The sequence below is a fragment of the Calliphora vicina genome, chromosome 4 (genome assembly GCF_958450345.1).
Source record: "Calliphora vicina chromosome 4, idCalVici1.1, whole genome shotgun sequence".
Classification (NCBI taxonomy): domain Eukaryota; kingdom Metazoa; phylum Arthropoda; class Insecta; order Diptera; family Calliphoridae; genus Calliphora; species Calliphora vicina.
This window is the reverse complement of record NC_088783.1, coordinates 43923330-43984277: the sequence shown is the minus strand read 5'-3', so window position 1 is coordinate 43984277 and position 60948 is coordinate 43923330. Positions and strand designations below refer to the sequence as shown.

General features: G+C 30.4%; 1 protein-coding gene across 1 annotated transcript; it reads right to left on the bottom strand.

The window, feature by feature from the left end:
• Nucleotides 1–22797: 22797 nt before the first annotated feature.
• LOC135958389 (histone-lysine N-methyltransferase set1-like) lies at nt 22798–36868 on the bottom strand. Its single transcript, XM_065509292.1, has 4 exons — nt 36543–36868; nt 29165–30139; nt 22870–22957; nt 22798–22807 (listed from the first exon to the last, which is right to left on the bottom strand). The coding sequence occupies exons 1-4, from the start codon at nt 36775–36777 to the stop codon at nt 22798–22800; spliced, it is 1308 nt and encodes a 435-aa protein (XP_065365364.1). The 5' UTR covers nt 36778–36868.
• Nucleotides 36869–60948: the final 24080 nt, after the last annotated feature.

Genomic DNA, 60948 nt, shown 5'->3' with positions numbered 1-60948 from the left:
GTAAGCTTTGTCTCACCAGCTTTATAGTTCAGATCGTACCCCGTCCGACTACTATTTATTTCGATCGATGCATAACTCTCTCTCTGGAATAATCTTCACTTTGGAACAGAGTATCCGATATTGGCTTGATTCGTTCTTGGCAGTTCTTTTGGTTCGGAATCCATACGTTGCCAGAAAGATGGGAAAATGTCATAGCTGATAATGGCCAATATTTTGAATAAGTTCATATTGTACAAATGTTTAAAAGCTAAGCAACTACTATTGCGAACGTGACATAGTTTGAAAATCAAAGATGTTTAGTGTGATTATTATATGCAGTGACTTTGTTTTTATTTAAAGGCACCAAATTCTGAATTGTTTTCAAAAGTTCAGGCCCTTGATTAGAAGGCCAGCGTATAACTTATTAAGATACAAGCACGCGACATTAGAATGTGCTTAAAATTAACTGGAGAACTTATCGTTAATCTAGATTTGATTCATCACATGTTGTAATGCCTACACAGAGAAAACAGATTCGTAATAGCAACCGAATTTGGTGCCAATCGAATGATTCTATCTTAGTGACCGAATTTTACAGTTGTGACTACAATACTTTGTAAGGGGTAACTAAAGTTTGGTTACCTCAACTGATATTCTTCTTTATCAACCGAATTTCTGTTGTTAGAAGTGAAAAATTCTATATGTGCAACCGAATCATTTGATTGGCAACAAATTCGGATGCTATCACGAATCTGTTTTCTCTGTGTATTGAAATGTATTTAGAATGAAGTGGTTGGGAAGTTTTGCCTCACCCGCTTTATAGTCCACACCGTCTACTATTTGTTTCGATCGATGCAGAGAGCTCTCTCTTTGTTATACGCTTCACTTTGGAAGAGAGTATCCGATATTGGCTTGATTATTTATTGACCTCAAAAGATGAGCAGTTCTTTTGTCTCGGAATCCATATGTTGCCAGAAAGATGGGAAAAGGTCATAGCTAACAATGGCCAATACTTTGAATACATTTTTAAGACATACACCAATAATTTTCGAGATTAACTTGGTTATATGTCAATTATTCTTTAAATTTCTGTTACCCAGTGTTGTTTGTTTTACTCAAAATACTATGCAAGTTTTAAACATTTTATTTCCCCACTAAAAAAAAGAAAATCCCATACAGCCCTGTACATAAACATTGGCCTAAACAAAATAGACTCGATTACAAGTGGAAACATTCGATTTTTATTGCTTATTCGGTAGGATTAATGTAATGAATTACCTTTTTTTTATATACTAACATACACGTGCTCATCTGCACATCCTTTATGCACCAGAACTCGTTTAGACCAACTTTGATTGTGTGTATCCAACAGTCTTTTACTTTTCATTTCTATTGTTTTCATGTTTTCGTTTAGTTTTTTTTTTTTTCAATAATCCCTGTTTTAGTCCGAGAAATGTACTCACAATAACAGTCTGCTTAGTTTAAGATATTTACTGGGTACTTATCCCTGTATGTAGGGATACGTTTGTAAATTTTTGGTATAGACTCTAATGCTTGTATGCACATGTGTGCCTCCTGTTTGTAATCCTTCAAAAAATGTTATCGTATTTAGTGTAAGTGAATGTTAACCACAAAATTTTAAATTCGTTCATTCACATATTCATTCATACTCCTGGTGTGTGTATTGTACTAGGAAAAAGGACTCATAAATGTTAGATTACTGTTTCTGATGGTACATGTTTTTCGAAATTTTCCCTTTGTTTTTACTTTTCGTTGTTCGTTGTTGTAGTTGTTGAAAAACAAGATATATTTGTCTGGCTTAGTCTATGCTGACATTTGGTTAAGATGCATTTTATATTTTCTTTTTCAATTGTTTCAGCAAATTATGATTTGGCAAACCTGCTTATGTCAATAAATATTTTTCCAAAATTTAGGATTTAGGAAAAAAGTAAAGTTTCCTAATAATATGTATGAGTTTTATTTAAACAATAGCTGGAGAGGCACGTTTATAACCTAAATTTAAGTTGAAGTGAAATTCAATTAAGAAGTCATAATTTTCAAATAAATGGACGTACATATTTAAGAAAATAAGGCAGTTAGTACGTGTTTTTCATATAGGGAGTAGATAAACTTTACATATGAACAAAAACTAAAAATATTCATGTCTTTTATGAAAACCTTTTAAAGGTTAATAAAGTTTTTTATAAATTTTGATGATATTCAAATACCAACCAATACAAATATGAGTCCATAGAATTGCGATATTTAAACATTTTCTGGGTTGATGATTCAAGGACGATCTAGCTATGTCCGTCAATCTGTCCCTCTGTCTGTTGACAACACGATAGGCCCAAATAAAGCAGTCTGGCTGAAATTTTCTAAAAATACTATTTAAGGTATTTATAGGCGGTAATACTGAGTATTAATATTTGTCACAAATTCAAGTATTATAATACAATTTCATCGTCTAAACAAAAATTGTATTAGATTTTCAAAAAATACAAATGATTTTTTTGATTTTTTCAAAAACTTTTTATTTTCATATGTATCGGGTATGTATTTATAAAAACTAATAAGGCAAACAAAAATGTGAAGAAAATATAAAATACAAATAAAGTTAGCAGAAAAATATCAATCAACAAAGAAATAAAATATTTGTAATACTATCGTGTATACAAGAAATGTATTTTTCGCAACGATTTTTTGAAATACCGAATGATTTCAATAATATTTTAAATTTGAAAGTTGTTAATACCCAGTATTGCCGTCTATAAATACCTTTATTAATAAGGATATCTGATATTGAAAATAGCAAATATCGGTCCATGATTTACCTATCCCCATAAAAATGTCTCCGGGAATAGAGTCAGAGCAGTCATTGATTATGCAACAATGCTGACAAAATTTTGCAGAAATTAATTCTAAGTAATACTGTAAAAGTACGGCGAAAATCGGGCAACATTACTCTAGTCCGCGTACAAAGTCCCCTTCAGAAAATGACTTGGCAATAAATAATTTATATATAATTATATCAAAATAAATCTCGACATTTAAAGATTTAAGATTAATCAATTTAAAGATTTAAGATTAATCAATCTATCAAATTCTCGGACCATAACTGATACAAGTCTCCATAGAAGGCCAAAACCATACAGAAATACACATAGAGCTGAAACTCGAACAAAAAAATTACTCAAAATAATCACACATACGAGTGTTGTTTTTGATTTCTTACTAATACATTCTCACCACTTCGGTTTTTGATAACTGAGTTAGGTCTTTTTCAGGAGAGTTTCTGCTCTATGTATATTTCTCTATGGCCAAAACTACCAAACTTGAAAGTACTCAACCAAACATCCAAATTGTAAAAGAACAGGAAAACATACTACAAAATGTCAGGGAAAACTATGATGATGGTAATTAACAATTTCAAAAATATTGGCTTTTCTGCGATCCAGAACGCATTACTTTGAAGTGGTAAAAAATAAGTAAAAAAAACAAGTAAGAGAGCTATATTCGGCTGTGCCGAATCTTATATAACCTTCACCAAATTATACTTTAAAATAAATTTTTTTAAATATTTTTCAATTTTTTTTTTTCGAAATTGTTTTTTAATTTTTTTTTAAAAAAAGTTTTTTTAAATTTTTGGAAAAAAAAATTTATGAAAAAAAAATTCTGGTCAAACAATATTTTCCCGATTTTGACCCATTGTAGGTCCAAATTACTATAGCCTTATTTACATCGTTGCAATGGACTTTGAAATATATATCATTAGATATCCATATTGTCTATATTAATGACTTAGTAATCCATATATAGATCAAAAATAGGTAAAAAATCGAGGTTGTCTCGGTTTTTTGCTCATATCTCCATTATTTATGGACGGATTTTGCTGATTTTAAATAGAAAATTTCTCGAAAGCATGTCTGACAGAATTATTGAAGATTTGGATCCCGAAGATATCTGGGGTTTTCAGAAAATTGATTTCAACTAACAGACGGACATGGCTTAATCGACTCCGCTATCTATAAGGATCCAGAATATATATACTTTATAGGGTCGGAAATGAAAAATGTAGAAACTACAAACGGAATGACAAACTTACATATACCCTTCTCACGAAGGTGAAGGGTATAATTAAAACATTAATATAAAAAATAAAACAACAAAAAAGCCGAACAAAGCCCGATTAATGTTTAATTCTTCATTTGATTTTGGCAATGTCGCGTTCTTGTACATAAATCATCGTTTGTTATCAGTACTCAACTGGCTTTAACTTAGAGTAACTGAATATTATACAATAATTACACTAAATATTTTGTTTTGACTTTCAAAGTGTGTCTCGTTCGCTATCGTAAGTGTTTCTTTCAACAACAAATATTTTTATTATTATTTTAACATACATATATAGATGAATAAAATGTGTGCCAAACGATCAAAGGAAGAAAGAATATTTCCATTAAGCAGCTGAAGAACTGAAGAGCTAAGGACGTTTGTAAAAACAAACATCATGCTTTACTTATATCGGCAAGCAAAGTTTTGGAAAAACTGTAAAGAAGACAGAATAAACATTAGCAGTCGGATTAGTTAAAGTTATTAAAGTCTAACCAATAAATAAGTAAATATTTAAAAAAAAGATTCTCCTGAAATTGCTTTAACTAGTCATTTATTCAAAACTCTACCGGATAATATGTCGCGTGCTAAATCATACTAAAGTTGTAAAAAAAAGGAATTCAAATATTTCAGCATCAAAATTGAGATCATAAAGCCATATTTAGCTAAAAAAAGATATGTTCTATTTTTCTAGATTCAGTCGAAAACGAATTCTCTTTTTTGTCACGTTTTTGCTATTATGTTTATTGCTTGGATATATTTGAAACAACAAAATGACAAAAGCTACCATTTGCACTAAACATAGTGATACTTAAATGCCATAGAAAAATTGATACTTTTGTTAAACTTATTTGATCTAATTTATTACAAATTTGACAGGAAAATATGTCGCGTGCTAAATCAAACTAAAGTTTGTAAAAAACAACTAATTTAAATAATTCAATATGACAACTATCAACATAAAGTCACATTATTATACTTTAGTTAAAAAAATAGTTTACAATTGTAGTCGAAAAGAAGTCATTATTTATGTAGCGTTCTGGATCTCATAATTATTTCTAATATTGAGATAACAAAAGCTAAATTTAGCTTTAAAAATAATGCCATGAAAATATGAAAACTTTTGTTTAAATTACTTGAATCCTTATTACAAACGTGACGGGAATATAAGTTACATGCTAAATCATACTGAAGGTTATAAAACAACGAATGAAAATATTTTAACGTGACAACTATGAACAGAAAATCATATTATTCTACTTTATTTTTAAACTTAATTATGTTCGCTGTTTTTTGCATTTTTCTGATGCAGTAGAAAACGAGTTTAATTTTTTGTAGCGTTATAGATCCCAAGTTTATTGCTAATATAATGGAAACGTTTATTTATCAGTTCTTTTCAAACATAATGGTCTGGGGAATATGATTAGCTTCAATATTTTCTATACAATTTTTAAAAGTTATATATTTTTATAAAGACAATGCAATATAAACAACGATTTTATTATAATCAGTAGAGCAATGCTTTAACCAATAAGAAAATGTTTACAAAAATGGAAACACGAATTTTCTAAAATCAGAGCAGGTACTGCAAATGTAAAATTTTTGTAGTTTTATAACAAGTGTCTTATTAATTTGACCTGTACTGGTTTGTATTCACAGAAGGATCTACTGTATTGACCCAAGTGAGCTGTTCTTTCTTGTATACATTTAGAAATTTCCTCTAATTTCATCAAACCAAACAAAATTATTTCCTGTGTTATATATTTTCTATTTTTTTGCAACTGCCCCTACACATTGTAAGCCATACAATCAATCAAAATGTCTTTAAAATCATTACCTATACAGCCAAAAAACCATTGGCTAAAATCCTTTAATCCTTATAAAGTAAACAATACAATAATATTTATGTATAGCTCCTGTAACTAGGTCTTATCAATAAATATTATTTACTTAAAAGAAAGCCCAGCCGCTATTTTGTATGAGTATTTATTTATTTACTAAGAAAACAATTGAAATACAAACCAATAAGAATAAAAACAAAATAACAAGTACCATTATAACCGAAAAAGGATTTATGAGGCTAAGGTGGATTAAGTGATTTCTGGTTGGTTTTTTTTTTTGTTTCTTCTTAGTCATGGCTTTTAGGAAAAACAAAATATCTCGCAAACACACACATAGACTTGCATGTATACAGGCACTTATGGCAAAAAAAATAATACACTTCAGTCCAATCAAATGTCTAGTGATTAAAGAAATATATACACATATAAACAGCAAACATTTATACTCAAAAGCCCAATCAAATGGTTGAGCTTTAAATGGCTCAAATTGTATGTTGTTGTATGTATGTGAACAGAACACAAAATGAAAATAAAAATCAAATGTTTATTTTCACAAAAAAAAAAAAAATAGAAAAAACAATAACAAAACATTAGAGAAAAAATCCAGTCACAGACGTATCATCAGCACGAAATAAGTATTTTCCGAAAAAAACAAATAAACAATCACCAGTATTAGTTTGTGGTGGCTGGAAGTTTAATTCTACAATATACTGATTTGAAGGACCCACAAATATGTGCCCCCAAATGTGTGAGTATGTATATTTGTATGTGTGTTTAAATCGCACTCCAATAAGATTAATATTATTGTTGTAAACACTCATACTCACACAACTAAATACATCATAATAATAGTGCATATGGGTGTTTCTATAGAAAGGTCCACCGGGAACGAAAATAAAAAGTACTGCTTCAGCGACCGATTGCTACAAATAAAATTAACCCTAGGCTCTCTTTTGTTAAGTCTTATTTCTGGTTGAATTTTCCGTTTTAGTGTATTCAGGCACTTATAGTAAAATTTCGCGGGTAATATATTTGTGGAACATTTTAACCCCTTAAATCCCTGTTTTAATGAAGTTTGTTGCACTTTTTTAAAAGAATGACAAAAAAGACCCATGCCTTGAGGTTTTAGAGGTTCAATATATTCCACAAAAATGTTCTCCATAACATTTTGCATAAACTTGCTGAATACATTTTATACCTAAAATGTTCTTTAAAAAAAAATCTTAATATATGCGAAATTAGCCCTAAGCTCTCTTTTGTTGTGTCTTATTTCTGACTTTCTGGTTGAATTCTCCGCTTTGGTGTATTCTGGGACTTATAGTTAAATTTCACGGATAATATTTTTGCGGAACACTTAACCCCTTAAATCCCTGTTTTAATGGTGTTTTTTGCTCTTTTTTTAAAATAAGGACAAAAAAGACCCAAAAAAGCCTTGAGGATTTAGAAGGTTAACATATCGAGCCCTTAGCGCCAAATTATCGTAAGCGACAAAACACAAATTTTACAGGAGAAGGTTTTTTTTTGATTATTTTGAAATTTATACATAGAATAAAAAATGTTATGATGCGATATAATATAATTTCGTTCAATCTATTTGTCTATTTTTCAAAAATATTGATAACTTTTGACAATTAAAAATTCATGGAATACTTTATAGAAAAATATGACAAAAAATGTTTTTTACTGAATTTTTGCATAGATACAAATTTTTCGAATTGAAATAAAATTTTTATTTATAAATAGTTTTTAATGAAGTTTCACAGTTATGTAGATTTTTCTATTTAAACGGAAAAATAAAACCGAATTTTGAAATTTATTACCAGCAATCCCGTAATTCCCAAAAAAGTGTTGAAAATTTTCAAAAATGGTAATTTTTAGTTTTTGGCTATAATATCCATACCAGGGTCGGGGTTATCGGGACCGTTTACAAAATAATTAGAAACATATAGACCCACCTATAATCGGTTACTATATTTTGATATCGGATACTCGATTTGAGAATTTTTGCCCTAAAATTTTATTTTACATAAAAAATAGGTGTTTTTTGAAAGGACCTGGTTCCCTCGGTAACAACAATTTTGAAATTGGTTTTCCTTTAAAATATTTTATCAAAACTTAGCTTTCAAAAAGTAGAAATTCCTTGGATACGCTGTTGTCAAAAAACTGGAGTAGGGTGGGTAAAAATTTTGAAAATTTAATTTTCAAATGAGAATATCTCCTAAGCTATATTAGGTAATTTATAGCCACGAGGTTTTTTGTTGTGATCGATGAGAAGATTCTACATGTATAATGTTTTTGAAATCGGAACTCAAACTAAGAAATAATATAGTTTTTAAAATAGAACATACCCGAGGTGTCCTACTTTGAGGGCTCTTGGTCGCGCCCCTGGTGGGCCCATGAGGTCCACGATCAAAACTTAAACTCGCCAACACTTGATTCAAACCAATCTAACCATTTAGAAGTTACAGATTTATTTCCCTCTTTTTTTCTATACCACTGTGTGTCGCTTACGATAAAATTAGTTTACTGTAAAATATAAAAATTGACTTACGATAAAATCTTACCCCCTATAATTTTGAACTTATTAACAATTTTTATATTCTGAGAACGCTAAAACATCAGTCGGTCCATAAAATTTTAATTTCTGCAATAAAACAAAAATTTTAAAAATGTCGCTTACGATTATTTGGCGCTAAGGGCTCGATATTCTACAAAAATGTTCTCCGTAAAATTTGAGGGGCTTTGAGGGGCTACGCACTGGCCCCATTAGCGGTAGGAAGCTGAACAAACATAAATTAACTCAAAAACACCTCAGCAAAAACCATATGAAATTTCGTCACAATATCTCCAATATTTCCCAATATACCGAATTATTTCCAAAAAAAAACAAGTAAGAAAGTATGGTCGGTCAAGCCCGACCATATAATACCCTACACTAAGTAAAAGAGCAAAAAAAATTTTTCTTTTAAAATTTCAATAATTTATATTTTTGAGTGATTTTCGGAAGTGGGCCTTATATGGGGGCTAAGACCGATTATCGACCGATCACCATGAAATTAGGTCGTGTGATTTATGTCTATATTAAAGTTAACTATGTTGAATTTTCTGTGTTTACCAACATTTTTAAGCAATTTATGCACGTTGAAGTGATTTTCGGAAGCGGGTCTATATGGGAGCTATGACTAATTATGGACCGATCGTAACAAAATTTGGTGATATGAATTTTGTGTATATAAAACTTATTTGGAGCGAAATTTGTGGAGATACATATATAAATTAAACATTTATGACCGATAAAGTCCAATTTCGGGAGGACATTTGTATGGGGGCTAGGTGAAATAATGGACCGTTTCAGTCAATTTCAATAGAAATTTCATCGAAATATCTTCAAAATTGCGACCTGTACTTGCCACAAGGTTTACAGCCAGCCAGCCGACCAGACGGACGGACGGACATCGCTTAATCGACTCAGAAAGTGATTCTAAGTCGATCGGTATACTTTATGGTGGGTGTTAGACTAATATTTTTGGGCGTTACAAACATCTGCACAAACGCATAATAACCTCCCCACTATGGTGGTGTAGGATATAAAAATGATTTCCTGTTGGATCTAACCAATTTTTTGACGTGCTCAGGTACGTATTGGAGTGGTATCATTCATGATACACTGGTTGTTGGGCATGACTCTCGGTCGAGGTTTATAGCGTGTGGAATCAGAACCATACACTTTGACTTATATCGATCGGGGGTTTTTGAAGTCAGAGACCACATAAACAAATTTTATAATTATGAAAATTTAGAACTTTCCAAACCGTGGAATTACCCATATGTTTGCAGTAGAGTAGTAGCAGTATCGTTTCATTGTCACTCACACTCCTTGATTGTTTCTTCTTTGGACTTTATGGAATCCTTCCAAAAACCAAGTTTATGAACAGTTAACCACATTAATGCTTGAGAGGTTTTAAATCTTGTTTTGATGCTGCACACATGATGCTGATGATGTTTTTATTATTTGTTGTTGTTGCTGTATTGTTGTTGTTTCTACAATATTTTTCCCTACTGCTGCTGCTGCTGGTGACTGATGCTGTTCTTGTTTTTGTTTTGACAAACGCTTATATTGGTCTCATCATGACAATTGGTCGTTATGGGCAACAATTGTGGTTATTTAGAAGGTATGACTAACAGCAATTAAAACCACAAATGCGTCGTAGTTGTTGCTACGGATGGTTTTATCTAAATACTAAATATGTTTGCATGTACAATCGTATTACAGCTGTGTGCTTGTAAAAACCCACAAATAGTTTTTTTGTATAGCATATTTTTTCGATGTGAATTAAATTAGACACTGATTTTAATGTTAGTTAACATGGCAAGGTTTTTTTGTTTTAAATGGATGTCAATGTCTAGACATGATGACAAGAGTTTTGGCTGTTAGTGAATTAGATTTAGTGAAGTTTAAGTTGAAGTTCAACTAAAATTGTTTCACATTTGTATAACGCTTATTTTAGTGCAGCCATTTTATTTGGAGACAGAAATTAGATTTTTAGGCCAAAAACACAGTATGTTTCGTAAAAAACAAAAGGAAGTCTTAACAATTTCTTGTCTTGTTCCCATTTTTCGAAAAGATGCACTTACGATAGGGAACGCGACATACTTTGAATGTTTACTGTAACTTAGTTTATTTAAAGTAACTAAATTTTGATTTGAATTTAAATTTTCAGCCACATGGCTACAACGTTCGAGGAGTACTTATAACCAACGAAGTTAGATTCCAGAACGCGACATTATAACATGAACGGCAATAATTTTTTTAGAATTTATATCAATTTAATTCTCTAAAAAGTATTTTTGTTTAAAATTTATTTCGTTGAATACATTTAAAGAATAATTTCGTTTAAAAACAAAAATTGATTTATGCATTTATTCTCTACAAAGTTTTGTTTTTTTTTTATTGAATACAACATTTTGTAATCAATTTCTTTTCTTTGCTAAATAAAAACCCTAATCTATGAAAACTTGCTGTAAGACTTTTTCTTTGAAATAAAATAATTTAAAATGTCATAAGGAATAAAAGAGTTCACATTTCCCTCATACTCATACTTCATTGTAGCCTTCAACAAATCATAAGCAGACAAAAACAAAATTTTTATTAATAAACCAGATAACAAATTCTAACATTATTTCAGACAAAACTTTTCTAATGAAAAAATTGACCAAACAAAACAATAATAATGGGAAAAATATTGTACAACAAGTAAAATAAGTAGAAGAAAATGTTAAAAATTATAGAATTTATAAGACAACAATACAAAAGCATTTAAATAACTATCATGTTGAGATCAAAAGGACCTTAGCAGGGTCTTATTTACTACGGGCAATTGTAGTTTGTTTGCTGCACATCTGTACTTGTGTTTGTAGTCTTTAATACTAAATAGTTGTGTTAGGTTAGTTACGCCGTGGTATGGGTCATCTCTGAGAAATATGTTAAAGTTCATTTTCTTAAAAAAAAATAATAATCTTTTAGTTAGAAAAAAAAAAAATCATAGTAATATCTTGTCCTTTCAATGCACGGAAATCATAACAATACCAAGATATAAATGTATAGAATTTTTCTTATTTTATATACAAACACATACTTAAGTTTTCTATACTCATACATACAAATCTGTGTATGAGAGAGGACTCGTTTATGAGACCAGGACACAACGCATAAATATAAAGTACTCGTAGATACAACAAACAAGGATGAGCATTATGACGTTTGTTGTTGATGTTGTTGCTCGAAAATAAGAATGCATTACATGCAATTGTGTTATTATTGCTATTGTTGTAGTTGTGTGTGTGTGTTTGAATGTCCTGCATATAATGAAATATCTTAAAGTTGAGACAACCGATTAAAGATACGGCCTCTAAATATACTTTAGTATTTCTCTGCTTGATAAGATTTGGAGACTCTCGTGGTACATAAGTAACCAATTCATATGAATCTAAATTTGTATAAAAAATCTTGGGAATAAATTTGGTAACCAATTCGACGGCCTATATTCAAAATCCTCTATCTTTGGTTTTCACGAAAATGAATTTTTGATGGTAAAATGTTCAGTAAAATAGCCCTCATCTATGGTATGAATTTAACTAACATATTTTTTGTTGCTGTTTTATTTGAATTTTTTTTATTTCTCTATCTTATAAAATTATTTTTTTCCAAATGCAAAACCCTCTATCTTTTCAAATAATTAATTTTCAAATATTTTTTTGGAACAATTTCTTCTTGCAATACATGTTTTCTTACTAATTTTTGCATGGTGAATATGAATTTTACATTTTCAATTAATTATTAAAAGAGCGAAAGCTGATTCTGAATTGAATTACCATGAACATATTTTACCTTTTTGTTTTTGGAAAATATAAGGTCCATGGAATAAAAATAAATGGTTAAGTTGGAATTTGCTTAAAAAAAGTGTCTACTTTTAAAATGTTATCATCATGGTTGTGGTTACCAAAACAGCAACCATTATTTATCTAAAGCTCTTTCCAATTTTGCTGCGGATAATAATAAAGTTTTTGAACAGAAGTTCTTAGAGAAGAAAAAGATTAAATTGTAAAATCAATCTATACAATTGTTAGAATTACTAGAGAAGCCAGATAGACTGTTCAAATTCACAATGAGATCGTAAAAAAAGTTTTTGATGCTGAATATTTAAATTATGATTTATTTAATAAGTACAATGATGTCAAACTTATGATTTTTCTTCCATTAGACCATGACGAGTAAAAAACGACCCTACTGTGTCTAATTTAAGATCTCTTTTATTATTTCCAGATGATAGCATAAAATTAAATTTTGATACAGATCACATTGATCTACATATTCGTATTCAACCCTATACAGAACATATTGAACCACTATCAATTCAGCCAAATAGCTGGAAGAATTTGCAAGATTTGAAGAGCGTAATACCACCGGCATACCGTTATTTTACACCAATCAAACTTCAAAAAAACTTGTTTTCTATAACTTTTTATTTAATATTTTTTATATTTTTTATCTTATGTAATTATTAGCATAAAACGTTCGACAAACTAACCAATAATATTAAATTAGCCGTTATCTTAAATAAATTACGTTAAAAATGACAAATCAAAATCTATCTCTATCTGATCATATTCATACATACACATTGAATATTTTTGAAAAGCAAAACCCTCTATCTAAAAGTTCACAATAATGCAAAATTTTAAAACCCAATTACATGTGAGATTCAGTAGTTGCTTTTAAAAAATATTGTAGAATACCGAATTTTAATAACTCAACTAATGCGTGAAAAAACTGATTTTTGGATCTCCTGAAAAGTTGTGTTTTTCAAGATATAGGGTTTTGAATATAGTCGCTCGATTTGTATTATTTGTAAGGAATTTAGTAAAGTATGCCACACAATCATGCGACTTAAGAATCAATTGGTCAATTCACAAGGTTACCTATCATGTCGTATTGTCATAATGTCCTAATATTTCAGTCAGCAGAGACCTGCTCCGAACGCCTAAGAGTCGGTTAAGTCGAGCCGCAGAGTAGTGAATATTAGGACATTATGACATTATAAGAGACCTCGAAAATTGATCAAATATAATTCGGATTTAGTTAATACTGAACTCTTGAAAGATATGACAATTTTCAGAACCAAATCAATCAGTTCTATACTAACAATGAATTGTTTAGTATATTGGTTTTCTGATTTAGAAAAAAATTAATACGAACAAATTCCTGTGTATTTTGTATTGTTCATTGTACATATTGTATATTCCAAACCGGCAATAGTGTTAGGTACTTTGATTTATTCAAATAAAAAATCATATGAAGAATGTTCCAAAAGCATTATGTTTTACGTGTTCGCTGAATGGGCCCTGGAGCAGTTGGAAACTGACCCTAATTTTCATCAAAAAATCATCTTAAGCGATACCAATACCAATCTACATGAGATCCAATGCATCCCGTAAAAGTCATTGTTTTGTGTGGTTTTGGGCAACCATATTTCTTTAATAACGCCATTACCAATGAAATATTTTTTAGCTTGGACTAGCACTTTGGAGCATTGTAATGCATTGTGTTGGAACTAGGAAAATATGTTATGGAAGGGAGGATAGATCGAGTATTGTTTGTGGAAATTTGATTTGAATTTTCCTATATTGAAAGTTACAGTTAGGTTAGGTTTTCCATGCAGCCACGAAATGAGGAAGAGAGAAGAGCAGCTCACATGGGTCCAGCAATGGTCCTTTTGTGTTACCTGAAAGTAGAAGAAAGCAGAAGAAAGAGGGACAGATATAAGTGAAAAAGGGAGAAGAAGAAGATTGAAGAAGTTAAGAAGGAGATGTATGAAGAAAAAAAAAGAGAGGGAGGAGATCTTGAAGAATTTACGTGCCAATGAGTCGGCGGTTATTGGGTCACTCTAAAGTGATCCCCGTGTCTGGTCTTTTCAACCAATTACTCCTACCTATAAAGGCACTAATGCCCTCAAGCCTCATATTCGAGAGCTCAGAAAGACTATTTAGGGAACGATGTCCCAGAAACCTTAGGCGTAGATCTCCTAATGCCGGACAAAGTTACAGTTAAGACTCCAGCTTATATCACACGGCTAAAGAACGAATTTTCCCCTGTAATGCGTTGTGCGATCCACTGTCCAGACGACCACGAATGGATGAGCCCTTGCCAAAGAACGTTTATTGCGTAAAAAACTACGGGTTTCGGGAACTATTTGCCTAATTTCTGAAGAGCACATTCCATTGTAGTATCAGTAGAACCGTGAAACACAACCCACATTTCGACGATGTTCCAGTGAGCCGATAGAGATGGATACCCTACTGTCACCGATAAGCACCTTCGAACTCTGCTGCACGCGGTCGAGTAACTTCATGAGCCCATACATGAGGTTACCATTATCAAGAGTTTGGAAATTGTCTTAAATATATAGGAATAAGTGAATTCGGAAAGGGAGGATAGAAGGAGTAGTATGTGTGATCATTTGATTTGTCCTATATTACAAGTGACATGAAAGACATCAGCAGTAAGATTATTCTACATACGACACTACGGCTAAAGAACAAATTTTGCCTGTAGTGTGTTGTGCGATCCACTGTCCTCTAGACGGCGAATTGATTGGGCCCTAATTTCAGCAGAGCACATTCCATTGTAGTATCGCTAGAACAATGAAACACAAACCTCATTGCGATGATAGAGTCAATAGAGGTGGATACCCTACTGTCACCGATAAGCATCTTCGCCATACGAGGCGGAGAACTCGTACAGGAGAGTTGTATGCAATTTTAGGTCGAATATAAGTGCTGTATATAGTAAGGAGATCAGCTGGAGTGAAGTATTTCCTTCACCGTTTTAGGCAATTGGGATATGTGTTTTTTCCATCGGACATCGCACTGATTACTCATGCCTACAACATCAAGTGCTTCTAATTCTTTAATATTTACACCACCCATAAAAACAAATGAAGCCTGCGTGCATTAACCCCATGCAGAGATTCCCACAATATTATTAAGCTTAACATTCATATAGTGTCTCATTGACCCAATCTCCGACAGGCTTGGTACATAATTGAATGAATATGAATGGAAAATGTTGATGTCATCTGCAAAATAATAGATAGAGTTGTAAGTATGATGTAGAGGGTCGTTTAGAAAGATAAGAAATAGAGTAGGAGAAAGGACGGAGCCTTGCAATACACTCATTTTATGAGATCCCATCAAAATCATGCAATTGAGGGCATGGTCATCTCACATGAAGGTGATATGAACTGGCCACCAATATCAAGGGATTTGACAACGTTAGACTTTATCTTAAGTCGCAGGTCTATGCGAATAAGCCACAAACCACAGTGACTCTCAAAGCCGACATAAACCATGCCGTCGGTCAAATTCAGCCTGATTTATGCGCCAGTGTGTTGGAAATTTGAATGCGCGCTACACAGCGAAGTCTCGGCGGTTATTTGTACCAAGTTATATTCCATACATAATGCGATATCCCTTCAAATGATATCGATGATACATTAAACACACTTGTTAGAAAATACTTTATTTTTAATATATTTGAGAAATCAAATTTTAAAACTTTTTTGATAGTTCTCTATCGACTGTCCCTTTATTTCAATCCTTATGGTTTACATGTTTTCTTATGTTCTATTTAGGTCTCTTTTACATACATTTACTTATCCCTATGATCTATGTTTATCCTTCTCATGTTCATTATAACATATGAATAATACAATTAATCTATGTTTACACTTAGCAAAATAAATAGTGATTACATTTTATGAAAATACTTACAACTAATATGTATATAATGTATAAATAATATAAATAGATAGAACTTAATGATGACTAACTTAATAACTAAATAACTAACAGCCTACAACTCGGCCGTCCTGATCTCTAGGATCACCTGATACTAGGCGATTTATCTAACTCGACCTTTCATTGTCATTGCCATGATTTCCCTTTCGAGTTAGCATATTTCTAGTCGTCACACCTGTCATTTGTCCCGTATCTTCATTCGTTCCCAAATGATCATCATATTCGTCACTGTCCGAGCCCTGCTCATCCAAATCATCAACACTAAGGGTCCGCCCGTTTGTCCCTTTAAGCCACGGCCTCATGTTCTGAACTGCCCAAATTCCCTCATACGGTCTCTGTGTCCGCTGGAATCCTTCAATATCCTTAACACAATATCTGTCATTTCCCAGCACCTTAGATATCCTAAAAGGACCCTTAAATTTCGGTAATAATTTACTCGACACACCCACTGTAGAGTCAAAATTTCTTATCATAACATAATCCCCTTCCCTATATAGTCTTGCACTTTGTCGTTTCCCGTCTACATATGATTTGTTATAATCTTGAACCCTTTTCTGTACTTGTTCTGCCTCTCTCCTTATTTCATCTAATTTTCTGTCACTACAACCCAACTGACCGTCCACTGTATTCTCCATTAGACCATCCACTATCTTCCCTTTCTGACCTATTCCGAACAACATCACGCTAGGGCATTGGTTGATACTCCTGTGCACAGTATTATTCATCGCATGCTCTACGTCCGGTAACACCTTATACCATGGTCTACCTTCTCCTTGATTCATTAACTTACTAATCATCGGTCCCAAATCCCTGTTAATCCTCTCCACCTGTCCATTTGCCTGTGGAGATCCTGTTGCAATTTTAATGTGAATAATATTATTGTCTCGTAAAAACTCCTCAAATTCCCCTGACGTAAAACAAGATCCCCTGTCTGAAACTATGTGACTCGGCCTACTATATGCTCTAAAATAATCATGCAGTGCGTCTATTGCCTCTCTAGATTTAGTTGTCCTAGTTGGGTATAGTCTTACGAATTTTGTACATGCATCTACTATCACTAGAATATGCCTCTTCATAGAATCCTTACATACAATCGGCCCATAATGGTCCACGTGTACTACCTGAAAAGGAATATTCCCCTTCGGTACAATGTTCAGAAAACCCTCTCGCTTCCCGGACTTAGTTGCAAATGCTATGCACTTCAGACAGTTCGCTATATGCTCCTGAACTTTCCTCCTAACATTAGGGAACCAATAACTCCTTCTGATTATCTCCATAACTTTATCCACTCCCACATGGCCCATTTCATTATGATATTTGAAAAGAACGTGATTTTCCATTGCCTCCGGAATGCAAAACAATAAATTTCCCTTCACCTTCTTATAAATCACACCGTTCCTCATTTCATAAAGTTCATGCTCCCCCTTACCTAAGAGTTCCCGTATTTTGTTAAGCTTCTCGTCCTTAGTTTGGCAAATCACTAAATTATCCTCAAATGTGTTCTCTTCTATTGCAAGAATTGTATTACACCTACTTAAAGCATCTACGTGTTGCATTCTCTTACCTGACCTGTGCTCTAACCTGTATTCATAGTTCTGCAACTCCAAAGCCCATCTAGCTATTCTCGGGTTCAGTTCTTTTCGGTTCAGTGTCAACGTCAAGGAATTACAGTCCGTAACTATCTTAAAATTCATTCCCTGTAAGTACACTCTAAATCTCTTCAAAGCGTACACGATTGCTAGGGTCTCCAGTTCAAAACTGTGGTATCGCGATTCTGTGTCCGTAGTCCTCTTCGAAAAGTAGAATATAGGGTGGAATTTGCCATCACTCTTCTTCTGTAGTAATATCGCACCAAAACCTATCGAACTTGCGTCACAATGTAGTTCCGTCTCATCTTTTGGATCATACAGCGCCAATATAGGCGCTGCTATCATTTTCCTTTTTAATGTGTCAAAAGCCTCCAGTGCATACGACTCCATGCTAAACGTTCTTTCCTTTTTTGTCAAGTCGTGAAGTGGCTTTGCTATAACCGAAAAATCCTTGATAAATCTACGGAAGTACGAACACATCCCTAAGAAACTCTGCACTTCTTGCACCTTTTTCGGTATTGGAAAATCTAAAATCGCTCTAATCCCATCATTGTCCGCTCTAATGCCCTCCTTCGATATCATATACCCTAAATATTTGACCTCAGTCTGAAAAAAACTACATTTGTCCAACCTTAGCTCCAACTTATTATCCACTAATCTTCTAAAAACCTCCTTTAGTATCTCCAAGTGTTCCTGTACATCCTGCGTCGCCACCATTATATCATCAAGATAAATAACCACCCTTCCGTCCTGTACCATATCACTAAATATCCTATTTATAAACCGCTGAAACGTAAACGGTGCATTGGTCAGTCCAAAGGGCATCCTAAGAAACTCAAATTGACCTAACGGTGTTGTAAATGACGTATATTTTACCGATTCCTCGTGCATATAAACATGATAATAACCGTTTCTTAGATCCATTTTCGAAAATATACTCTTGTTAACTAACTTGTCCAACAAATCATCTATCAAAGGAATCGGAAACTTCGTCTTTGTCGTGACCTTATTAAGTTGCCTAAAGTCAACACACATCCTTAGCTCACCCGTTTTCTTCTTTACCAACACTATAGGTGAGGCATATTCAGACTCACTTGGACGTATAAAACCCTTTGCTAAGTACTCATCCAATATTATCTGTAACCTTTCCCTTTCCGAATATGAAAGTCTCCTGGGTGAATAATTAAATACCTTCTGGTCATCTATTATTAATCGCATTTCACATTTTATTAAAGGTTCATCCGGTCGTTCCGGATCCATATACGATTCCTTAAACAATTTTTCAAAATACTTCTTTTGTTCAAATGTCAGCTGTTCCCCCACGTTATATTCTACTTTTTCCTCTTCGCACTCAATTAATAACATCTGAACTTCAAAATTGTCACTGTCTCCGTTCTCGCCTATATTGTCAGTACCCGCTATGTTCATTAACGTATGTTGTGCCCCTTCAATCTTCCTACTCGTCTGCGATAAACCAGGCCCATCATACGCGCCATCTACTCTCGAACCACCTACACAGTTTTCCTCACTTATCAAATTAGCAATACTTTTTATACACGTATCATCAACAACATGTTTTGTACCACTTTGCCGTAAAAAATCTCTACCTAAAACAATAGGATATCCCATAGATTCATCATCAACAACCATTAATTTCGTTACAATATTTTTATTCGCAAACAAAACTAAACATTCTATAATTCCATTAATTTTCAATTCACTTTTATTTATACCAAAGTAAGTTTTCTTTCCGCTTTCAAAAATTTCTACAGCGATTGGAACATTTGACCGCCTTATGAAACTGATGGGGCTGCCAGAATCTATGAGACATTCTACAAACATTGATACATTTTTATTACAATTTGTTAAAAATCTAACATTTAAATAGCTTACATAATCATTTTGCTCGTTCTTCCTCTCAGTTTTCCTATATAACTCGCAATCCTTGGCTTGATGTCCGAATCCAGCACACGCAAAACAAGCACCGTCTTCACGTTTAGGTTTACGGCAATCGCTTGCTATATGTCCCTTGCTGTTGCAGTTGTAACATTTGATGTCTCGTTTCGGTGGCTGTTCTGTCACCTTACCACTTTTAGCCGCAAAATTATTTGTTGCACTTGAACGCCCACTTGATTGTTGTAATGTTGTATTTGTTATCAGCTCAACATTTCGAAAAGCTTGTAAGATTTCATTTTTAGTAGTAAAGCAACGTAGTTTTGCCGTATTTCGTAGATTAACATCAGGAATGCCTTCGATTATATATTCAATGAATTCATCTTCGTCGATTTTTAAGCTATTAGCTAAAAGCAGTTTTTCATTATAATAAGTATCGAAACGTTCACCTTTTTGCCAAACACGATTTTGCATCTTGTAACGAACATTTAATTTTGACTCCTTCATGCCAAACATATTTTTCATTTCTTGTAAAAAATCATCTAAAGTTTCGCTCATATGTACTGGGTTCGTATAAAGCCATTCTTGTGCCCTGCCTTTTAATTTGTTACATATCAAAGCACGCAACATGTCATCACCCACTACGTAATTGTTTCGTACATTTTCTAGTAAACATAACCAGATTTCAAAATTATTATCTCCGTCAAATACTGGCAGGAATTCCCTTAGTGTATCAAATGACACATCACGAGTCACCACCCTGTTATTTGTGCATTTGTTTTCATTTATTTCGCACTTTGCCAATTCATTTTGAAGTTCTAATAGTTGTTTTCTTTTCCTTAGAACTTCTATTTGCCGTGTTAGTGTCTCTATTTCTTCACGTTGTTTGTCCGTTACATTTTTCGATGCATTCTCTGTATTCTCCACATTTTTACTTTCATTTAGCTTATCCACTGTGTCCTCTACATTTTTAACTTTGTCTGGCTCTACTTTGTTGTCGTTTCTACCGTCTTCTTTACGTTGTTGTTGTAGCATTTCGTTTGTAGCTTCTTTACCGTTTTCCTCATTTTTATGTATAACTTCTTTACATTGTTGTTGTTGTTTTGTAACATAACCAGCCGCGCCGTCTCTGCTGCTACTTGTATCATCGTCGTTGCTGTTCATATTTTCATCAAATAAAACTTCGCTGTTCTGTTGGGACATATTCTGTGAAACTGTGTTTTGTTGTAATTCTTCAGCCACACACAGATCCCTTATGCATTTATCAAAAATTTCCGTGTTATTTTGAATTCTAGCTACAATTACGTTTTTTGTGCCACTAGATTCTATCCCGTTATTTTGACACCACGCTTTTAAATTTTTCAGCAATAATTTTTTAATGTCGATGGTCGACATATATGTATGTACATATGTGTCTCCGTGTATATGAAAATATAAAAATTAAAACTTTTATTTTTTTGTAGCGTGAAATCAACCACTTCTGATCTTTAGTCTTTGATAGTTCTCTATCGACTGTCCCTTTATTTCAATCCTTATGGTTTACATGTTTTCTTATGTTCTATTTAGGTCTCTTTTACATACATTTACTTATCCCTATGATCTATGTTTATCCTTCTCATGTTCATTATAACATATGAATAATACAATTAATCTATGTTTACACTTAGCAAAATAAATAGTGATTACATTTTATGAAAATACTTACAACTAATATGTATATAATGTATAAATAATATAAATAGATAGAACTTAATGATGACTAACTTAATAACTAAATAACTAACAGCCTACAATATTTTGAAAAGGAAATCATGAAATGATGCATTGTTTATTTGAAAAATTCAGGTGGTAGTAGTGTCGAATTTGGGTATATTCAAGCGAATTCATTAATATTTGCTTTTTGAGTTTGACGTTATCAAAAGTTTGAGAATTGTCTTGAATGTTCGAAAATGCATGAATTCACCACTAGTACCACCTTTCAGCTTCGCCTTGGTCAAAACTATACGAATTACCATAATTTCGCATAATTTTTCTTCGGCTTTTCAACTGCACTAACATTCGGTATGTCCCTCATGCATGTATGTATTTAAACGAGTAAAAAAAACTAATATATGATAGCCATGCAACAATTGGCTGCATTTAGATTTTCTTTGCTTCGTATTTCTATCTAGATTTTTCATTGTAGTTTTCTTTTCTTCAAAATATAAGATTTTATTTATAATTTTTTTTTATTGTACTTGCTGCTGGTACTTATTGCAGTTTGTCTTTGTGTTATTTAACAACAAACAAAACAACAAATATGAAGGGAAAAGCAATAGAAGGAGAACAACAAAAAATTCTACTACAAAGGTAATAAAATACAACAGTCATACTTCAAGGATAAATAAAGTATCATGATGATGCTTTTGCTGCTGCCAACAGTTGTGTGTAGAGTTTAAGACAACAACACACGAAAAGCAAGCTAAAGCTGAAGAAATTTATTTTCAGTTTTTTCTTAGCTAAACTCAAATAAAAAAAGAAAATAAAAAAGAAGTGAAGCTGTTTTATAAAGATGATATTTTTGTACTTATAAAATTAATTCAAGCTTTTAACTTAATATTTATTTCTTACAAATCACGCAAAATCTCATAGATATAAATGTAATATATAATACTTACACACCTACAAATACTGCAATATGTGATTGTGTATAGACAAATCTTAGAAAAGTATAGACTTAATGTTTTCTACGAATCTTTGTACTTATATATAAATGATATTTATGTAAAGGGTCATCTAAGTTATCAGCATCAGTGTTTTTCTTTTTTGATTCACTTGCAATAAATTTTTTTTGCTATGGCTAAATCTATGGGAACTATGTAGTCATATTTATTATTGTATTAATCAGCTATCTCTAATCTAAATTCTATAGCATTTCAATGACAATATTATAATCTAAGCTGATTCATATACATATTTTTATACATTTAAAAACACAATAATATAGAAATATATACCTTTTTAATTAAAATTTATTTGATTAGCTCTTAAATGCATCTTAATAGTTTTTATGTTTTTCTTAATTTACAAACTAATTGTTTTAATTTAATTGCACTCACCCTTGCTGACTCTGCGTATCACTGTTGGATGCAATCGACTTGGATTGACTTTCACTGCATCGTACTGTTGTATCAGCAATTAAATAATCTGCAATAAACATGAGAATTTTATTAATCCGCTCTAGTACAAGCAATTTCATTAGATTGTACGCTAGTGTGTTTTTACTTCTAAGAACTAAGTTAATTTTTTTAATTGTTTAATTACGGTTGCTTCGCGGTATTAAATTCGCAATTAAACGAAACCAAATGATAAAAATCTATTAAGAAAATAATTGTTTTACTAGCTTAGAATTGCGTAAAGAAATGTAATAGTAATTTAAGGTGGGGTTTAAATAATAGAAATAAAAGATGTAAGAACTCATAAGTTATACTCATTTCCACTCATTATCGTAATGTACCCATGTAAAAGTAGCAAATTTAGCAATAATTCTACTATAGGCAACACCACAACAACAAAATATATTAAACAACTGGTCAGATTTGCATGACAAAGCTTATTAAAAATATGTAAAATTAAAATAGTTGATAGTTTTGACATAAACAAATAAAAATAATTCTTATTAATAAATACGATATTCAACAAGATTTGTTTTTTGCAATACTAAGCATAATTTAAATTATTTTTTTTAGAATTCAATCTTTTAAAGCATGACAAAAATTTTCCGTGTCAAAAAAGTTCGCGCTAAAGGGTTAATATTTGAAAAACTCGATATAAATTCCAATACGTGTTATTAAATTGATCCTTAGATTTAATCAAAATGGAGCAACTGCATACATAGCTCAACCGTTTAAGACCGAATTACGCCTAAAAATTTCCTACAGTCTCATTTCAAGAAACTAAAGCAGTTAAGATGTCAAGAAATAATTATTTGCAGAAATTATAGTTATTATGTCAACAGAAGTATTCGGAAATAGCGGCAGAATACACTAATTTCCAATTTAAAGATTTGGGCAGTTAAAATTATACCTTATGCAAGGGCGTATTTTTAATATTTATAATTGTTTTTTTCAGAATTGTTATACCTTGTTGGAAAGGGTATCTTGATCAGATTCTATATTTGTAAAGTGTTTTGTACAAATTGTTAGCAGATTTGAAATTTATTTATTTAAAATATATAATGTTTTTTGGCTTACCTACGCAACTTTGACTAGGATTTTAACTATTGGCGCCGTTTGCCGCCGATCTAGTTTTAACATAGAATTAAAGCTTAACTTATTATCTAAAAGATATATCAAAATTAGCTGCCTTTTGGTGCCTATAAACAAATGGCATGTAAAAACGTTGAGCAACTCAGAAATTTAAAAAAAAAAATTATCAACTTTTTTTGATTTTAGTTGCTTTTCGTAACTTATTTTGCTATGATAGATTATACAAATTTATAACTATATAAAAGTAAATTTAGTTGTTAACAATTTTTAATTTTCAAGGTAAATTTTTTCGAAAAAGTTCAATAACATTTGCAAATATAAACCGATTTTAACAACTAATGTCTCATTTTTGTCTATGTAAAATTATCTTTAAATTAGGGTTTCATAGAAAAAAATTAAAATAACTATTGTTGAATTTGAAAAATTACAAAAAAAAAATTAAAAAAATGCTAAACTTTTTATAACTTCATGAAATATTCAGATATTTACGAAAGATTAATTCGATGCCTCTCCATAATTGTTTAAAATTTTTGAATGGGTCTAAAAATATGTGAGTAACAGGTACTATTACTTTTATACAAAAACTCAAAAAAAAAGCAAAAAATTATTTTTAACCGTAATAACTTTTTTTTATAATAATTAGATTTTTATGATTAAAAATACATATTAAAGCTTAAAGTCTCACCTATTCAACAAAGGAAAAATCCTCATCCATTAAAATTTTATAGATTTTTGATCCGAAAATTACCAAATTTTTCCACTGTGCAACGAGCACGTCATATTTTTAATAAAATTCAATGGGCTTTCAAATGAAAAAATATTGAATAAATTTCATGCATTACAACAAAAATTATTTACAGCTTGAGTTTTAATGTAGCAAAAATCATCAGCCACCCTGTATTTATGAACATATATTCAAAATACTCTATCTTAAAAAGCACAACTTATTAGGAGAGTCAAAAAACTGTTTTTTATTTGCGTATTGCTTGAGTATTCTACAATATTTTTTCAAGCAACACTGAATCTGATATATATTTGTATTTTAAAATTTTGCATTATTTGGAACTTTATAATAGATAGATGATTTTGCTTCTCAGCAGTATTACCTGTTTAATAAAAATTAATTTTTTTGAATGGTTTGAATGAAATTGCGCAAACAAGAAGTGTTTTCGAGTTTAAGTTTTGGACGTGGACCTCAAGGGCCAACCAGGGGCGCGACAAAGGGTCCTCAAAGTAGGACACCTCGGGTATGTTACATTTTTAAAACGATCCAATTTCTTCGTTTGTGTTCCGATTTCAAAAAAATTACAAATAGAATCTTCTCATTGAGCACAACAAAAAACCTCATCATAGCTTATAGCTTAGGAGATATTCGCATTTGAAAATTAAATTTTCAAAATTTTTAACCAACCCACTCCACCCTTACACCCTTAAGAAGGCGATTTTCGCTAATGTTTTGGCAAAAAATAACTTTTTTTCTTTTTAAGTTATCGCAAAGAATTTCTAAGAGGATGTTTAAGAAGTTTATACTTTCTGAAAGCTAAATTTTCAAAAATTAAAAATTGTTATTACCGAGGGGAACAGGTCCATTCAAAAAACACCTATTTTTATGTAAAATTAAACTTTAGGGCAAAAATTCTCAAATCGCATATTCAATATCAAAATATAGTAACCCATTTTAGGACCCAATATGTTTCTAATTATTCTGTAAAGGGTTCCGATTATCTCGACTTTGGTATGGATATTATAGCCAAAAACCTAAAAATTCCCATTTTTGTAATTTTTCAAGACTTTTTTGGGAATTGCGGGATTGCTGATAATAAATTTCTAAAATCCATTTTTATTTATCCATTTTAAATAGAAAAATCTACATAGCTTTGAAATTTAATTAAAAAACTATTCATAAATAAAAGTTTAATTTCAATTCGAAAAATTCAATAAAAAACTTTTTTTGACATATTTTTGTCCATGTTTTCATGAATTTTTAATTGTTAACCCCCAGTAACACGAAGTCTGGTTATGTTTTAACTAATAGTTATATTGACAGTTTTCATACAAAAATAATTTTAACCGACAGTATAATTATTAGTTAAGGCATAACCAGACTTCGTGTTAATGGGGGTAAAAGTTATATATATTTTTGAAAAATAGAAAAATAGCTTGAACGAAATTATATTATATCGCATTGTAACATTTTTAATTCTATGTATAAATATCAAAATAATCAAAAAATCCTACTACTGTAAAATTTGTGTTTTGTCGCTTACGATAATTTGTCGCTAAGGGCTCGATATCGTCCCCTTAACCCTTTCGCGATTTTGTTGCCACATGGCAACATCAACTTTTTAGCCTGATGTTCTTTTCTGAATTAATTGTTCTATATGTATGTACTAACATCAAATAAAAAAATATTTATTTTGGGCAAAATAAGTAGGTAATAATGGACTTTGAAGTATCCTCTATATGCATCAGTATTTTCTGGAGAAAAAAAGCGATTTTTCTAAAACACTTTTTATACCCTACACCACCATAGTGGGGAGGGTATTATGCGTTTGTGCAGATGTTTGTAACGCCCAAAAATATTAGTCTAACACCCACCTTAAAGTATACCGATCGACTTAGAATCACTTTCTGAGTCGATTAAACGATGTCCGTCCGTCTGGTTGGCTGGCCGGCTGGTTGGCTGGCTGGCTGGCCATGTAAACCTTGTGCGCAGAGTACAGGTCGCAATTTTAAAGATATTTCGATCAAATTTGGTACATATTACTTTTTCGACCCAAGGACCAAGCCTATTGAAACTGGCTGAAATCGGTCCATTATTTCACCTAGCCCCCATACAAATGTCCCCTCGAAATTGGACTTTATCGGTCATAATGTTTAATTTATCTATGTATCTACACAAATTTCTTTCCAAATAAGTTTTATATATACAAAATTCATGTCACCAAATTTTGTTACGATCGGTCCATAATTAGTCATAGCTCCCATATAGACCCGCTTCCGAAAATCACTTTAACGTGCATAAATCGATTAAAAATGTTGGTATACACACAAAATTCAACATAGTTAACTTTAATATAGACATAAATCACACGACCTAATTTTATGGTGATCGGTCCATAATTGGTCATAGCTCCCATATAACCCCCACTTCCGAAAATCACTCACGAATATAAATTATTGATATTTTAAAAGAAAAATGTTTTTGCTCATTTACTTGGTGTAGGGTATTATATGGTCGGGCTTGACCGACCATACTTTCTTACTTGTTTTAATATAATTTTGCAATAAAATTATTTTTTTCATGATATACATAAAAAACATATTATTTTATGGAAAAAAACATAAAACAATATTTTTTAAAACCGCATTATTATGTAATTATTTTTTTAAAATCGGATTGTTGACATGTGGCAACAAATCATCGTTGCGTATACGAGTCGGTAACAAACGTTACTTTACTTTTTGGTATGGAATTCACTTGGCCATCATGAAATTGAAAAAATTCTAGTAAATTTTGAAAAATAAATATTTTACTAGATTTAATAGAAACCTTTGACCAAAGTGATTCTTTTGTCAGGCAAGAAATTTTGCGGGAGGATAGCTATGAAGTTAATATTGAATATGAAGAAACAGAAGTTGTTGAAGATCAATGTCCCTGGACTACACCAGAAGTAGGGCTGAGCTGCAAGCGTCCAATCTTTTATGAAAAACTGTACTATTTAAATTTAATTTATTTTAAGATTACTTGCAAAAACCTTTAAAAATTTAAACTTGTAATCAAAAAATTTTTAAAATCAATACAAAAACCCAAAATTTTTTTTACATTGAAGAAAATTGTAGCCATATGGAAACGGTCTAAAAAACTAATTAGAAAAAATTTTTTTTATTTTTTTTTAATTTGTGTTTCTATGATCAAAAATATGTCATTTGTGGCATTTACACTTTGATTTAAAGTCATGTCGTTTTTTTGTTTTTCTTTTAAAACCCCTACGAAAATCCCCTTGCATTTATACGATGCCTTTTTTGTCAACCACGTTTGCCTTTTTTTGGCATATAATCGTATCAACAACCAATCAGAAAAGAGCTCAAAGCAGAATATCAAAAAAAGTCTTGAAAAACAGAAAACTTGCCTTTTGTTTAGACGTCACAATTTGTTAGTACAACAAATAAAACATGATTTTTAGTCATGACTTAAAGTCATAATGTAAATGCCCCCATTCTTATAAAAATTATATTTTTAAAACACACCCAGAAAAATATGAAGCGAAAGGGTTAATAAATCAATAGTGTATTTGTGTAATTAGAGCTCTGGAACAAAAGTAATATATCAATTGATATTTTGATTCACTTTGTGGAAGTAGAATTTCACCAATTCTTGACCACATATAGAAACAGTTATGCAGATTCTTATTATGAAATAAAAAAATAATGGTGTATATACTTATACACTATTGTTTTATTGAGGGCACGATATATGGTTGAACTTTTTTTTTTCAACATTTAAAATTTTACATTTTATATTGAACAAATCTATACCAAAATACATTTAATTTATTGTTTAATCTATCGTTTTAAAGTTTTTATTGCGAACTATTTTTGTAAACTTTGTATTTCCAATATTGAGTCGGAAAAAGTCATAATTTCTGCTCTGTACCTTCATTTCTTACAAAATTATTATATACAGTACATTATATTAGTAATATAAGCAGTAGCTTTTAAACTTTTTTAAAACCTATAAAGCTTTTATGAAAACATAACAAAGTGTATATTCGTAAGTTATATACATATGCTGTTATTCTATCAATAGTCAACATTTACTTTAACAGTTTAAGTTTGTAATTTAAAAATACTTTTACCAAGTTCTCCAGTTTAAATTTACTACGGAATTTGTACTAAAATTGTTGCAGTTTATTTTACAAAGCTTTCAACCCTAAATAGTAGTAAATGTATGCGAACATGAGATAATTTATTTTCCCTGTATTGCTTACTTATCTAAAAAAGCTTTAATCTTCTGTTGTTGTTGTGGAAAATTCAATTTTACAAAGCTTTTCACCCTCAATAGCAGTAACCGTATGTAAGTACTTATCTTCCCTGTATTTCTTACTTAACTAAAATAAAAGCTTTTATCTCTACACAAACTTACCCTTCTGTTGCTGTTGATGAACTTGCGGCTGCTGCTGTATTTGCTGCAATTGACTTGTTGGTATAAATTCCTCATGTTTCTGGTCGCCTTTCTCCTCATATTTAAGCTTATACTCCGAATGCTTTCGCAGCGACATTAAAAGCGATTGTGTACGTGGTGGAATCTCTGGTGGTGCTGGCTCTGGTGGTGGTTCAGTTTCTTCACCACCCGACATATGCAACTCATCCAATTCACCATTTATCCCCGACACACCAACACCATTTAACATGGAAGCATTTGAGCTTTCAATATTTGACTCAGAAAATTCACGTAATTCCATTTGAAGTTGTTGCAATTTAAATTTATCACGTTCATTACGACTGTTTGCATTGCTTAGGGTAGCATTACTATTGGAAGACGTAGCACTGCTGGATGAAGTCATGCCACTTGTACCACGATTGCCACCGGCACGACCCGATTTCGAACGATGTGCACGCGTTGAATTCGGATTTAAACTGTTCGCCGTCGAACTAGCGGGCATTAAAAATGCATTATTCATTACGGACTGCACGGCAGTAGCGTTACCCGTTACAAAGTCAGTGGCGTTTTGCAAACGATCCAGTATGGCCGAACTACCCGAAAACGATATGCGATCACTGAGAGAGTCGGAATTCGATTGCGAATCGTATTTGGGGTTGAGAAACGGATTTGTACTACGTGTTGTCGTAGGGAGAAACCCCAAATTGGCATTATTTAGAAATTTATTGTTGGCAGTCGTGGTTGTTGTTGGTACGGTTGTGGGCGTATGCATGTTGGCAGTAGATGTTTGTTTCAGCGGCGAACAGAGCTCAGTGCTCTCCTGTTGTAGATGCTGTAAATACGATTGGCTGGCATTGGCATTTAAAGAGGCATCACGATGCGATGAGGAGGGATATTCATTCAGTCGTGAAGATAAGTGTTCTTCGTTTTCGAAGTCGGAATTGTAGCGATCGAGATCTAGGTAGAAGAAATTGAAGGAATGCAATATTAGTAGATAATATAATCAATATAGCTATATTTTGAATAATATTTATTGTTGAGTAAGTAATTGTATTGTAAAAAAGCAACAGGAGTTTCAGGATATTTCAAAGTCATTAAAAATATTTAACTAATCATATTATGATTTTAATAATTTGTTTGTGGCGTTCTAATAGACCGCATGCTATTATATAAGTGTTTAATTTCGGGTGCTATTTTTTTACATTTAAATTATCTCAGCCAATAAATCTGGCTTTATAACTATGTTTAATGGAGCTGAAAATTGATCAATGCCACATAAAACCTAAATGATTTTCTGGTTTTCTACCATCCACAAAATAACTATATTCAAATCTCCTTCACTTTTTGTTTTTTATTTATTATGCTAAAAATTTATTAAACCAATAGCCTGTAAAAAGAAAACCACCCATGGCGTTGTATAAACGAAAAACTCTTTTAAATTTCATTTCAATTTTTATTTCATTTAGAATAAAAGACAAATACATAAAAAACGAAACTAATTGTTTTAAACCCTTTACTATAACACTGCAAATGAACTCAACCTTAAAATCTGTGAACCCAGTCTCTCTGCCACTATCCACAAACTAAGAGGGGCCACCAGTTAAATGCAGAAAAAAATGTGATATAGACAGTACAAAATGCTTGTAATAAAATGAAATTAAAAAAAAAGAATTAAATTATTTTCATCACTTCTTTAATCTCTGTGGAAATCCTCTTATCATAGTATCGCTAATTGAAAAAAAAGAGAGAAAGATTTGTCCTTCTCTATGCACAAGGTTCATAGAGAAAAATGAACAGTTCGCACATTTTTTGTTTGGTTTTTTTTGTTTTTTTTGGTTGAAATAAATATAGAATAAATCCAATTTTACTTCATAGATATTTATGTGAGATACATAGCAACATACACGGGCAAAGCAAAAAACGTTGGTAACGAAAAACATAAAAACCAGCACCAATTGGCCAGGCCAGTTAAAACTGTGTTTGTGTCTATGGGAAACTAACAAAACGTTATAACTAATGGCGAGTTGATATCTTTTTGCTTAGGTACTCTACTCTGATTTAGGTATTAACTGTTAGAAATTCTGTAGGCATCTAAATTTTTAGACATAGCAAGAATGTTAAGGTTATGTACCATTTTTTTCAATAAATAGTTTTATATATTAAATCGCAACTACTAATTTGGAGCTGTCACAAAACTTCTGATGGATAAAGAGTTATTGCAATTTAGAAACGAAAAAGGCCCAATTGTTACGGTAGCTTTCAACTTAAAATAAAAAACGCTTAAAAAGTGCACAGTGGTTTCCAAATTTAAAATTTTTTTTGTTATCGAAATTACAAATTTAAACTAATTATTCTAAAATCGGAAACAGTTTTAGATACTATGATCTATTTGAAATCGTCCATATTTCCACTATATGGGCAATATTTCACAACATACTAAAATTTGAATTGGATTTGACATCCCTAAATCGAATATCTATTACAACCTTTACATTTTCTATCAAAAAATTTACCATTGTATCAGATTTCATTGCGATATTTTAACCATAGAGAAACATAGACCGGAAACTAGAAAAAAACTCAAATAATCACATAGTTTTTTCTACTAATACATTCCCACCACTTAGGTTACTGACAACTGAGTTAGGACTTTGATAGGAGAGTTTCCGCTCTAGGTATATTTTCTATGATTTTAACGAACAATCCTTATATTGACTATTATATATTTATGAATTCTCCTATAACGCCCATGAATTCCTCACATTTCCCCATACAAGACCCAAGTTGCAAGGGTGGGTCAATAAGTTCGTGACTTATGGAAGTTTCCGCCTATTACCTGGATGGGCAGCACTGCTCCTGTCAACAGCACTGACTCCTGTCAAAATTTGAACAATATGAGTCATTTAGTTTGATAGCAGACTAGCAAGCTTCATAAATACTATGGAAACACTGCACCATTAATTTCAATGGTACAAAAGTGGATTACTAAAATTAGTTTTGGCCGTATAAGTTCGGAGGTCTTTATATCCGAAACAATTGAAACAATTCACGATAAGGTGTTGACCGATGGAAGATTGAAAGTGCGAGATATTGTGGAAGCCAAAGTCATCACTCGTTGTTTAAATTTTGAATGATCACTTGTTCGCTCACAACCGGGTGCACAAATGTAAAGTTTCAATGAATTAGGGTACAAAATGCACCACCCAATTCTCCGGATTTAATTCCGTGAGTAACTAAGTATTTCTTGTTTTCAAACCTGAAGAAATGGATCGGTGGAAAGAGATTTCAACGATGAAATCATTTCCACAAAACATGATGGCCTCGACAAATCTTATTTTTTGGAAGGGATAAAAAAATTGGAGAAACGTTGGACAAAATGGATAGAGCTCAAAGGGGATTATGTTCAAAAATAAATGATTTTTTTATCCAAAAACCTGTATTTCATTCAAAACGTCACGGATTTATTGACCCATCCGTGCATTTTGGGGTTTCGAAAAGTTAATTTTTACATACAGACGGACAGACAATGCTATATCGACGCCGCTATCTATAGTGATCAAAAATATATCGTGTCAAGTGAAACAACTTCTGAAATCTATGTCTTCCTATCGGGATGAAAGCACCAAGATTAGTTCTATTGGATAATAATTCTGACACAATTTTTCAACATGATCGGTGGAGAACTCTCTGAGTTAGACGGGGTCAAAATTTGACATTTTAGCCAAGAAGTGTTTTTTTCTCATCCATGTAACTTATTACCTTTAAAAAAAAATTAAAATTTTTTTGACATTTTTTTTCCGAAATCAAAAATTTTGTTGACTTTTTTTTCAAAATGGTCCTTTTTTTCTCAAAAGAAAGCTTAGATATTTCCTTGGAGACTCTTTTGGGCGCTTAGTGGAATGCGAGTGGGATATCTATCAAAATAAATATTGTGTAACTCAAGACATTCAATTTTTGATATTTTTTTTGCAAAATCAAATTTTTTTTTTTAAAAAACGTAAAGATTTTTCAAAGGGGGCACGGTTTGTGGAACTTCTGAGGAGTATATAAAGGCGTTTTATATAAGTATTTGATATCGGTGAAAACCTTAGGACCTGAAGATTGATATTTTTGTAAAACTAAATAATTCTATAAATATTTTGGAGGTCATTTACCTTAAAAACTAGAGAAATTAAAATAAAGAGATTTTGCATAAAGAAAAATATAAAATTTGAATTAATGTCAAATTTTACTGGTTGAAGATATCATAACAAAATTTGAAATTAATATAGACTGAAATATTTGTAAATCAATGACATTACAATTTTTGAAATTTTTTATTTTCAAATACCGAAATTCCTAAAACGAGAAAAATGTGTTCCAAAATCTGAGTATTTTGAGAAAAGTGCCTACTCAGACGTTAGTTACCGTGTGATAGTAAAATAACTTTGTAAGTAATTAAAAAACATAAAGGGTTATACAAGTATGGAGGTTTTTCGAGGATCGGTGAGTTGCCTTTTTACAATTTTTTACTCTAACCTAATTTTTGTTTTAAATTTGCCAAATTTAGATTGGTCTGGGTGATGTTGAGTCCGCTTAAGGGAACCAAGTTTTACTTTACACGCTTTTGCATTAAGTTCTCTTTTCGGATCATATAAAAATTGTATATAGGTTCGAAAGAAATTCTACAAAAGAAAAAATATATAGGGTTTTTCGGGGGAAAACTTAAAAAAGTACGGCCGTTTTTACATGTACCAACGCACAGTGGCGCCATTTGAGTTTTTTCGTTGCAAAAATCATAACTTTTGAACTAAATGAGATAATAAAAAATTTAGTTTTTTCGTTAGAAAAATCATAACTTTTGAACTAAATGAGATAATAAAAAAATTAGAAGGCATGTGATAGATAATTGATCAGTCTATAAAATAAGTGTTTGAAAATGGTTCTACGCATTTCAGGTACATACTAATGGGTTAGCAAAATTGAAATTTATGAAAAAATCAACTTTATAGGAAGTAAAATAAAATATTTTTTAAATTTTTTTATTTTTTATTTTTCTTTTTAAAGGCTTTTATGATTTAAAATCATTCCAGAAAAGATTAAAAAAAAAACAAAAAAAATTGGAAAAAAATTTTTGGTTGATTTTTCACGGTTTTCACGTTTGGATCCATGTCTTTTTCAAAATTTTACCTCTAGCAAAAAATGAGGCAAGGACAGGCAGCTGGAAAGTTTTGCATTAGGTAAAGGAATAATTAACGAACTTATTTTGAAAATATGGCAAATATAGAAATTGATAGTTTTTTTTTATTTTCCATCAAAGTTAAATATTGAAAAAATGGATAGTTGGTAAATATCGATTAACTTAGACAAATACAAAGCAAACTGTTTTTTATTATTTTCTTAATTAATAGATCTATCAATAGAATCAAAAATAATGACGATCCTTTACTTAGTTTTCTATACATTGTATCTGAAAGCGGACCAAATTCCTAAAAATGGTCTGTTTTTTTGATATATCTTTTGAACCAAAAATCTAATTGTAATAAAAGTAGCATATTTGAAACCTTTGGACTGTAAAATAGGTTTATTCGCTATTTTTTAGGGGCACACGGAATTTTTGATTTTTGCGAACTCTCTTGTTATACGGGCGCCACCGTTCAACGTTGGATGCGTGTAACTTTTTTTAGAGACTAGATAACTGTTGTTGTTTTTATTTTATTTAGATATGATATTTTAAAAATAGATTTCGGCCTTCCATATCTAAAAATCCATTAAAAAAAATAAATCTAAATATCTCTTAAACTAATAGAGATAACCTTCACATGTGAGCATATTTTATGTAGATCTTCTCAAAAACTATTTATATTTTAAATTTCAGGTCATTCTGATCATAAACGGATTTTTGGCGATTTGTTTAACAAATTTGAGACTCGAGCTGATCAACTTCGAGGGGCAACGCCCTGGACCCTAATAGCCCTAGGCAGCTGAAGAAATGTAAATCAACCATGTGAAACTTAGTAACAATATCTCCATAAGTTCCCGAGATACCGAAGTTTTTCCAAAAAAACGTTTTTAAACCACTGTGTGGTGGTGGAGCCGAGCATTAATATTTCTTGATCGGGTACTTAATCGTTTCGGTTATTAAAATTAGATCCTAGGTTGTGTGATTTAACCTAGTTAAAGTTCATTGCCAACAAGCCTAGAGCCAACCGAATATTGAAGAATTCTGGCTTTGGGCTGCATCAGCGAAATTAATCCACATATATAATATATATTGGTCATGTGCATGAAGACCCTTTTTTCCGATATATAAACTTATCCTTTGTAATTTATGATTCAATAAGAAATAACAATCTAAATATAAAACAAGTAAGAAAGTATGGTCGGTCAAGCCCGATCATATAATACAATACACTAAGTAAAGGAGCAAAAACATTTTTCTTTTAAAATTTCAATAATTTATATTTTTGAGTGATTTTCGGAAGTGGGCCTTATATGGGGGCTATGACCAATTATGGACCGATCACCATTAGGTCGTGTGATTTATGTCTCTATGAAAGTTTACTATGTTGAATTTTGTGAGTATACCAACATTGTTAAGCGATTTATGAACGTTAAAGTCATTTTCGGAAGCGGGTCTATATGGGAGCTATGACTAATTATGGACCGATCGTAACAAAATTTAGTGACATGAATATTGTATATATAAAACTTATTTGGAGCGGAATTTGTGTAGATACATAGATAAATTAAACATTTATGACCGATAAAGTCCAATTTCGGAAGGACATTTGTATTGGGGCTAGGTGAAATAATGGACTGATTTCAGCCAGTTTCAACAGGCTTGGTCCTTGGGCCGAAAAAATAATATATACCAAATTTTATCGAAATATCTTCAAAATTGCGACCTGTACTCTGCGCACAAGGTTTACATGGACATCCAGCCAGCCAACCAGACGGACGGAATTCGTTTAATCGACTCAGAAAGTGATTCTAAGTCGATAGGGTATAAATATCTTTTCGTTTGACGACAAAAATATATCAATACATTCTTCTTTCGATTTTAAACCAATATAATTCGCATTTAAAGCATTTCCCTTTTTGGATGAATCTGTTTTAAATAGTCGACCACCACCTACAGTAATTTATTTACTGGTGTATGTTACTATTCCCCCTTGCACCCCATTCATTTTCCTAAAGCTTTATCCTTTTGCAACAACAAATATTTACACAGATACAGATACCGGATACAGTCATATTTTATGTTGCAAGGCTAAAAAGTGCTTAAATGGACGAAGGACTTATTAAGAGAAGACTAGCTAACTAACTAAACTAAACTACAGCCACAACTACAACTAAACTAAAAGACTAAACGACTTACTTGCCAATTGCTGACTTTGCAATAACAGCTGTGCCAACAATTGCGTATCGAATGCTGATGCTTGACCCGTATTCTGATATTCGTCCTCACTGCTGCTGTTGTAGGCATGTCTACTGTGCCACTCAGCTGAACGCTGCCGTCGTATGGCATGTTCGCCACCAGTAAAATAATATTCACTTCCGCCACTACCGCTGCCACCACGTTTGCGGCCAATTGTCCCCGAATGGCTGGACATTATGATATCACGATGCGAGTGTAGGTAATGTCTTCTTTGGTGTTATATTTCTGTTGGTCTTGTCGTTATCGTTGATAACGTAGAAGGCGTGCTGTTGCTGCTACTGCCGCTTTAGGCCATCTATTTTTGAAAGATATTTATACTACGTATGATGGCAGCCAATGTTTCTGCTCAGTTACACTCTGATTCCGTTATTCCAGTTGAATATATTAATGTGGTTATGTTTTATGTAAAAAATAACAAAAAAAAAACTTCATATATTTGCTGGTGTCTTGGTGATAGTGAGGGTGGTAGTGGTAGTAGTCGTTGGTAGTGCCGATGATGAGTTTCTGATATGGAGTATGTTGTTGTGCTGGTTATATAGGTGGGTATCCTTGTTTGTGTTGTTTTTGCCGTTTTACTGGCAACTGTTTTTGATTTATTTACTACCAAAATAATGGCATTCATACAAAATGTTTTAATCATACTTTAAACAATAAAAGGACATGTCTTTGGCTATTTTTCTTTCTTTAACACATGTGTTGTCCTGTGGACTCTTTGGGTCAGGCTTTTGCTGCTGCTGTAACTCTGTAACGATAAGAGAGCACAAATAATTCAAGTTTAATTAAAAAGTTCTTTTACAGTTTGTGATTTATTTTATGAAATACAGAGTGTTTGGTGTCTTTTAAAATAAGAATTGAAAATGTAAGATATTAATTTGCATTTACAGATAGTTATTTGTAAAATATTTAAGTCTTAATATAAAAGTAATTGCTTGATATGGTAGAGATATTTTGTAGGAAAATGTTTATTTCGTTTTCAGTTTTGCTTAAACAGCTAAAATTAGGAACAAAAATGCTTAAATGACATTTATAAGATAACATACCATTAACGAATTCATTAAGCATGCTTTCTAAACACAAATATTTTGTAACACATGCCACACGGCCTCAACTGAACAGAAATACCCAGGACGATAAAACCCTTTTTGCATAAAATTCAAATAATAAATGCGTATCATAAACATAAGTGGCTTTCAAAAATTTATTGCCTTTACAATTAGTTGATAATTAGCTATTATTATGAAACCACATACACAGCCAGATACAAATACACATGATAAATTCACATTAGGATGGCTCTTATTTTGCACTTTGTGCATTTGTGTTGCTCCAAAGGTCTAAAATTGTTTTCCAACATGTAAAAGACAAATACGGAAAACTCGACTAACGTTTTGAGGTTGCAGATTTAATTTGAAATATCGAGTTAAAATATTCCCTTTAATTTTTTTTTTGAGTTTCATTTACCCTTAGGCATGATAACTTATCAAAATTTTAAACATAGTTAAGGCATACTCAATGTTTAAATATATTTTTTTAATACAAAAAAAATATTTAAACATTGATTAAGCTTAACTATGTTTACAATTTTTATAAGTTAAGGCATATTCAAAACCCTTCACCTTTGATTTTCACGAAAATATCTTTTTGATGGTAAATGTTCATCTTTTCTTTATCTTTTCAAATAATTAATTTTCAAACTTTTGTTTGGAATAATTTCTTCTTGCAATTCATGTGTTCTTACTAATTTTTGCATGCTGAATATGAATTTTACATTTTTCAATCATTTATTAAATTAACGAATGCCGATTCGGAATTAAATTACCATGAAAATATTTTAACTTTTTGTTTTTGGAAAATATAATGTTTCAACGTCATAAAAATAAATCACTAAAGTTTGAGTTTGCTTAAAAAATTTTCTAAAAAAGCAAACAAAACATATTTTTTCTATAATTTTTTGTTTAATATTGTCTACTGTTAATTTTGTTGTTTTTTTTAAGATAGAGGGTTTGGAATATTGGCCCTCGATATAAAATATACATATTTTCTGATATCTATAAGCCATTGTAATTTGCTACCGATACCATAGATGACTTAAATATGGAGATTTCCGTGATCGCGAACGCAACATTTGTATGCATTTGAACTGGAAAAATATATAAATCTTAATTTTTTGTTTTCTACCAGCACTATGTCTTGTACAAATAAAAAGTTTCATCTATTAGTTGTTGCCAACATATTAGCAATAAACATGGTATCCTGAACGAGACCAAAAATAGAAAACGTTTTCTGCTGCCTCTAGAAAAATGCAAAAATTAGAGAATTGGAACATAATTTACTAAAGACATTATTTGGGAATTAAAATGGAATAATCAATTGGGAGTTGTATTGTTAAAATATTTGCGTTGGTTTTTATTTTAAAACCCTTAGAATGATTTGTAACGCGACATTCGATTAGTCAAGTAAATTCAACTCGAAATTGCTTAGTATTTATTATATTATTTTATATATAAATATATAATTTTGGCCTGTAATATTTTGAATGTATGTCAGTCCCAGTTATGTGACGAAAGAAAATCTATAATAATCCAACTCCATCGACTGCATCTGTTCATGAGAAAAGATTGTTTTGCAACCGGGTTCGACTATGAAATTCTTCAGTATAATTTTTCTTTTTACAGCACACTTTAAAGTATTTACCATTAATTGAATCGTTTATTTCAAAAACCAGTCTAGCAACAACAAATTCAAAAATTGAGTTATTGGGCGACTACTGTTTTGTAGAGGGAAATGCATCTTTTAATGGAAAACAAAATTAAAGAATGCCCCTTTTATGTAGAAAAAAAGTCCAGAAATCCTTATTTAGTGCAGAAAGAAGTCAAGTGACAGCGCGAAAGAGAAAAATGTCATTAGAACAGCAAGAAAAAAAATATATATTCCATTTTCAGTTAAATTTTCTCATGATAATAACTCAGATTAGCTAAAAATACATTACATATATTACAGAAATTTAGACATTTTTTAAAGTGATGTATTTTAATAATTATTTTTATATAATGTTAGAAAAATTATTTCTTTATACATAAGAATTTTTATTTTCGGCCATATTATTGTCCTTCTCTGGAAATTTTACATTTTACGTGATAAAAGACCAAAAAAAAAAAGACCCGTGTCTCCCAGTTTTGCTCAAAGTCATGCATTTTTTTATGTTTCATTTTTGCAAAAAAATTTATGATTTTCTTAGGGTTTACTCTCTGAGGCAAAGTTGTAACTCTTGTCATAAAAAATAAAAATTGTCAACATATAAAATCAAAAAAACTTCTTCTTCATGATCAAAATCGCAAAAAAGGTCATTTACCACGCAGTGGTGTCCGTGTATGGTTATATTTCCATTAGTCAAAAAATTACACACAGTGTTATAATAACATGTAAATTTTAACGGTTGTACCTATTATGTTTAGCGTGGGAACCGATTTCAGAGTAAACAAGTATGAGAGCTATATTCGGCTGTGCCGAATTTTATATACCCTTCACCAAATTATACTTTAAAATAATTTTTTTTAAATATTTTTAGGTAAACAAAATTTAATTGTTTGTCAAATTTTTTTTTCTTTAAATTGTTTTTTAATGTTTTTTAAAAAAGTTTTTTCCAAATTTTTTTAAACAATTTTTAAAAAAATTTTTTTTTTTTAGTTTTTAATTTTTTTTTTTTTGAAAAAAAAAATGTATGTCAAAACAAATTTTTTGATGAAAAAAAAATTCGGGTTAAAAAATATTTTTCCCGATTTTGACCCATTGTAGGTCCAACTTACTATAGCGTTATTTACATCGTTGCAATGGACTTTGAAATATCTATCATTAGATATCCATATTGTCTATATTAATGACTTAGTAATCCAGATATAGATCAAAAATAGGTCAAAAATCGAGGTTGTCCCGGTTTTTTGCTCATATCTCCGTTATTTATGGACCGAGTTTGCTGATTTTAAATAGCAAACTTCTCGAAAGCATGTCTGACAGAATTATTGAAGATATAGATCCCGAAGATATCTGGGGTCTTCAGAAAATTGATTTCAACAGACAGACAGACAGACAGACGGACATGGCTTAATCGACTCCGCTATCTATAAGGATCCAGAATATATATACTTTATAGGGTCGGAAATGAGAAATATAGAAATTACAAACGGAATGACATACTTATATATACCCTTCTCACGAAGGTGAAGGGTATAAAAATATGGTGACATTTTGCTAAAGATTTTATATATACGGAAATAATACTGTAACTTAAAGAACAAATGTTATAAAGAAATTCTTGGAAATTTGGGAAACTTTTCCCATTTAATATTTTTAGGAAAATATTGCAAATAAAAAGTGCAATATCCAAACGTTATCTAATTTTGTTAAAATTTTCAACATTTGTCTTTTATATTACTGAGAACATTTTTAGACCTTGGCAGCTCTTAAAAAAACTGCAAAATAAGCGCCTCCCTAATACACATGTACCAACACTCTCTTACACTTAAAACCTATAAACACAAATGAATACGAGTGGCAACCATTCAGAGGCTAAACAATTGTGGCAAAAAAAAAAAAAAAAGGAAACCAAATGAAATTCGTATTTTTTTTCCAAATGTAACCCTTTTATTTAAACAGTATTTATTATTATACACTCCTAAATAATGACTGTGTTGGCATTGTTATGAAAGTTAATGCTTTCATTTTGTTAACAAAACTCATGTATGTACGAGCGGTTCCTACCTTTGTCAGCTTTTGAAAGAAACTACCCTCTTCTAAATCATGTTTGATAAACAATTTTTGAAAAAAAACGTACTCATCTATATAAATGTGTGTTTGAATTATTTTTAAGAAAAAGGTAGCAAATTATTACATATTTATGTAGTAAATCACAATTATGCAGAGTCTCTTAACAAAAAAAAAACAAAAATTTAAACGTGTACAAAAGAGTGTAAATAATTTTGTACAAATAACCCAGTCACGTGGTGGTATTATTTATTAAAAGGCATCTTTAAAAATAAATTTTGAATGGCACGGAAGCAAATGGCTGGGACTTGGCTGATGGTTGTTTAACAAACAACAAATTTTCAACTTTTTTACGCTTGCTAGCTTTTGTGTTTTTTTTTTGATTTTGCTGAGTTCTTCTACTGACATTTAACCTTGTTATTTTCAACGCTCATAAATTTGCATGAGTTTTGGTTTTTATTTTTATAGAAATGTATTTTTTGTATTTTATAATATTCAAGATAAATCTGAATTCCTTTGGTATTTTAAACAGTTTATATGCGTAGCGTATTTCTTTCTTAAGTTATGTGTATTTTTTGTGTGAAATGTGTGATTGTTCATATAGAGAGTTGCTTTAAGGGCTGGTAAAACATTTTGAATTTGGTGATATTTTCGTCTGCATATAATATCACTACTTTGTAGAACAGTCCTATTTAATTCTCGTGAAGCTTTGTTCATTTGAATTGGCAAAATGTTCATGACCAATGTGAGACAACTGGGATTTTTGGAGTTCAGATAACCCACATATGATTGTCGAAAGGTCTCCACAAAGTCTCACTTTTTGCTGAGGATTTTTGGATAGATGCATCATTTGACCATACTTCTTCGTAAATATTTGGTGTTAGAAATGGCGACATGACAACAGAGTTCTCTCTGTATATATTAATGTGCATTAACCGTGACCAATTTCTTACAGTTTTTCCATATAACTATTGCATGTAAAATGTGTATTCTTACATATTAAATGATACGTATGTAACTTCATTCAATCATATACTGACATAAAACTGTTATATCATTAAATTTATGGGAGACGATTTCTTATTTATGGGAATGCTTGATATAGGGTAGCTAAAAATGTTTATATCAACAACAATCGGTAAGAAGTGATAAAGAGTTAATGCCAAATAAAAAGTTTGTTACACAGCACCGATATACCACTAAATAGCAACAGAATTTAAAAATTTTTTAGACTTCTAGCAACTAGCCACAATTACCTATCCACTGATATATAATAGTTATTTATTTAGTTTTATTTCAACTTAATTTTATAATAAAATTTCAAAATAAACAAAGTTTTTAATTGACTATTCACTGTTAAAAAACTAAAATTATTAAAAAACTTTATAAACTCCTGAAAGCTAAGTACAATTACCTATTCTCTGCTATATAATAGTTATTTATTTAGCTTAATTTCAACTTAATTTTATAACAAAAATATGGTAATCAATTTTCAAAATAAACAAACTTTTTAATAGGCTATTCACTATTATCAAACTAAAATTATTAAAAAACTTCTTAAATTTCTAAAAACTTCATGTAATTACCTATCCACTGATATATAACACTTTATATTCCGCTTTATTTTACTTTAAAATATTCACTGTTAAAATAAGCCTACTGAAAATGTTAGCTTTACTTTTTGCACAGTGCTTACTATGCACTTCTCAGTTTTTCATGGGACTTGTGTAAACATTCAATAGTAACTTTGTTGTTGTTTGTAGACATGATTCGTGTTAGTTCGTTAGTTATTTTTAGCTTAAGTACTATTTTGTTGACGCAGTTACATCTTTTTTGGTACCAATGCAACGTCGTTGAAATAGTAAACTGTTTGGTTCATAGAATTGGTATATTTGTCAAAAATGAAAAAAAAACGGAAATTTCACAAAAAAAAAATGTTAATCAAAAAGTTAATTTTCACTAAAATTTAAAAAAAACGCTTATTTACAAAAAAAAAATCCCCAATTTTACCAAAAATTTATTATTTTTAAAAAAAATTAGAAATTTTTTTAAAAATCCAAAAACAAACAAAATATGTAAGAAAAGATAAACTCACTGTTTATTGTTGGTGTTTTGTTTAAGCTTTGATATTTTTACAAATAAAGCTTGAGTGTCTGTAATTCTCATTCACTCTAGTGTTTTATTTGTATAATATTGTTACGAAATTGTACTTGAATTCAAATATAACGATTTTAACGGCTGATTTAAAAGTAGCATAGTGCTTTCAAATAACAGTGCTGTAATGGCAGACTGTAACATATCTGTGGGCATTGTTAAATAAAAGCATTCAGTTGATTTGATCGTAAGTTGGCAACGCTGTATTCGAATATTCAGTTAAAGAACATTGTAGAAAGTACACCACAGATGGCGTATGATCTAGAATATTCGAACTTTGACAGTTAAAGAGCTTTCTAGATGGTAATGCAGTGTTATAAATAGTGGCAGAGGTTGCAGTCGTGAGTGAGTTTATGAGAGACGCTTTTCGAATAAACATCAACTAGTGCCTTAAAGTGTGTTGTGTTTGAAAGTAAATTCGTGTACATTATAAATTGTGTCTGTAATTCTGAGAATTTATAAACGTGTATAAAAAACATTGAGTGGCTATTTAATTCTGTTGTTGTTGTACATTTTAAAGAAATAAAGAGTTGTTACAATTTTCAAACTACTAAACGGCTTTTATTTGCAATCAAAAGCATCCGGTTTATTTAAAGGAAATAAACCAAACGTTTTGAAAAGGTTAAAACGTAACAATATCTTTAGTTTTTCTAAAGCCTTTTGGGAAAAGGTTTCCTGATGGTCTTGTCTAAGCAACCAGTGAAATGCGTATAGGAACTAGCTTATCCCCCAACAATAAATTTCAGTGAATTTATCAATTATTGGGAATTCAGCACACTAATTCTTAACAAAAAAATTAATTTTGTATTCCCGTATAACAAATTTTTGGATAATCATATATTTGAAAATTTCACACAATATTTCCAAATGAAATTTGCACAAAAATTTTATTAAAAATCTTAAATTCATTACAAACATTTTATTAATACTTCGCTTATTAAAAAATGCAACTTTAACAAAATATAACCAATTTCACTAAAAATATATATAAAAAAAGTTCAAAATGACTCATTTCAAAAAAACGCCAACTTTGAAAATTCCAATAAAATCCTAACATTTATAAATAAGGAGTGAGATCGAAAAATTCTTAACACACGTTTTTCATTACATTTTTTAACCCAAGTATTATTTGAATTTTTTTTTGATCAAGTTACCTTTGAAAAACATGTCAGTTATTATGTGTAATGTCAATTATATTAATTTTTTTGTTAATCTGATTAAAATGAGTGACCAGAAAAAAGTGCGTACTGAAATTATTAAATATTTTCAACAAAACCCAACTTGGTCTTACAAAAAGTTGGCCAAGCATACAAAGGTCTGCCGTCAAACTGTTTCCAATGTTATTAAACAGTACCGGGAGAACTTGTCAGTTGATAGAAAACCTGGTTCAGGTAGAAGGAATGGTCCACATGATGTTTCTAAAGCCAAAAAAATAGAACGCATTTTCAAAAGAGCTCCCAACACATCCGGTAGGAAAGCAGCCCGGTTAGCTCAGTGCTCGGACTATTTGGTACGAAAAGTTAAAGCTAATGCAGGTTTAAAAACATACAAGGCTCAAAAAGTTCCTGACAGGAACGCTACTAAAAATTTAGAGGCCAAAAACAGAGCACGGAAATTGAAGTCAAGTTTTATAAAAAAATATTCTTGCTGCATAATGGATGACGAAACGTATGTTCTGGCAGATTTTTCGCAACTTCCAGGTCAAAAATTTTATGTTGCTGATGCTCGAGGGAATGTTGAAGAAAAGTTTAGGACCCAAAAGCAGACAAAATTTCCCAGAAAGTTCTTGGTATGGCAAGCAATATGCAGTTGCGGCAAAAGAAGCCACTCATTTGTTACAACGGGCTCTATAAATACCGAAATTTACATCAAGGAATGTTTACAAAAAAGGCTGCTTCCATTCATAAGACTTCATAATGTGTCCACTTATTTTTGGCCTGACTTGGCATCCTGTCACTATGGCAAACAAGCCCTTGAGTGGTACAAGAACAATAATGTGGTATTTGTACCAAGAGAGGCAAATCCTCCAAACTGCCCGGAGCTAAGGCCAGTGGAGAGATATTGGGCTCTTGTTAAAAGAGAATTGAAGAGTACAAAAAAGGTGTCCAAAAGTGTGGTAGATTTTAAACGGAGATGGACTACATGTTCGAGCAAAGTGACAGAAAGCACTATAAAAACGTTAATGGAAGGGTTTCCGAAAAAGGTTCAAAATTTCATCACTAGTGATTAAAACTATAAAAATATTTTTTTTTGTAAATTGTAATAATAATTTCAATCAAATAAAAAAAAAATTAAAGCTGTAAGTTTAGTGGTTTCTTTTTTATAAACATATATGTATGTTAAGAATTTTTCGATCTCACTCCTTATAATCGTTTATTTGAAAAGATTGGTACTTTCATAAATTTTTTTTACTTTCAGACTAGTTTTACATTAAACAAGTAAGAGAGCTATATTCGGCTGTGCCGAATCTTATATACCCATCACCAAATTATACTTAAACATTTTTTTTTTTTAATGTTTTAAATTTTTTTTTCCAAATTGTTTTTTAATTTTTTTTAAAAAAAGTTTTTTCAAATTTTTTTTTTTAAATTTCTTTAATTAAATTTTTTGGAAAAAGAATTTGTGACAAAAAAAAAATTTTTGATGAAAAAAAAATTCGAGTTAAAAAATATTTTTTTCGAGGTTGTCCTAGTTTTTTCCTTATATCTCAGCCATTTGTGGACCGATTTTCTCGATTTTAAATAGCGACCGAGCCGGAAGAATTTCGGAGATATTGATGTATGAATAGTGTATGTAAATTATTTCGGGGCTTCGGAAAGTTGATTTCAACACACAGGCGGACAGACGGACATGGCTATATCGATTCCGCTATCTATAACGATCCAGAATATATATACTTTATGTGGTCGCAAATGAAAAATGTGGAAATTACAAACTTATACATATATACCCTTGCCACTCATGGTGAAGGGTATAAAAACTGATGATTTAAAAATATAAAAAAAATCTATTAGCGTTTTTTTTTAATAAGCAAATTTATTAAATCTTTTTAATGAATTTAAGATTTTTAATAAAATTTTCAAAATTTTTGTGAAAATTTCTTTTTAGTGATTTTTGGAAATATTGCTTTGTATGTGTGGAATTTTCAAATAGGTGATTATTTTTTTGTTTTTTGAATTTTCAACAAAAGTTTTTGGTGAAAGTAGCGATTTTGGGTAAAATTGACGTTTTTTTTTCAAACAAATTCTATGATTGAAATCATATTTTCTTGTTTTCGCGAAAATTTAATTTTAGTGATTTTTTTGCAAAAGTTCTGTTTATGGTTTTATGTGTGAAATTGGCGTTTCCTTTTTTTTTTTTTTTTTTTTAAAAAGTAATTTTTTAAAAAAAAAAATTATTTTGGTGAAAGTAGCGATTTTTAGTAAAATTGGCGATTTTTTTGTCGAATAAGCGTTTTTTTATTATAATTCTAGAATTTTAAATAAGTTTTAGTGAAAATTTAATTTTTGATGAAAAATTTTTTTTTTTGTGAAAATTCCGTTTTTTTCCATTTTTGACAAATATACCAATTCTATGAACCAAACAGTCTACAATTTCATCGACGTTGTATTAGTAACAAAAAAGATAAAACTACGTTAACAAAATTGTTTACACATGTCCCATGAAAAAATGAGAAGTGCATAGTAAGCACTGAGCAAAAAGTAAATCTAACATTTTCAGTAGGCTTATTTTAACAGTGAATATTTTAAAGTAAAATAAAGCGTTATATAAAGTATTATATATCAATGGATAGGTAATTACATGTAGTTTTTATAAATTTACGAAGTTTTTTTATAATTTTAGGTTTTTAACAGTGAATAGCCTATTAAAAAGTTTGTTTATTTTGAAATTTGCTTACCATATTTTTGTTATCAAATTAAGTTGAAATAAATCTAAATAAATAACTATTATATATCAATGGATAGGTAATTGTGCCTAGTTTTTAGAAGTCTAAAAAGTTTTTAAATTTTGTTGCTATTTAATGGTATATCGGTGTTGTTTAAAAAACATTTTATTAGGCATTAATATTTTTATCTTCCATATATCAATCATTCCCATAAATAAGAAATCGTCTCTCATAAATTTAATGATATATTCATAATATATTTTCTTTGATTTTAAAAAAATAAGTAGTTATTAGTTTGTTTTATATGATTTCTGAAATATAATCAACTTCCGAATCTTAAATATCGGAGCCACTTTTTGCATTGAGCAGTTGTCGTATTTCATTTTCTTTCAAGTTTGCCAAGTCTTAAGTAAAACACGTCTTTTCTATTAAAAGTTGCACACAAAGTAAACCAAGCATTTGCAAATATTTGTACTTCTTTACAACAAAAATAAAAAATCTATCCAAAACGTGTTTTTTGCATTAGCTGCTTAGATGGATCAAATGGTCCATTAACCTAACATTCCTTATATTTTTCTAACCTAACAGCAGGGATAAATTACCTTGCCGATGATACCAAACGCAACCATTTCCGGTCAATAACTTGGTATTAAAATGCGAAAGTATTCGAGTATTAGCATAGGTTTTTAACTTAGAGTTTATATGCACAGATTTATGCACAATTTCCCTTTTACATGGTTTATTTGAGTTCACAAACCTCAAATAATGAATAATTTCATAACACTTCACATGTCTGGAAAATGTCATTAGTCTATCTTTATTTGTTTTGCTCCTCTCATTTTTCACCCCTACAATTTATTTGGTGTTTTTTTTTTTTGAAAACATTAAATTGAACTGCGTTTTGTCAGGGGAATGCCATACGAGTTATTCAAATTAACAATATTCGCTGTTTGAAGTGAAGAAAGGAAAATAATGTCTACTGTATTTTGAAATATGTATGAACGGTTGATGTTATTAGATACTCGGTTTTTGTGTATGTTTATCTATCAACAGGTAGATTGAATGAATTCACCAGTAACTTTTAAATTCATTAAAAAATTTGGTAAAATACAAGGGGAAATTATTTTTGGAAGTCTCTTTTTATTGCATATGGCTATATCGAATCCGCTATCTATTTATAAAGATTCAGAATGTATATAAATACTGTTACGAAATTGTACTTGAATTCAAATATAACGATTTTAACGGCTGATTTAAAAGTAGCATAATGCTTCCAAATAACAGTGCTGTAAAACTGTAACATATCTGTGGGCATTATTAAATAAAAGCTTTCAGTTGATTTGATCGTAAGTTGTGAACGCTGTATTCGATTTCGAATATTCAGTTAAAGAACATTGTAGAAAGTACACCACAGGTGGCGTATGTATTAGAAACCTCTAGACAGTTAAAGAGAAATCTAGATGGCAGTGTTATAAATAGTAGCAGAGGTTGCAGTCGTTAGTGAGTTTATCAGAGACGCTTTTCGAATAAACATCAACTTAGTGCCTTAAAGTGTGTTGCGTTTTTCAAGTAAATTCGTGTACATTATAAAATGTGTCTGTATTTCTGAGAATTTATAAACGTGTATAAAAAACATTGAGTGGCTATTTAATTCTGTGGTTGTTGTACATTTTGAATAAATAAAGAGTTGTTACAATTTTTAAACTACTAAACGGTTTTTATTTGCAATCAAAAGTATCCGGTTTATTTAAAGGAAATAAACCAGCGTTTTGAAAAGGTTAAAACGTAACAATACTTTATGGGGTGAAGGCTAGATGTTTATTCGAGTTTATCTTAATGCTCGTATCTTAGCCGAGGGTTCTCATAACAGCTTTTTGATTTATAATCAAAGGTTTACCAAGATTTATGCAATATTTGAGCTAAATAGAAAATGCAGTTTCTACTAATAGGGCTATGAATTGAATAGCGCAATGGGCAAATGGCTACGGCTTTGTTGATACATCTCTCCATCACAGTCATCTCTCCATTTTTACCATGGTAATTTTGTATAAATGTGAATAAATTTCAATGAGTATCCTCCCTCAATTTACTCCATAAATAAAAATCAAATGGTTTTAACCCACAAAAGAGAGTATACTATCAGGAAATGCCACATGCAGTAATTAAATTGCTTCACTGACTGTAGGACTTATTATTTTCTTGAAAGCACATCAATATCACAACATTTAATCAGAAAGAATTGAATTATAATATCTTAATATTGAGCAAAAATAACAGTCACTGATTGACCAGCCTCATTTCAGAAGATGAATGGTCCAATGATGGCTTCAACCTAAAATCTACCCCAAATCGTCACTTACTTATTCGATAATAACATGTGGATTCTCTGAAACTCAAATGCGGAGATTAAAAATGTGCTTCAGCGATTAGAATGATTTTCCTGGATACCGTGGTCTCCACCTGCATTCCGTCAATCTTTTTTGTTTGGCAATTCATAATTTGAAGAATTTTCGGCAACAAATTTTAATCTTGCGTGAAGTTTTAAATATCCTATATCGATCTATATATAAAATTCGGGATTTACAATATGTGGTGTATCTTTTGAACGCGGTTTTTATATTTAAGAACTTATATGTCATTTTGAAGGGCAAAAGTGCAGCTAAAGCACCTCGATTGCTCACCAAAGCTTATGTTGAATGTGATCCACTGGTTTCAATGTGAGAGAGTTGGTTTGTGATGTTCAGAAGTTGTGATTTTGACAAGGTAGACGAAGATCGCCCAGGCCAGCCAAAAAATGTTGTCGATCAAGAATTGCAGGCATTACTCCATGAAAATTGTAGTAAAACTCAACAAGAGCTTGGAGAATTATTGGGAACTACTCAAGCAACAATATCAGAACATTTGCCAGCAGCAGAATTTATCTAAAAGCAGGGAAATTGGGTAGCATAGGAATTGAAGCAGAGAAACCTTGAAATATGATTTCGCATGTCCGAAATAATGTTTTAACACTATAAAAGAAAATCATTTTTGCATCCTGTGTGAAGCCAGGCCAAGTAGCCGAATTGAGACCAAAGCCAAATATCCATGGGGCTAAGGTAATTGGTGGGAGGAAAAGGGTCCTATCTTTTATAAACTGCTGGAACTTAGCCAGGCCACCATAGGGAACCTGTATCGAAAGCAACCGATTCGTTTAAAGAATCATACATGGAATATGCGGTCAGACGCGAAACCCTAATATTCCATCATGACCTTTCATCATCATTTCCTTTCAAAAATTGTTTAGAATGAAGTGGTTGGGATATTTTTGCCTCAGGATGGTCCAGGATGTGCCCGTCCGACTACAATTTGTTTCAATCGATGCATAACGCTCTCTCTGGGATACATTTCGCTTTGGAACAGAGTATCCGATATTGGCTTGATTCGTTTTTTGGCCTCAAAAGATGACTGGGTCATAGATTAGAATGACCAATAAATTGAATAAATTTATAGTGTACAAATGTTTCAAAATTGATGCTAATAATTTGGAAAAATCCCGCATATTCTAATGTCTTGAAAATGCCGGATTTTTCCAAATATTTCATATTGAAATTTTCCATGAGCCTCATTTAAATCTTTAAGGAAATCCTATACTTATCTACTCTACATGTAAAAAACAAAATTTTTTCCAAGTTAAAAGTTAGAAGCTTTTTTGCTTTCTCACAACTTAATCGAATAATCGATTAAAAATACATAAACAAAACTTCGAGTAGATCAACATCCATATTTGTTGTTAAAGTTTTAGATTGAATTCAGTCTCACATAAAAATTTAATATTCATACGTTCATTTTACATTTATGCGTAAATACACAGACAGATTCAGCCATGTGTAAGTGTAAGTGAGCATGTAGTTGTATATGCTTATATATATATGTGTTTATGTGTGTGTAATAAACGCTTATGTCAGGTATATTAATGACAAATTGCTTAATGTCTTTACAGGCTGTTTTACATTTAAGTTTTCACATGAATGTCGTTTGAATACCCGGTTGGAATAGGCTTTGTTTGGCAGACTTTTTAACACATTAGTTGTGAAAATCTCTTTAATTTTACTTAAATTGTCATTATAATATTTTAAAGCTGTAAATGTAGCTAGTTTTTATAATTTGAATTCATTTGATTAAACAAATATTTTGATTTTTACTCAATTCATATGAGTTGCTGACAAATTGCTGACTAAGAAGTATTACGTAAAACGCCTTTAGGACGATTCCTTCACCACATAATTTCCTAAAATGTGCCTTCATATACATATATCTTTCATAGCGTTTATTTGAGAAACATAAACACTGATGAACGTCAAAACAAAAGAAAAAAAACTTTGTTTACATCATTTGCCATTCGTAGGTTTTAACTTTGACAACCATAAATCTTTTGTGTTCCTTCTGGTCTTGTTAATATTAGATTTTTATGTTTACTTCTGAGTGCGTGTATATATTTTAGAATTTAACCTTTTTGCGTAAGCACTCATGCCATCTCACTATCATCAGGAAAATAAAATTCTACATGATTTTATTTGTCATTTCAATATAATACTTAACTGTTTACACATACATAAATAATACCATATCTATCTATGTGTATTTTGTATATATAAATATATATTTTATGTTGTTTGTAAGCTTTTGTTGCTTAGACATTAAGATTTATGTGTTTAACATCAATGAAATTAATTCAGGTAGCATCATTAGTCAAGATTATAGGTTACAATATCAAGGCATTAGATAGTTGGCATCAAAGGATTTTGGTTTTATTATAAAATGTTACTAGAGCATTAATACATTTGCACAACAAATATAAACACATTTACACGCTCAAGTCATCTGCAAACCTGCAGTTTCAAAGGCGACATTTTACACCTTTAGACTAGCTACATCGAACTACTTACCTCTTCATAAAAATGCGTTACGAAAATCGCTAGTTTGTTCATAACTAAATTTACAAATAAACGAAGACTGCGTTTGAAATGAAATAAGTTTTAATTATAGTTGGAGCAGATCTCGTAATGCTGATCTTCACACAAATAAAGATCTTTATTATAAGAAAAGTAGAAGAACATTTGTGCATGAGATCGTTAGTTATTTCACCACGAAATAAAGACAACGTTAATTCACCCCATTGAATTGATATGAATATGTCCACCGTTGATCATTGCGGCTTTAGATCAGTGGTATGTACTCATAGCCACTTGGTAAGTGAAACTCATGTAAATTATCAAAAGAGAAAACAATTGGAAATCGTGCATCTGGATTATAATGAGAAAATTAGTTTTATGCTTCATTAGCATACATTTATTAGTGTCGCATGTATTGTTTGTTTCAACCTTTAATTTAGATCCATGAGCTACAGGGCCATCACACAAACACTCCATCTTGCACGACACGTAGTGATAGAAACTGTGTACATCTGTAAGTAAATGTTTCTAAATAAATTATATAAAGGAGAGAAGAAAGATTAAGCAACAGATTTTGAAAGTATTATCAATCTCCAAAGAACCCTTTGAGAGTATTGTTTTTTTTTGTATTAACTCTGTTTAGTAGTTGTGTCAGCACAAGAGTCAAGCAAGTTAAATGGGCAAATTTTGTAATTTATTTTTAGCACAGTGTGAACATTATTAAATTAATTGGACTTTAATGAGATTTTAACAAATACTTTCATATAAATCTAATTAAATATTGTTTAATATGCATTAGAAATTAGTCAATATAAATGAAGTAAAGAAAACAGTGTAACATTACAATATTGAATAAATAGTTTCTATCGCATTAAAAAAGGTTCACAAATTGAGGAATGATTTGAAGAATTGTTGAATCATAAGCATAAGCTAGCTCATGTGTACATTTTTTTATAAATTAACTATAAAAATTTTTTATAACTTCAAAAATCGTTGAGTTTCCTCTTTAAATTCACGGCTTAGTAAAACTCTTGGCATAAACCTTTGATTTCAAATGACCCCATTAAATCTCACCATCTACAGGCCAACTCTCATCTCGACCAGGTAATGCCTCATGCAGTAATTTTATTATTTCACGGGCTGTAAGATACGTGGTACCATCTAATCGAAACCACATATCAAGCACATCAATATCGTCCAATTTTGGCAGAAAGAACTCTGTTATCATGTGGCGATATCGCGCACCAATAAGAGCCACTGAGAGGCTGTATGTACACATAATTCAATTGCAGCATTTTTGGGATGAATTTTCACTTTATAATATTGTAATTATTATTATTATTAGTACTGCAATGATATTTCGTTTTGGCAACTAATAATTGATTTTCCTAATTTACAATTACATCGTGATTTTAATATAATTTGCATATTTTATTTGGTTATATTAAACAACAACCCACTTGATGTGTAATACATACATTTCACTCAAATAGAGCAAAATATTTTAATTAAATTTACAACTTTCATTTAATGTTTGAATGAATTACATAAGGCCTAATTAAAATATCACTTGATAATAAATATTATGAAATGATTTAACATGTTTGATGCTGATGTGCAATATATTGTTGCAAGTAATATGGAAAGTTTGTTAAACTATAATGTTTATTTTATATATGTAGTAGTTAAGTACATATATAGAAATTGAAAGTCTTAGAATTCAAGAAAAAAAGCAAAACTTAAGATTAAAATTGAGCTATGATTTATATTATAATAAGAAAGCTAAGAAAATGTTGAGTATAACAATATTCTATATAGAACATTTTGTGTATTTTCTATAGAAAATCTTGTGTATTTTCTATACAAAATCTTGTGTATTTTCTATACAAAATCTTGTGTATTTTCTATACAAAATCTTGTGTATTTTCTATACAAAATCTTGTGTATTTTCTATACAAAATCTTGTGTATTTTCTATACAAAATCTTGTGTATTTTCTATACAAAATCTTGTGTATTTTCTATACAAAATCTTGTGTATTTTCTATACAAAATCTTCTGTATTTTCTATACAAAATCTTGTGTATTTTCTAAACAAAATCTTGTGTCTTTTCTATACAAAATCTTGTGTATTTTCTAAACAAAATCATGTGTATTTTCTATACAAAATCTTGTGTATTTTCTATACAAAATCTTGTGTATTTTCTAAACAAAATAATGTGTATTTTCTATACAAAATCTTGTGTATTTTCTATACAAAATCTTGTGTATTTTCCATACAAAATCTTGTATATTTTCTATACAAAATCTTGTGTATTTTCTATACAAAATCTTGTATATTTTCTATACAAAATCTTGTGTATTTTCTATACAAAATCTTGTGCATTTTCTAAACAAAATCTTGTGTATTTTCTATACAAAATCTTGTGTATTTTCTAAACAAAATCATGTGTATTTTCTATACAAAATCTTGTGTATTTTCTATACAAAATCTTGTGTATTTGCTAAACAAAATCATGTGTATTTTCTATACAAAATCTTGTGTATTTTCTATACAAAATCTTGTGTATTTTCTATACAAAATCTTGTGTATTTGCTATACAAAATCTTGTGTATTTTCCATACAAAATCTTGTATATTTTCTATACAAAATCTTGTGTATTTTCTATACAAAATCTTGTGTATTTTCTATACAAAATCTTGTGTATTTTCTATACAAAATCTTGTGTATTTTCTATACAAAATCTTGTGTATTTTCTATACAAAATCTTGTGTATTTTCTATACAAAATCTTGTGTATTTTCTATACAAAATCTTGTGTATTTTCTATACAAAATCTTGTGTATTTTCCATACAAAATCTTGAATATTTTCTATACAAAATCTTGTGTATTTTCTATACAAAATCTTGTGTATTTTCTATACAAAATCTTGTGTATTTTCTATACAAAATCTTGTGTATTTTCTATACAAAATCTTGTGTATTTTCTATACAAAATCTTGTGTATTTTCCATACAAAATCTTGTATATTTTCTATACAAAATCTTGTGTATTTTCTATACAAAATCTTGTGTATTTTCTATACAAAATCTTGTGTATTTTCTATACAAAATCTTGTGTATTTTCTATACAAAATCTTGTGTATTTTCTATACAAAATCTTGTGTATTTTCTATACAAAATCTTGTGTATTTTCTATACAAAATCTTGTGTATTTTCTATGCAAAATCTTGTGTATTTTCTATACAAAATCTTGTGTATTTTCTATACAAAATCTTGTGTATTTTCTATACAAAATCTTGTATATTTTCTATACAAAATCTTGTGTATTTTCTATACAAAATCTTGTGTATTTTCTACACAAAATCTTGTGTATTTTCTATACAAAATCTTGCGTATTTTCTATACAAAATCTTGAGTATTTTCTATACAAAATCTTGTGTATTTTCTATACAAAGTCTTGTGTATTTTCTATACAAAATCTTGTGTATTTTCTATACAAAATCTTGTGTATTTTCTATACAAAATCTTGTGTATTTTCTCTAGAAAATCTTGTGTGTTTTCTCTAGAAATTCTTGTGTATTTTCTCTAAAAAATCTTGTGTATTTTCTATAGAAAATCTTGTGTATTTTCTCTGGAAAATCTTGTGTATTTTCTCTAGAAAATCTTGTGTATTTTCTCTAGAAAATCTTGTGTATATTCTCTAGGAAATCTTGTGTATTTTCTCTAGAAAATCTTGTGTATTTTCTCTAGAAAATCTTGTGTATTTTCTCTAGAAAATCTTGTGTATTTTCTCTAGAAAATCTTGTGTATTTTCTCTAGAAAATCTTCTGTATTTTCTCTAGAAAATCTTCTGTATTTTCTCTAGAAAATCTTCTGTATTTTCTCTAGAAAATCTTCTGTATTTTCTCTAGAAAATCTTCTGTATTTTCTCTAGAAAATCTTCTGTATTTTCTCTAGAAAATCTTCTGTATTTTCTCTAGAAAATCTTCTGTATTTTCTCTAGAAAATCTTCTGTATTTTCTCTAGAAAATCTTCTGTATTTTCTCTAGAAAATCTTGTGTATTTTCTCTAGAAAATCTTGCGTATTTTCTCTAGAAAATCTTGGGTATTTTCTCTAGAAAATCTTGGGTATTTTCTCTAGAAAATCTTGGGTATTTTCTCTAGAAAATCTTGGGTATTTTCTCTAGAAAATCTTGGGTATTTTCTCTAGAAAATCTTGGGTATTTTCTCTAGAAAATCTTGGGTATTTTCTCTAGAAAATCTTGGGTATTTTCTGTAGAAAATCTTGGGTATTTTCTATACAAAATCTTGTGTATTTTCTATACAAAGTCTTGTGTATTTTCTACACAAAATCTTGTGTATTTTCTACACAAAATCTTGTGTATTTTCTACACAAAATCTTGTGTCTTTTCTATAAAAAATCTTGTGTATTTTCTATACAAAATCTTGTGTATTTTCTATTCAAAATACTATTCACACTTTTATGAATCATAGAGCCATATTCCGGGAAGGTATTTGTGTGGGTGCTAGGCAAAATCTGGCCTTTTCCAGAATATGTTGTAGGAGTAACATATACAAAATGTCTATGTATTATATATTTAAACAAATTTGAAAAAATGTTTTGTCAAATATAAACTTCTTTAGAGGTTGTCTCACATTTTGGTCTATAACTCTGTTTGTACTTGACCGATTTTGCCCACGCAATGCCAAAGTTTTCTGATCAACAAAGAAATTCATCGCTAAAATCCTTCGCAGTAGGCCATATCGTGACTTCAACATACATATAGACGGACGGATAGAGCTAGATCGTCTTAGAAGTTTATAAGGTCCCAAATTATATATAATATTGCGGGCCTGTGATGAATATTTCGGTGTGTTATAAACGGAATGACAAAATCAATATGCTGCTGATCTTTTAAGTACTTAAAATTGAGAAACAAAAAAATATTTCATCAACTGAAGTTTTTTTTCTCAAATATATATGATTCATCCATTGAAAAATAAATATTTTTTATAAACTCGTGCAACTATTTAGTCTTAAAAGTTTTTAAACTTGATCTAGATATGTGATCTTTAGCAAAGAAAATTAAGTTGTACTTCGATCGAAAGTTTAAAAGAACATACATTTAAGCGAATTTGAATCTTAATGGAAAGGGGAGGTCTTCGTTTAATTTGTTGATAACTTATGTATATTTTTTTATACCATAATTTTTCTGTTAAATTTCATGGATAATTAATAAAATTCTGAAATTGCCTAAGAATATATTGCAGAAATGCAAGTGCTTATGTACAATTTCCGTCTCTAGCCTATACAGCATCCATACCCCACAAATCTATGATTTCTTAAAAATACTTATTGGTATTTAATTTCATCTATTGTACAGAGACTTCAGTAAAATCGATTTACAAATAACACATTTGCAAAGACTGTATGTAAGCATTAGAAACGTACATGTTATATGACTTATGAATGAATGTGTTAGAATTGTGTATGATAGAAGTGAAGTATGAAACGTTGCCATAGAGAATTTAACTATTAATCCAGTTACCAGTTGTCACTATTACATTTGAGTCATTCATAACATGAAATTGCTTTCTAAATTGCATTTCGGATTTAAATACTATCAAGCGTACAAATACTTACATACATGCATACATATATACATACTGCAATAACAAAAACATTCACTCACTCTCTTTCGCATACACATGCATTCACACATGCAACAAAGTACCATGTTATATCCTGGCACCCACCCATACTGTCTTCAATGAATTTGCAAAATAATTGCTACCCAACACTCTTTTAGTTTATGCAAAGAAATCGGGTTCTACACATTGCCATTATTATTTCAATGGAACATTCATAGCAACATTTGTTTAATCGTCTGTGTGTGTGTGCTGCTGCTTTTTGCGCTTCATATTATGACACACATAGAACTGTTACACACTCATGTGCAGTACATGTGATTTGATAGTGAAGCATGTTTGTTAGGGATTTATAGGCATCTAAATACTTTACTTACATCCCAGCATGAACATGCACATGGTTCGTCTAACAATTGGGAGTGTAAGTCAAATAAACTCCTGTAATTCCTTAACGTTATTAAAGTTTCAATAAAATACATTCATATCAAATCACATGCTCACATACACTTGCCCGTATATATACGCATATACGCATACATTGGGTAAAGGTAATACACCCTGCAGTTCTGGGTGAATGTCCCAAACTAGTGACTAAGGTCACCACTAGCTACATAGTTAGCTATGTGGCTGATTATTTTAACATATGCCTGTCTTAATTTGGTGGTCAAAGACATTGTCTGATAGCAGATCCAAAGTAAACAACAAATGTGAATCCCCATACTGGTTACACTATAGTTATTACAAAGACACAGTTTAATTACACAGGTCAACAGCAAAAAAGGCTTCACTAACCACTATATAGATTTGATGCATCATGTTTACCTAAGTAAAAAAATGGTAAAATTTTTTAATGAATAGATTTTTTAAACAAAAAAAAAATTTCCTAAAATTGTGAAATTTTTTTAGATGTAACTTAGAGAAGTTCAAATTTAAATAACCTTTAATCTTTTTATATATTGCGTTTTAATCGGCTCAGTAGTTTCGGAGTTATAATAACAAATTGAAGCAAAAAATATATTTTTTACGTGAAAATTGCAAATTTTTGTGCTTTAAGAAACTCATGAAAAATCTAAAATGGCAGAACTTGTTCAACTTTATTACTTTGTCGCAAAGCCGCACATAATAGCAACAAAATGGGATATCAAGGATAAAAATTTATTGATTCTTTTTTAATTTATTCACAATTAATTGAGTAGTTAATGTTCTCCTTTTGATTGATTGAATTTTGAAAACATTTTTAAGATGCTGTGTACAAATTTTCGCACATATCTTGCGTTTTAATCGGCTCAGTAGTTTCGGAGTTATAATAACAAATTGAAGCAAAAAATATATTTTTTATGAGAAAATATCAAATTTTTTAATTTTAAAAAATCATGAAAAATCGAAAACGGTGTTTAGGTTTATTGATCTATCGCAAAGCCACATCTAATAGGAAGAAAATGAGATATTGATCATAAAAATCAATGAATTCTTTTTTAATTTATTCACAATTAATTGAATTCGCTTTTTTCAGAAAATTAAAGGATTAAAGGCTATGTAAATCTAAACTTTTTTTAAATTTATTTTAATAACATCGGACTAACCCTTTTTGAGTTATCATAAAATATGTGGAAAAACGTCTAAAAAAATTCACAATTTTACAAAAAAAAATTTAAAAAAAACGTCTCCATAGAATTTAAAATTTGGACAATATTTGTACTACTGAAACCACAATACATCAAAATAGTGTAGTGGTTTAAAAAGTCTCTAAAATTTTTTTCGATTTTGTTGCCCTGTATTATCTATTCTTAGTAGGGGACACATTTCCAGGCAATTCACTTATAAGATGCAAAGAGACATTCATTGACCTATTTCTTGTAAACAAATAATTCTCAAAACATTACTAAATAATAAACATTTAAATCGACTTCAATCTTGTCTGCTAAGGGTGAATCAAAATCGATTGACCGACTGATGACTTTGTTACCAGATTACCAGGGATGTATAAAATAACCAATTTAACCAATCTGCATTAACAGGAGCACACACAAAAATATATAAATTGGAGTCAGTCAAGCGATCTGACATTAATCAAAATTACTGTTTATTAGGGATACATTGACACTACTTGTAAAACAACTGGGTAATGCATGAACTGCATATGTATTTAAAAATGTGTGTGTGTGTTATAAAGTTTAAGCAGAAGTTTTATTTAATATGCAAAGTGTTTTATTTTTATGCTTAAATCCATGTATGTATGTGTACTAAACTTTTAAATAGAATCAACTTTTGAATAAAATCTTTACGTTGTAATTGGATTAATTAAGATGCTTTTTCAATTAATGTAAGCTGCTTTTAAATGATAACAGCTAAAGATTGTAAAGCATCTTATACATTTCTAAATAACATAGAAATCATGAAAACATCAACCTGAATTTCTTATTTGATTTGCTTTAAACAATTTTTTTAATTAACACATAATAAATAATTCGAAGTATGTATATACATATGTATCGGTATATGATCGGTGATAAGTCATATTTCTGACTAAAAATCTATTTTTATATGGAAATGTCGAAAAATATAAAATCGTCTATATCTTTGTAAATAAGCGTTTATAAGAGAAACGGAGTTCGATTGGTAATCACTCATATTTCCAACAAAAAGTCGATTTTTATATGAAAATCTAAAAAACCTAGAAACGTCTATATCTTTGTAAATAAGCGTTTAAAAGACAAACGGAACTCGATCGGTGATCGCACACATTTCTGACCAAAAGTACATTTTTATATGAAAATCTCAAAAAATCTTAAATGGTCTATTTTTTGTAAATATGCCTTTAAATAAAAAAACTGCGCTCTATCAGTGATCACTCATATTTCTCAGCAAAAGTCGATTTTTATATGAAAATCATAAAAAGCTAAAAAGCTAAAAAAAAAACGGAGCTCGATCAGACCAAAAGTCGATTTTTATATGAAAATCACAA

Bases quoted from the DNA above. Each gene is read 5' to 3' on its own strand.
- LOC135958389 (XM_065509292.1), bottom strand. From the start codon at position 36,777: ATGTCCAGCCATTCGGGGACAATTGGCCGCAAACGTGGTGGCAGCGGT. The intron at 30,140-36,542 runs GTAAGTCGTTTA...TCTTCTACCTAG, and splicing joins GCAAAGTCAGCAATTGGCAA to ATCTCGATCGCTACAATTCC. The intron at 22,958-29,164 runs GTAAGTTTGTGT...TGTTTATTGCAG, and splicing joins TCATCAACAGCAACAGAAGG to ATTATTTAATTGCTGATACA.